The 71,889-nt window shown below is 47.9% G+C and overlaps 1 protein-coding gene across 3 annotated transcripts; it reads right to left on the reverse strand.

Moving 5' to 3' along the window:
- Positions 1 to 14,372: 14,372 nt before the first annotated feature.
- Positions 14,373 to 52,968, reverse strand: SMOX (spermine oxidase). Of its 3 annotated transcripts, none has more exons than XM_063101758.1 (8): positions 52,834 to 52,968; positions 27,301 to 27,534; positions 23,435 to 23,658; positions 18,970 to 19,143; positions 18,060 to 18,819; positions 17,249 to 17,409; positions 15,282 to 15,371; positions 14,373 to 14,838 (listed from the first exon to the last, which is right to left on the reverse strand). In XM_063101758.1, exons 2-8 carry the CDS (start codon positions 27,506 to 27,508, stop codon positions 14,701 to 14,703), a joined length of 1,755 nt encoding a protein of 584 aa, XP_062957828.1. In that variant the 5' UTR covers positions 27,509 to 27,534; positions 52,834 to 52,968; the 3' UTR covers positions 14,373 to 14,700. The 3 variants fall into 3 exon arrangements, with proteins under 3 accessions (XP_062957828.1, XP_062957819.1, XP_062957837.1); XM_063101749.1 differs by having other exon boundaries at positions 23,435 to 23,661; XM_063101767.1 differs by lacking the exon at positions 15,282 to 15,371 and having other exon boundaries at positions 23,435 to 23,661.
- Between the last annotated feature and the right edge of the window lie 18,921 nt (positions 52,969 to 71,889).

The following is a 71,889-nucleotide window of genomic DNA, read 5'->3' on the forward strand; positions in this document are numbered from 1 at the left end:
TTGGGGGAGCTTCCATGCCCTCTCTGGGCACGCCAACCTCCCATCACCTCCACATGTTCAACAACCAGGAAGCTCATCAGATCTCGTTGTTTCAGAATTTTTAGAGCTTAATCTCTAGCCACCCACATTCCCTGGAGTTTGGTGGGTGGGGCCGAAAGTTTCAATGTTGTCATCCTCTAATCATTTGGTCTTTCTGGGGACTGGCCCCATCCTAAAGCTATTTAGGGGGTCCCACCCTAAGTCACCGCATTAGCATAAATTCAAGTGTGATCAAAAGGGGCTCATTATGAATAACAAAAGACACTATCACTCAGGAAATTCTGAGGGTTTTAGGAGCTCTGTGACAAGAATTGGGGACAAAGACCAAATACATATTTCATATTACACCACACAACCTAAGAAGACATAACAACTAAATGTAAGGTGGAATTCTTGAACAGAAAAAAAGACATCAGGAAAAACTAAGGAAATCTGAGTAAGTGATGGACCTTAATTAATAATAGTGCATCAATATTGGATCATTAGTTGTAACAAACATACCATACATTCGCAAGATGTTAATAACAGGAAATATTAGTAGAAGGGGAGACACTGTACAATCTGCTCACTTTTTCTGTAAGTCTGAAACTGTTCTAAAAAATAAAATATACTAATAAAAAAACTGATAAAACTGAAAGAAGAAATAAACACAATTATAGTTGGAGACTTCAACACTATTCTCTCATCAATTGATAAAACTAGACAGGAAATCAGCAAGGATATAGAAATTCAACATCATTAACCATTAACATCTATGAAACACTCCATCCAACAATATCAGAATACACCTTTTTTTCAAGCACCATTGATCATATACTAAAATCATATACCATATCCTGGGCTATAAAACAAACCTGAACAAATTTAAAAGAACTGAAATCATATAGAGTGTGTTCCCCAACCAAAGTGGAATCAACATAGGAATCAATAACAGAAGAATAATAGGAAAATCTTGGAAAGTAAAATCCTGGAAACTAAAAAACACATTTCTAAATAATTCATGGGTCACAGAAAAGTTGCAAGGGAAATCAAAAAATACATTGAACTGAGTGAAAATAAAAATATGACACAGCAAAATTTGTGGGACACACAGTAAGCAGTGCTGAGAGGAAATTTTATGGCACTAAATTCTTACATTAGAAAAGTGGAAATGTCTCAAATCAATAATTTGACCCCTATGAAACTAGAAAAAAAGAAGAGGAAATTAAGCTCAAATCAAGCAGAAGGCAGGAAATACTAAAGATAAGAGTAGAAGTCAATGACACAGAAAACAATAGGAAAAAAATCAGTGAAACAAAAAGCTGGTTTCTTTGGAAAAAAAAGTGATGAACCTCTAGCAAGGTGAACCAAAAAGAAAATCAATAAAAGTGATAAACCTCTAACAAGGTGAACCAAAAGGAAAGAAAGAAAGAGAAAGCACTAATTACTAATATCAGGGATGAAATGGGACATCATTACAGATCTTGCAGACATCAAAACTTATGGTAAGAAGTCAAGGCCATGACTACAGAAAAATGTATTGCTTTAAATGCATATGTTAGGCAAATGCTGGCAAGGATGCCAAGAAAGGGGAACACTCCTACACTGTTGGTGGGACTGTAAATTTGTGCAGTCATTATGGAAAACAGTATGGAGGCTCCTCAAACAACTACAGATAGAACTGCCATACAATCTAGCAATCCCACTGCTGGGTATATATCCAAAGGAATGGAAATCATCATGTCTAAGAAATACCTGCACTCCCGTGTTTATCACAGCTCTATTCACAATAGCCAAGAGTTAATCAACCTAAATGTCCATCAATGGATGACTGGAATAAGGAAAATGTGGTATATTTACACAATGGAATACTACTCTGCCATAAAAAAGAATGAAATTCTGCCATTCACAGCAACATGGATGAACTTAGAGAAAATTATGTTAAGTGAAATAAGCCAGGCACAGAAAGAGAAAAATACCACATGTCCTCACTCATAAGTGAGAAAATAAACAATAAAAAAAAGGAAAGATACAACAATCACAATAATTCATTGAACTTTCAAAAGGTGAGAACAGAACTGAGGCCACCAGAGGTGGGAAAGGGGAAAGGGGTTAGTGAGAAATTGGTAATGTGCCACAAAAATGATTAGTGTGTAATGTTGAATATACTAATTATCCTGATTTGAGCATCACATGTTGCACACAGGTATTGATATTCAATGCTGTACCCCACAGATATGTACAATCAATTATGTTTTAATTTTTAAAACGTGAAAAAAAATCACATGTTAGAAAGGAAAAAAAGCCAAAATCAGTAAGCTAAGCATTCACCTCAAAAAGAAAAAGAACAGAAAATTAAGCCTAAAGAAAGTAGAATAAAAGAAAATAAGAACAATAGTTAATAAAATTGAAAATCCACTTACAAAAGAGAGCATCACAAAGCCAAAAGTTGCTTCCTTTAAAATGATACAAAATTATTTTCTTCTGAGCTTGAACAAGAAAAAAAGAGAGAAAGCATCAATGGTTAACATCGGGATTAAAAAGATGGAAATCACTATAATCTGTGGATATAAAAAGATAATAAAAGGATAGTATAAAATTTAAGCCAATAAATTTGAAAACCTAGTGAAATAAACAAATTTTCTTAATAACACAACTTACAAAATGTCTTCCAAAAAAAGAAATATAAAGAATCCTACAATGAAGAAATAAATTAAATCTGCAATTTAAAACTTTCCAAAATTAAATGGCTTCACCTGTTAATGCAACCAAACAGTTAAGGATGCAGTAACACCAATCTTCTAGTCTTCCAAAGACTAGAAAAAGAGGGAACACTTCCAAATCCATTTCATGAGGCCAGAAAACCCTTGATTCTAAAACCAGACAAGGACCTTACAAGAAAGGTTGGGCAACAACTAGAGGTCTCCTGCCCTGCTGGAGGGTCTGTCCGTTGGTACAACCACTTTGGAAAACTGGTTTGCATTATCACCTAAAGTTGAAGTGACTTTATGAGCCATCAGTTCTACTTCCAAGCACATACCAGTCAAAATGTGTTCACACATGCACTATGTAACGAGCTTGCTCATAGTGATATTTATTCATAATAGCCACAAACCGGATGTCCATTTAAAAAACAAAATTGTATTATGTATAAGAATGCATGAACTACATCCACATAACAACATGGATGAATTTCATGAACATAAGGCTTAAAAGAAGCCAAACCCAAAAGAATACTTTCTGTAGTTCCAATTATGGAAAATTCGAGACAGGCAAACAAATAAAAAATGATAATGTTAGAAATCAAGTCTTCTGAGGCAGAGAGACAAGCCTGTGTTTGGGAAGTTCACGAAAGGGGCTTTGGTAGTGCTGGCAGTGTTTTATTTCTTAGCCTGGCTGTTGTTACAAAACTGTTCACTCTGATCGTTCATTCACTAAACATTAATATTTCAAGTAATTCTCTATGTGAAGCAGGCTCACTGTGTACTTGTTACCAACTTGTGTGAGTCCGGTGAGGCAAAACACCCACATACACAGCATGTTGCACAAAGCGGATTTATCGCTTACAGATAGGCACCAAAGGACAACAGATGCCTAGGATTCACTGCAACTTGGTACCTCAAGGCTCAGGAAAGTTGCCAGGGGCAGATGGAGTCTCAACTACACATGTCCCACTTGCAGCACCACTGAGTGACCCCAGAAACAGCCCACTCTGGGTTTTATACCCCAGGGTAATATGAATCGCTGCACTAAAGCACTGAAGGACATTTTGTTTCGGTGGAGGGGGGACTGGAACAGAGTCCAGGCTGTCCCAGTCAGTCCCTCCTTATCCCAGGATGTTGCACTGCCAGCACATTCCATGGTAATTCTTGAGAACTACAAGCGAGAAAGCAGGGAGAACTGGGTCAGTCCAAGGCCACCTGGAGAACTGTCCTGGACTCCCAGTGCTACACGTCAATATAAAAAGTTGAGGTTAAAAAGGAAGGAGGATTGTTAGAGACCAAAAGAGACTTAAAAGACATAGCAACGGTTTCTAATCAAATCTTTCTTTGATGATTCAGAAAGCAATCTCCATGCCTCACAGGCACTGCTGTGCTTTTTTATTAAATTGTGCTGTGAAAATTTGATGGCAGAGAATTTGTTGTAATATAATAACTGTCCAAGGACATAAAATGGCAAATTTAAGGAAATAGAAATTGTGACAAATTATTCAAAAAGTTACTCCTGGAATATGGCGTAACCTGTGAAATGGATTCATCTGGGTAAGTTCACTGTCCTGGAACCCCTTGAATGAAGGGAGGCTGGGTACACCTGACTAAGAACCTTTCTGTGACCCCACAAGCTCTGTTCTGTAAACATCCTCCTTCCACAGAAGTACCGTGTGATTGTTCACTACAAAAAAAAAAGAAAAACTTCCAGAAACAAAAAATTCTGGTCAGAGTAGGGGCTATGCAGGTAGAAAGTTAATGGAGCTTTGTCCCAAGTCTGTCTTGCGGTAACCTAAGAAGTCGGGACCCATCCAGGGTTAGTTCCTCAATTCCTGCATGAACAGCTAGAGAGATGTCCTTGGCAATTGATTGTCTTAGTCTGTTTTCTGTTGCTATTATAGAATACCACAGACTGGGTAATTTATAAAGAAATGTATTTCTTACAGTTCTGGAGGCTGGAAAGTTCAAGATTGAGGGGCCAGCATCTGGTAAGGCTTTCTTGCCACATTATAACATGGCAGTTTAGGTCTCTCTTCCTCTTCTTATAAAACCACCAGTCCATCAACAAAGTCCCCACCCTGATAACCTTATCTAATCCTAATTACCCCCCAAAGCCCCAACTCCAAATACCATCAACATATGAATTTGGAGATTAAGTTTCCAACACATAAAATTGGGGGAGGCACATTCAAAGCATAGCAGCAATGGTCTAGTTCACCAGCTTGGCTCCCTGACTTGTGGAGTAAAAGCCATTATGGTAGCAAAAGCCACAAGGAAGCCCCTAATGGAATTTGAGGCCGGGGCAGCTGCCAACACTGAAGAACACAGGGGTGAAGCTGATTTAAAGAGAGGCTGGGGGGGGGCCCTGGGTGTTCATGGCTTTTAAAGCTCCCCAGGTGATTCTGATGTGCAGCCAAGGGTGGGAAACATAACTATAAAGTAAGCCTGGTTTTAAATCTCCCCCAGATGATCCTAATGCCAGGATGAGGAACCCGTGGTACAGACAGCACATCTCTGACTTTACTGTGCAATCAAGTCACCTGGAGCCCTTGTTGACAAATGCGCATTCTGGTTTGGCAGGTCCGGGGATGGGGCTTGGAATTCTGAATCTCTGGCAAGCTCCCCCCAAGGTGAGGCCAATGATGCTGATCCATTGAACACAATGTGAAGAGCAAGGCTCTAGACACACAAAAGAAGCAGAAGGCCATCCCAGCCCTCCCACAGTCACAAGGCTGTTGGGAAGACCTAATACCTGCCTGCAAGATAACTTAAAGATGGGCAAACTCTCCCCGGAAGGAGAGAGCCAGGAGCTCTACTGAGTAAATGACAGTGAGTGACGCCTGCTGTCTGAAAAGCATCCTCATCAGTGAGGTGGTTAGTCCAGACTGACCCAAATGTGCACATAAATGACCAGATTCTGATTCTGGTCGGAGGAGAGGTCTGAGATTCTGCATTTCCAGTAAATTCTGGGAATATGCTGAGGCTGCTGGTCTGGGGACCACTCTTGGAATAGCAAGGGTGTGGGCAATAAGCAAAGCTGTTTCACTGGGATTTCATATGGCATGATACAAATAATCCTGCACAAAATGGAAATGAAAAGGAGGAGGAGACAGAGAGAAGAAAACAGTGTTCACTGCACAAAGGAAACAGAGGTAGTGATTCCGGTCCCATCACCATTGACTCACCCCCCTGGCCAGGGCAGACAATGGCTGGACTGTCGAGGACCACAGTAGAGGGTAAAAAGTCAACTTAACCTGATGGGAATGGACAGGGCCTGGCAGCCACCCTTGGAAGGTCCCAGGGCCTCTTCTCACTGAACTTAGTAACTGGGGCCTAGTGCTGGCTGCCCTGGTATGTGTGATATCCCCAGGCACCCTCCAAGGATGCTTTGGTAGAAATGAGGGCTGGGGGGGTCTCCTGGACATTTGCTGTTGTGAGATTAACTAGAAAGAGGCTCAACTAATTTTCTCAGGGAGAGGAGAACAAAGATGAATAACAAAGAGTGTCAATACCTCTGGTGGGAAATCAGGGAGAAATACTACACTTCCCTCCCCTGTGGACTGTGGGAGCGTAAAGCCATTACACCTTGAACTTGTAAAGCTAAACGTACTCATCATACTCCCCCATCAGTTCTTTTCCTAGGAACATACCCAGTTGAAATGCATATATATATATATTTACCAGAAAATAGATACTAGAATATTCATAGCCACACTGTTTTTAATAGCCAAAAACTTGAAACAACCGCACTGTCCATCACTGGGAAAATGGATATGTAAATCGTGGCTTATCACACAATGGAAAACACCCAGCAGTGAGAGTGAAGACATGCTTGCTACACAAAACATGGATGAATCTCACAGACATGATTACAAGCTAAAGAAACCACATAGAACAGGGTATGTTTTCATGAAGTACAAAAACAGGCACAAACTAAACTAAGGTGTTAGAAGCCAAATAGTGATAACCCATGGTGGGGGAGTGACTGGAAGGGGCACAAGGGCATTCTGTTTCTTGATCTGGGTGCTAGTTACATGGGTAGTGTCAAAATTCATAAAGCCATACATTCATGATCCATGTATTACTGTATACAATTAGACTTCTAACAAATGTTTATTATTTTTTTAGAAATGGGACTTTATTTTGTCCCCAGGAGGAAGTCAGATTTGATGTGACACAGTAGATATATTTACACCTAAGACTTATTCCTCACATCCACATTACTTACCTCCACACATATAATTATTACATATACAGACTGTAAGTCCAGCTTCACTTGAGGAGCAAAATAAGGTCACGTTTCTTATCTGTTTATTTATTTAGCGAACTTATTTCTTGAAGCATAATTAAACTTTCTTATCACAGAGCCTGGCATACAAAAGGAAAGCATTAAACAACTGATGGATGAATAAAAGAATGAATGAATGAATGAACAAATGAACAAAAGAAAATACAAGGATACTTCAAAAAGTCCGTGAAAAACTTGAATTAAAAGAGATAATATGAATCCTTCTATGAACTTTTTGAAGACCCCTCGTATCTCATCTTAGAGTCCAACGAGGCCTCTTTTTAGTGTTAAAAATGAAAAAAAAAAAAGGGCCGAACCTGTGGCGCACTCAGGAGAGTGTGGCGCTGGGAGCGCTGGACGCTCCCACCGTCAGTTCAGATCCTATATAGGAATGGCCAGTGCACTCACTGGCTGAGTGCTGGTCACGAAAAAGACAAAAAAAAAAAAAAAAAGAATGAAAAAAATCAATGATACTGTATAATAATCTATAATACTATCTTATTCGTTTATTCAACATTAATTAAAGGCACTTGTGATTTAACGTTGTTTGCTTGTCTGTCATTTGTTTGAATTTAGAAACGCTCAGAGAATCTAGGACACAGATGCTCTGGGTGCAGCAAGAGGGCTGTGTTCCCACATGGCCAGCAGATGGCACCAGAGGATGTGGTTCAGCCCATGAGGCTGCCCTTGCTTCCAGAGCTCCTGGAGGCCCGGGCTACTTCCCCCACCTCTCCCAGCCATAGTGAGAAGGGGAGCCAGCCTGGCCCTTCCTGGGTCTCCCTCTACACTGCTATGGTGAAGAGAGTGAGGTTACAAAGAGACCAAGTGTAGAAAATGCTATTGTGAAGCTTGGCTGTGAAGGAGAGCAGAGGAAGGTGGTAGCCACAGGAAGGTGGATGATGGCAAAGACATGAGCATATGGAAATGTGGAAGGGAAAGAGTGGAAGAGACAAGGCAAGGTCCCTGTGTTTGGGGCATGGGATGCACAGGTGAAGGATCACCCTAGGAGAGGCAAGAGCCTCACCTCCCATTGTGTTAGGAGGAAGGTCCCAAAGGAGGGGGACGAAACCTGAGCTTGTTGATTAGATGAAGAAGTTGCCTCCAGGTGGCTTCTAGTTTGTCTGTGAAGCAGGAGACCATGTTGCCTGTTGACAGTGGGGGTGGGGTGTCCAGATTGGCACCATGTATCTTGGCTTCTTCATTCTCTTGTTCATTCATTCTGCAAATATTGATAACCTATCATTATTCCAGGCATTATCTGGGAGACACTGGACATGCAGCAGTGAACACGGAACGTACATTCTAGTGGTATGTGGGAAACAGACAAATATACAAACACCAAAGAAACATCAGGGAAAGAGAAGGACTACGAAGAAACAGGCAGGGCGAGGGAGCAGAGTACAGGAGGCTGTGAAAACAGGGTGCTCAGGGAGGTCTTCCTGGAGAAGTGACATCTGAGTAGAGATCTGAAAGCAGCAAGTGAAAGAGCCTTGCAAATGTCTGGGGGGAAGCATTCTAGACAAAGAGGACAGCCAGGGCCCAGGGAAGGGGAGAGGGGCAGGAGGTGGTAGCTGGGGGACAGATCACACAGGGCGTTGGACATCACCTTTGATGCTTAATGTAATTGTTGTCATTGGAAACCAGGGTGGCAGCATGGCTGGATTCGTATTTTGAAAGGCTCACCTGGCTGCCGTGCAGAGAACAGGCTAAAAGGGGCAGTGTGGAAGAGACACCACTTCGAGGCTGTTGCAGCCTCCAGGGCAGAGATGGGAGGAGCGGTGGGGGAGGTGCAAGGTGACCATGTTCAGGAAGTGTTCTGTAGGCAGAGCCACAAGATCTGCTGATGGAAAATCTGATGATCAGATGTGGAGTATGAAAGAAAAAGAGGAGTCAATGATGACTCAGGTGTTTGCCCTGAGCCAAAGAGTGGTATGACTTATACCACTTATATTCAAATAGAGAAGGCTAGGGGTAGATTAGATTTGGGAAAGAGAAGATCAAGAGTTCTGCTCTGGACATGTTAAGTCCATGGAAAGATCCTGTAGGCAGTGTTATGTTGTTTGCTTTGCTTTATTTTGGCTGGCAGGTGGTGGCTCTGTGTTTTTCTCCAGAAGTACCTGTTGGTGACCCACACATAGCTGTGGGTTGATCTATAATTGAGATTATGTTGACTGGCTTTAACAGAACAGGGAGAAAGAGAGTTGAGGGTATTAGAAAGAGACCAACTGAAATGATAGACCAAATGTAAAATCCCATTCCTGGAATCAATTGTAATTAGTCAGGACTGATCACAAGTGAATGAAATCTCACCCAAACTGATTCAGGCAAAAGAAGGGGAACCAATGGCTCGTGGAGCTGGTAAGGACACTGAAGTAGCTCACAAATGAAAACAGTCATAAGACTCAGGTGGCCACATGGCCTTGAACTGGAGATGAATAGATGACTGTGTAACTGTCACAAAGAAAGTGACAGATCTAAGAAAAACAGGAGTGGTGGGGTCTGCGGTGACATAAAGAGGAAATATCCAATTCCATAGATTGAAATTGCTGAGTTTGCAGTAATAAACACAGTTCAAAAACACTGATTTGCAAAAATAAAATGTCTGACACTTTGCATTCGCTGATAGAAATCCACGTTTTGAACACTCCTGCAAAATCCATGTTAAACAACCCCTGCTAAAATCATGGGAAGTGAGACGGCTTTTGCATCCATTAACCTCCAGTTAAATCAGATGAGACAGGGCTGTGACCAACACCTTCCTTTCTTATATTAAATGCATAACATGAGGTTAGATCTCCTGGATGCCAGGAGATCTTAGTAGGGCAACAACTTTTCCAGCATGTTGATAGTTTGGCTGCCCTACACAAATCAGAAGCAGCCTCAACAGCCCAGCCACTCATTATAAGAAAACATAGCCTCCTGTAATTCTGCCATTACGTTTAGCAGATCGTTAGATAGGCAATTCTCAAGAACTGAGCCAGCAGCTTACCTCACTCTGGACCTTGGGGTTATCCTTGAGCTCATCCCAACAGGCCCAAGAAAATGCAGTGTGACTTGAACCAGAGGCGCTTCCCTCCTACACTTGTTTGTGGGAGAGGCAGACACCCCAGGCAGCTCCCATGACGTAGGTGATAAAATACTGCTCACCTGTCACAAAGCAGCAAAGGCAGACAGAGACAGTGCCTGCCAAGTACCCCAGGCGCTTTGAGGGAACATTTCTGAGGCTTCCACAGAGCCACAACTGAAAACATTCACAATGGACTTCCAGATGCCCACAGCACAAGAAACCATGCAACCAATTCTACATAGAATCCAGTGCAGGAAAGAACTTACCTGTCCAGGCAAACTTCTACCAGGCTATGGGAATTGCCATGGCTGCTGCCCAAGTATGCCACATTTGCCACCCCTGATAGAGCTTTTTGGGTTTCAGTCAATGCCAAGTCTGCTTCAGAAACTCAATCACAGCATGGAACTCCTCCCTGGTACATCTAGTCTCTCCTCGTTTCTGAATGGCTCTTGCACTTCCTAGTTCTTCTGCCTTGAATCTGTTTTTCAGAGCTGTAAATCATATACACTCCCCACATTATGCAATTTATTTGATGTGGAAGCAGCACAAAGGAGGGCTGGCTGCTTTGGCAGTCTCCTCAGGGCCACCTTCCCCACCTGTCCCCACTTGTGTGTCCCAAGGCTCCCCCTTGAGCTTCCTCCCAGGGCTGTCCCTTACTATGAGATCACATCCTATCTGAGCTACATGGCCTTGCACAGCCTCATACAAGTCCTAGGAACCTCAATTTCCCTCATGTGGCTGCAGATGCAGATGCAGGCAATAGGGTGTGGCAAACAGTGACAAAATCAGTCCTTATCACCCAGCAACTGGTGGGGCATAAGGAGGTCCCTCCTCCCTTTATCTGCTCTCAAGATAACTCATCTCTGCTGCAAGAAGGAAATTAGCTACAACACAGCCATGCTTTGGGACAGCAGCGCCAGGGAGGGTGTCCTCAGACACTTTGTAAACTTTAAATTGTTATACATACAGAAAAGTCCATAAATCTTCACAATATAACAATGCATTTTTACCACTGTATATAACCCGTGCAACTACTACCCAGAACAGTAATATGGAACATTTCTGTAACCCCAGAAAGTTCCCCCATACCCCCTCCCAGTCACTACCCCCACCCTCTCATCTCTAACACCATAGATTAGTTTTGTGGTTCTTGAACTTCATATAAAAGAAAGCAAACAGTATATAGCCTTGTGTCTGGCTTCTTTCACTCCACAATGTTTCTGAGATTAACCCATGCTGTTGCAAACGCCCATTCATTTCTCTCTATTGCTGTGTAGCATTCTACTGCAAGAATGCACTGCAATTTATTCATTCTTCCATTGACGGACATCTGGGCTGTTCCTAGTTTTTTGCTATTAACAACCATGTTGTTATCATGGGGTGGAAAAGGTGCAATCCCCATCATAAGGATCGCAGCTGACGTGCCTATAACAAAAGACAGGTTAACAAGAGAAAAGCATAACACATTTATTTAATCAAAGTTTTACATGACACAGGAGCCTTCAGAAATGAAGACCAAAAGACCCAAGGGAAAACTGTCCATTTTTATACTCATATTCTATAAAGAATGAACAGGAATGCAGAAACCTGATTGAACAAAAAGGGATAATCTAACCCTAATAGACTAAGTGGGCAAACCAGCAAGGCCTGTCTGTTCAGATTCTTCTTGGCCTCTTTGTGCAGCCTCCCTTCCCCCTGGGTATAGGACAGAACCTCTCTGGAACGAAGGCCTTAAGTCCTACTATCAGGCAAGATAGGTCAAAGAATTTCTCTTTGTTTTGTATTGTGGTTTTTTGGGGGGCTTTTGGTGGCTGGCTGGTCTGGGGATCCGAACCCTTGTCTTTAGTGTTATAACACCGCACTCTAACCAACTGAGCTAACCAGCCAGCCCTCAAAGAATTTCTTCATGGCCAGCTCCAAGACAGAAAGGCAGTGGAAGGTTAGAGTAATGTTTCTAGGTTTTATGGCTGGCACCGGGGAAGAAGAATACTAGCTTCTATGGCCTGCCTTGGGGGAGGATGGGGTGCAGGAAAAAGAAGGGCAGGAGGTCAGAAAGAGAATTTGCTTCTTAGGCCCTTTCAATGTTCTTCATTCCAAAGTACTCGGCAGGCTAAAGTGCTGTGTTTTGGGGTATCGTTTTCTAAACCCCAACACTATGAATGTTTTGGGACACAGCTTTGAGGGACAACTGCGCTCATTCCTCTTGGGTGTGTACCCAGGAGTCAAAATGCTGGCAGGCACATAGCTTAACAGCCAAAATAGAATCTGCCACACAGTCTCCCAGTGTGGCTGCACCCATGTCCACTCTCCACCAATGGCCTCTACTCAATCGTGCCATGGAATGAGCCTGCACTGCAGAACCAGACAGACCTCAGAGGTCAAGTCTCAGAATCACCACCTACCTGAGTGACCTTGGGCAGCTTTCTTGTCTGAGGTTTCATTTTCCCACAGGGATAAATCGCCCTCCCTAGCCGGAGTTGGCACCATGTCAAATCAAGACATTGTGTGCCCAGCGTGTGCCATTGACATCCCGCCCAGCAGGCAATCAGCACTAAGTGAATAGGCCCTCCCTCCCTCTTACCCACACCCGAAGCTCCCAACATGCAGTCACCAAATAAACATTCCCAGCCCTTTTACCTCCATGGAGTCCTTTGGAACTCCTACACCTGAACCCTGAGAACCTGTGTATTACTTTTGTCTCCCACTTCTCTGACAGGGCTGCTTTTGTCCATCCCACTGTAGTTGGCAGGGAAATCCAGGAACTGGGGAGGGACAGAGGTGGACCAGTGCCTCCCAACATGCAGGTGATAGAAGGCGGCTTCCTGTCAAGTAACTCTAGGTCAAGGAGGAGATAGACACGTTTTGACCAAAGTAAAGTCCAAATGTACATTATTTAAGTACTGTTATGGGAAGATGTCCAAGAAATATTGTTAACTAAAACAAGCAAAATGTAGGAAAACAATAAATACTTCAGCACTTTTGTATAAAAAGGAGGGAGAATGGTATATCTTTATACTGACATATCTAGGAATAGATACACATGGGGCTGTGGGAGGGGATGTTTCAATGTATCCTTACATAGCTTTTGGACTTGAACCACATGGACAGATCCCCTATTCAAAAATGTTTTAATATATATACAGCACTTATAATTTTTAAAGGTATGCCAGCAGATGGATATAAATCCCTGCCATAAACTCCATGAAGATTTCTGGTGGAGCAACCCTAGCAAAGCAAGATGCCCGTTAGGTACATGCATGGACGTGAGTGTGTGTGCATGGCGGTGTGTGTACAGGCGTGTCTGTGTGTTGGACATCCCCATCATAACTTGGGGAGAGAATGTAGAGTCTATCAAGGGCAGGCCCTAAGTGTCTGAGCAGAGGATCCAGCCTAAGCTCACATGGAGTTAGACCGGAGGGGCCCGGCCAGCTTTTCACAACTCCTCCCTACCACTCCACCCCCTCAACTCTATAGAATGCAAATTCTATCACTAGAAACCCGGAGTAAGAAAATGACTAAATGTTCTTTAAGGTTCTGCACTAGTGTGTGTAGGTGTGGTTGTGTGTATGTGTAGGCATGTGCATGTGCAGCGTACAGGGGAGTGTACACATGCATATAAGTATGTGTGTAGATGCAGAAGTGCATGTGTGTGCATATGTTTGCATGTGGGTAAGTGGGTATATGTGTATATGTATATGTGGGTGACTGTATATAAGGGAGTGCGTGTATTTTCACTCAGAAAAAAAAAGTCTACCCCCCAATAAGTGGCAAGCCTTGGAACATAGTGGGTGGGCAACATTTAGGATATCCCCCCTGCCAAAAAAAATGGGCAGACTATCTTCCTTCCCAGAGGTTCAAAAGCAGCCACCCCAAGAGCCAGATCCACAGCCCCATTGCCAGGTGACACTGATCAATAATGAACACATCTGAGCTTGGCACAGAGCCATAACTGGTGTCCCCTCCCATGAAACTCACCTTCACTCCATGTAGCTTGTCATCCATTCAAGCTCTGAGAAGTCCAGCAAAGGCCAGTAGCAGACCCAGGCCAGTCCTGAAGGAGCAGGGGCCAGGCAGTGAGAGGCCCTTATTCCCAAGAGGCCTCGCTGGCCGGCAGGAAGGTAAACACCACAAACAGACTGGGGTGAGTGGGTACCCCTTCCAGTAAAGGCAGGCACTTTCCCTTCTGGGGGCAGAGCCAGACCATGGCTCCCCTCACCATCCCCTCACTCAAAGGGAGTGTGATCAATACACACACACACACAGAGGCTGAGGAGCAAAGGAAGGGTGGCCTCTTTTATTATTCCAAAATGCAAAGTATTGAAGGCACTTACAATAACTAGATGGGAGAGAAGGGGAGGCACGGGAGGCCAGTGGGAGGCCAGCGGTTGGGCACAGAGGTAAATCGGCAGTGGGCCCCACCCTGGTCACCACCCAGCTTGGGGAAAAGGAAAAGCTACAGGACTGGGTCTGGAGCCCATCAGGGTGTCTAGCTCTACCAAAGGTATAAATCTATTCTACAGAGGAGTAGGAAGTTAGGAGCACGCAGCAGCAAGGGGCAGGGGCCGGCAGTCACGAGTTAGTGGTTCTTCAAGGAACACGCTCAGCAATGAGGATGGCCCTCAGGTCCCCTGCTGGAAGAGGTCTCGGTACATCTCGATGAGACGGGCAGCCTCACGCTGGCCAGAGAGCAGAGCACCATGGGTGGTGGAGTAGTACTTGCGGTGGGTGGCCTCACCTGAGAACAGCACCTGCATGGGCTGGGTGGGGGGAAAGGTAGGTGGGGGTGGAGGGACAGCAGGAGCCACCAAGAGGCTTCCCATCCCTCCTCACCACCCATCCATACTACAAATCAGAGAAGATCAAGATGCAGGTATTGCTCCTTCCACAGGATGAGGAGCTGCCCTTCCCACCTGGCCACCTTCCCTTCTGCTTCCCCAAATGCCCAGGCCTCAGATCTTTCTGTCCTGAGGCTGTTAGGAGTCCAGGCTCTGCAGTCTCAAAGGCTCCTTGTGCCTCTTACCAGTGAACTCAGGGCAAGCGGTTTAACCTTCCTAAGCCTTGATTTTCTCATCTGCCAAACAGGTTTATACCACCTGCTTCTGAAGGTGGTCATCAGGATTAAGTGAAATCATGTACCTAAAGCACTCAGAACGTGGAAGAATGTAAGCACTCAATAAAGTTAGGTGGTAATTTAACAAACCTTTATGGAGCCCCTATTAGAGTCCAGGGACTGTTCTGGGCACTTGGAAGATAAAAGGTGACCGGGCTGCTGCTTTGTGGAGCTTCCATGCTGGTGGGGAAGCCAGACACGAAACCCAATTACTAAACAGCGTCATACGTGACGTGATGGGTGTTTGGGCGAGGCGCTGAAAGCCCAGAGAAGAGGCTTGCTGTCGGGGGGATCCCACAAAGCTTCCCAGAGGACAGGACCTTTGGACTGGCTCTTGGAAGATGCTGGGCGAATAAACAGGCAAAGGACATTTCAGACAGAGGGAAAAGTAGGGGCAAAAATGCACTGAGGCAGCCTTATTTGGGAAACCATGAGAACTGTAGTACAGCCAGGGCTCAACCTTGAGAAAGCAGGCCATCCAGGTGAGGTCCAGGCAAAGTACAAGTTCTTGCATCGCAAGCTTGCACTTGGACTTTATCCCAGTGCGTCTCAAGCTGAATGTGCAAAGCCACCAGTGTGGATCCTGATAGACTGTGGTTTTTAATTCAGCAGTCTGAGGTGGGCTGAGAGTCTGCAGTTCTAACAAGCTCCCAGGTGAGGCAGTTGCCGGTCCACAGACCACCCACTCTGAGTAGTCAGGCTGTAACCCACCAAGGAGCCACTGAGGCTGTTAAACTGGAAGGGGGGTGTATACTGTGGCAGAGCACAAGCTGCCTACTCCCACCTCCACCCATTCTCCTCTTCTCATTAACAAAGCCCTGATTTTTAACTGGGTCCATTAACATCTAAAATAAAATGTGGCCCAGCCTCTCCAGCAGCTAGGTATGGTCATGTGACTAAGTTCTGGCCAATGAGCTTCAAGTATACTGTTGCTTAGAAACATCAGACTCAGTTCCAAGGGTTCACCTCCTCTGCCCATCTGCCTTTTCTCCTCCTTCCAGCCTAAGATGCACATGTGAGAGTTGGAACCTCTGCAGCCCTCTTGGACCACAAGTTGGCCTTAAAGATGGGAGCCACATGCTAATGACATAGGGTCCTGACACCTGCCTCCAGATTTCCTTTTATGTGATAGAGGTAAGCTCCTGTCTTTTTAAGCCATCTTTATTTTTGTTTTCTTTGCTTTTTTTTACATGCACTAGTCCTAACTGATGCAGGTGACAAGAGAAGGTCTGCTTTTGAGGAAGATGGATATGGCAGCACTAAGGGCCTTTCTGAGAACCTCTTTTTCTTTTACCAGCCCTTTTCTTTCTCCCCCTGAGCACAGGCAGGCAGGCACAGTGCACAGTGGTTGACTGAAATCTCCTTTGCCAGTTATACCAAAGAATTGTTTTAAATATAATTCTATTGGGGTTTTAACATTTATTGTACGTGTACACCTGGTGGGAGAAACTCAAAATCCACTTTCATAGGAGCGAAAATATGTATTTCTCTCAGATTTACTATTTTTTTTTAGTGTACAGCTGACATAATTTTGGGAAGAGGCAGTATTCTCAATTTAATTTCCTAAAAATATTAGGACAAAATTTCCATTGAATCAATGCTATCCGATAGAACATTCTATGATGCTGGAAATGATCTGTAGCTACACAATCTAATATGGTAGCCACTGGCCATAGGTGGCTATTGAACTTGAAATGTGACTAGTACAACCAGGGAACTAAACTTTTAATTTATTAACTTAAATTTTAATTAATTAAATAAATTTACATTAAATGTGGCTAATGCCATATTGGCCAGCAGACCACAGAACGGCACAGTTTTCACAACCTCAAGAAAGCATTTAAAGTTTTGATTTGACTCCATTTTTTCTTCCAGATGTTAAGTGCACGTTTTCTTCTTCTTTTCTCTTTCATTACAGGAGCTATCCGTCCCTGCTTCACCTTAGCACCCTGTAGTGAACACTATCCTAACCCTCCTCACCCTCCCTGGACCAGACGCACATACAGAATACCCACGCCCCATGCGCCTCCTCGCCCTGCACCCTCCACGCTCCTCACCGCTGTCTTGGAGCTCTCCGTGTATGGCAGGGGCTTGGCCAGCTTCTCCACATCTGCCCCGCTCGAGCCCACCTGCGTGTACGAATAAGAGCCTCGGAAGTAGGGGTTGCTGCCCCAGGCTGAGCGCAGGATTCGCCGGGGTTTTGGAATGTTGGGGTTCCCTGTTGGGAAGTCAAAGAGCCAAGGGGAGGGAGGATGAGAAACAGCTGCACACAGAAGACATATCTGAATGGCCAGCTCCCACCCCACCTCGGGGCTCAGGAAGACAGGCTGCCGGGGGTGGGCATGGAGGATGGAGGGGGAGGGACGGAGGCTGGGGCTCCAGCTGTGTACTTCCTTGACACCATCTGTGACTCCTAGCAAAACACCCCATCTTTTGTGGCCTTAGTTTCCCTATTTTAAAAAACACTGAAGATAATCATGTTTTCCCTTCTAATGGCAGGCGTTCTTGTGAGGCCCTCCTGGGACAGTGGGTGAAAATGTTCAATTACAAGAATCAGAGAGCAAAACACAAATCCAACTCCTAGCAAGACAGTACGAGTAGGAAATGGGCAGTTGGCGGTGATGTCTGAGTTTTTTACCATCAGCCCTTAGAAAGAGAGAAGAAACATAGCACCCATCGTTTTCAGTGCTTCAAGCTCCAAACTGGGAGTAATTCAGGAGCCCGAGGCTGAGCGTGGCACCCTGCTGTAGCTCTCGCAGTGGGCACAGCCACCTCCGTTTCACAGTCTTGGAGGGGACAGCTGCCACGGGTCTAGCAGAGGATGGCGGGTGAGGAAGAGGCCGGGTGGGCGCGGGCGGTGGGGCGCACCTGTGAACAGGCGCAGCATCTCCGTGCAGATCTCCGCTACCGCCTCATCGTCACACTTCTCCATGACAAGGGCCTCCTCCCCGCAGATCCAGCCGCTCAGCACATGGCCATAGCGCTCCGGCGGGTACAGGACATCGAAGCCACAGATCTTGCGGTACCAGAGCTCGGGCGGGTAGGTGAGGGTGCGGCTCTCCGCCTCGTCCTCCCACACAAACTGTAGGCTATTGCACTCGGGGCCCCAGAAGGGTTCCTCAAATTCAAGAAAGATCTTGTCGGTGGTGCTGATGCCCAGGCGGTGGATGGCAGCCACCTTCTCTGTGGGCAGGCCTGGCCGGAAGAAGCTGGCGTACTGCCTCTTGAGCACACCCAGCGACACGGTCACAATCACGTGGTCCGCTGGGATCACCTCACAGTCCTCACACTCCACCACCACTGGCCACTGCTGGTCCTCATCCCACCTGTCCCCCTGCAGCTCCTCACCACCCTGGCCACCCTCCCCAGTGTCATGATTATGGTCACCCTCACCCCGGGGCTCAATCTCAGGGCCCCGAGGGCGGGCTGAGGCCTGGTCCCAGTGAATGCAACGGACAGGCTTCCCCAGCTGGATAACGTGAGCAGGGATGCCCTCGGCCAGCAGCTCCACGACCCGCATAAAGCCTGAGGGGATGATGTGGTGGGCGCCGGGGATCTCGGTCCACTCCCCAAAGGCGCTCAGGGACACCTCGTCCATGCTGTGTGAGCTGCTCTCACAGCTCTCCACCTGTGGGAAGACCCAAAGAGAAGCCGGGTGATCAGCAGAGCTGGGCAGAAGTGGGAGCCAGCCCTCCCAGCAGCACAGCCCTCCCAGGACCCAGACTGCCCCAGAACCAGTCTTGCTCACTCTGGCACCTGGACTCCACAGCAAAGATACCTTTAGGTACTGCTGGATCATGGCAAGCTTCAGGCGCTTAGTGGCCTCCAGGTCATCGGGGTCATCCCTGATGCGGTTGCGCACCTCGTCCCGGGTGAACACCCCCACGCTGTTCTGACTCTCAGCATTGACTGGTTTACCATTCCGGAAGAACTCCTGGGTCAAGTTATAGACCTGCCAGAGAGATCCCAGGAGGCTGAGAACACACTCCCTCACTGCACCTCCATCTCAAATAGAAGGACCCCAACTCAAAAGTACAGGCTCCCCAGTATCCCCAAAATGTGCCAAGCCCCTGGCTGCTCTCCCCTGGGGAATCAGTATTGTGCTTAATGATGCACTGAAACTGCACCCACAGAACCAAAGCTCAGAGATGGCAAGCTGCCTTGGACAGCCACCTCCTCACCTGTAGGCCCGTGAGGGATGGGGGCAGAACCAACAGAAACATTTGGTGCCTGGACAGTCTGTGGGAAAGAAACCACTCCTTCACGGGCTCTGCACAGGTCTACGTGGACTCTCCCCTGCACTGGAGAACAAGAACCCGTTGCACAAGCCCTTTCCCTGCCAGCCCTGGCAGAGTGTGTCTGCTCTGCTGTCTCCCAACAGGGCAGCCTGGAGCTGTCCCTGGCCAGTGTTTTGGGGGAGATACAGCAGAAGGGCTCTGAAATTTGATCTCTCAGAGACACCTCCCTGGTCCTGTTCTGCTCCATACAAAACACCCTGTTTTCTGGAAGATGGGCTGTGGAAGAGAGGGAGGAACACAGAAGGAATGATCTCGAGGAGACCCTAGTGTGCCAAGGAATGGAAACACAATCATGGGCATATTTCAGCAAGAACTCCAATCCACACCTCATGGACAGATAAAGATGATCGGTCCCTTGCAACAAGGTCCTAATGCCTCCCCTGCCTGCCATATCTGACCCCCAAACAGGGGCAGATATCTGAAGAAAGTAAGCCAGTCTTGGGGTATGCCTGGGATCCCCACAGGCCAGGTCTGAACCCCAGCATTCACTCAAAAACATTTACCGCGGTAATTGGCCACAATAATCAACCACATTTTATATTGACAAAATAATATCTGGAAGGAAAAAAAAAAGAAGTGGGAAAGGGGGAGGAGGAAGGTATTAGGGAGAAATTAGTTAATGGACACAAAGAATGATTATGTTTTATAAAGATGAATATGCTAATTACCCAGATTTGATCATCACATATTATATACAAGTATTGGTAGTCAACTCTGTACCCCACAAATATGTATAATCAATTATGTTTCAATAAAAATAAAATAAAATAAAATAAAAAACAGATGGACTTTGGACTTCCCAGCCTCAGAAACTGTAAGCAATAAATTTCATTTTCTTATAAAAAAAAAAAAAAAAAAAAATTTACTGCGCTCAGTGCTAGACACAGGTTGTAATGGCAGGCAAGAAAGACACGGGCCCCAGCCCCTGCCGCACTCAAGTTGGGAAGACAGTCCATAACTGGGCTGTTTCTACACATTTCTACATGATGTGCTGGGATAGGAAAGTGCTCAGGGGGTTTTGAGATCAACCCAACAACTCTGGACCATCAGGAGACATCCAGGTTGGCAGTGGGAGAGAAGAAAAGTGTTTAAGGTGGAGGGAGCAGCATACTCAAAGATGAAAAAGAGACGGAGATGCATTTGGGAAACATACTGTGGGTCAGCCTTGCTGGAGGGGATAGCAAGGAAAGAGAAAGTTGCAAGAGATCACTCTGGAAAGGCAGGCAGGGGCCAGGGCATAAAAGGCTAAGAGTCATGTTAAGTAAGGACTCTGGACTTAATGCAAGATGCTGGCATCAGTGAGGGGCTGTGACCAGGATGGAAGCATGACCACAGCCCCCTGCTGTCACCCCCAGGACATGGACGAACAGAGGCTCCCTGGCCGGACCTCTGTGGCTGGTGCTGATGAATGCTGTATTACCCTTCCGACAGTGAGTTTGCACTTGGTCACATTCCTAGGCATGATGTCTGCCCTGCACCCCAGCCCTAGGCTAGGCCCTGGAGCCACAGGAGGAAGGAGGGTGGAAAAGCCCATTATGTCCACCCTCCCACGCCCCATGAGAGAAACATGAATTAAACATATCTCTGAAGTATAAATTATATAGAAAAAAAATGAGTTAAATTGTTTTGTTTTTCCTCTATAGTCACAAGATGCTGGGTGTTTAGCCTTAAATGGAGCCCTCAGCAAATTCCTCACCCAGGACCACTGCCAAGGAGTCAGGCTTTCAACCCACCTCCTCCTCCCTGGGCTTTTTCCTTGGGTGATAAGCAACATAGTAGCCAGTCCTTAGCTAGTGTTGACTAGAGGCCAAAATGCCCAGCTGAGGAGCAACAAATTCAGTCCATCTATATGATTCTTTGTGTCAACCACCAACTAGAACAGGCTTAACTGAACATGGGTCTGTCATATGCGTAGTTTCCTCTCTTGGGTTAACTGACACCTTGCCGATATGACCCAAGGAAAATGGGACGGGTCTGTGAGAGCTAGCAATACTCATTCCAATTCTCATTAAGCACTTTTCATCAGGATCTCATTTAATCCTCATGATACTATGAAGTAGGTACAACTGTGTCTATTTTACAGATGAGGAAAGTAAGGCTCAGAGAAGCTCAATAACTTGCCCAAGATTACACAGCTAATGAATGGTAGAATGGGTATTCCAATCAAAGTAGTCTTACTCTAGAGACAAGCTCTATATGATACTACTACACAAACTCACTTAGTTGTTAATAAATATAACACATTCAAATGAGTGATTCTTCAAAGCCATCCTTTGGGGGCTGTATATTTTCAGGCAGGGCTTCACATGCTTAGAACACACCTCTTTGGGTGGCCTCCAGCATTGGTTAAGGGCCACACAAGGAAATCTTGACCTCATGGTTACACCTTCTGATCCAAAGCATCACTATCTAGACTGATAACCCACCTTATCCACCCTGTTTTTTATGGCTCACACTCTTGGCTTTCAAAAATCAAACTGAGCAGCAGAAGTTGATGATCTACTTTGAAGGACATTTAAAAGAACAAGCCATAGGCCCTGAAGTTCATTCTCAAGAGGCATCCATGCTTGAAGCACTTGCAACAGCCTGGGAATCAGGGTGTGACTGATTCCCAGTAGATCAGGAAGGTCTACTTCAAAGAATATTAGTTCTTATCTGATCATTAGCAATCCAGTCTCTTTGCAGGTGAATGAGAACACACAATACTACAGGACTGAACACAATGTGCCGTGTTGGTGTGTACGTACAAGACACTGAGTGTACCTGTCCTCCACAGAACAGAGACCACCCCCCAGAGCAAGGGTTATTTCTCTTGTCCAATGCCCAAGAGATTAATGCACAATAGGTGCTTGCTGGTCAATTTGCTGGCCAAGAGTGAAGGGTCCTTAAACTAAAGTGACAATCTATTAGAAGACACAGCCTGCACAATACCTGCTTGTTCAGTGCAGTTCACAGAAACATTGAAAGATACTAAATTAAAAAAAAAAATTTTAAAACCTGAATAAACGAGGAGGATATGTGTCATTGCCACTTCTAACACCGCACTGAGATACTAACCAGTGCAATAAGGCAAGAAAAAGAAATAGTCTAAGACTGTGCTATCCAAACAGTAGCCACTAGTCACCTGTAGCAATTCAAATTAAATATTTAGTTCCTCAGTTTCACTAGCTGTATTTGAAGTGCTTGAGAGCCACAAGTGGCTAGTGACTAGCACACTGGATAGTACAGGTCTAAAGCATCTCCATCATTGCAGAAAGTTCCATTAGATGATGCTGGTCTAAGGATTAGGAAGGAAAATGTCAAAATTCTTATTTTTGGTGTAGGATTATATACATAAAATTCCAAAATATCATTGAAGTATAAGCTAATAAATTAACATAATAGATATATTGTTAGAATGAAAATAATAATTCAGCAAGGTAGCTAAAATTAATATACAAAAATCAGTTATACAAGTATTTCTATATACCAGGAACAATTAGAAAATAAAGGTTTTTTAAAATTACCAGTCATAAGGCCGAGCCCGTGGCGCACTCGGTAGAGTGCTGCGCTGGCAGCGCGGCGACGCTCCCGCCGCGGGTTCGGATCCTATATAGCACTGACCGGTGCACTCACTGGCTGAGTGCTGGTCACGAAAAAACGGCAAAAAAAAAAAAAAAAAAAAAATTACCAGTCATAAAAGTATCCAAAACAACAACAGCAATAACAATCACCACCAGCCAAGTACCTGGTAATAAATCTAACAAAAGATGTTAGGCCTTTTGGAGAAATAATCTCTTGTCCAGTACTTCTGCATTCATCATCTTCATTTTATCCTCACATTGCCCTGTTTTTCAAGATATAAGGCCCAGAGAGTATGCAAAAACAACCCAGATGAAGAAGACTCCAGCAGGTCTCCCAACTCCCCCCACACCCCCACACCCAGCTGCCCTGCTCACACCTCACCTCGTTGTATAAATCGCTGAATTCCTCAACCACGTCCTTGGGGATCCTCTGGCCACGGTTGGTAAGGTAGCAGGCCACGCCATTCTTGGAATAGAGGCTAATGCGGCCCACACTGCGCTCCCCATCAGTTGTCTCTTCCAGGAGGCCATTGGCTTCTGCTAGATGATAGATGGGGTTCCCCTGGGAGCCATGGATCCAGGTGGCTCCCAGCTCAAAGGTGGCGTCTCCTGATGGTGACAACAACAGGCCCTTAGAGAGGCAGGGGACTTCTTCAGAGTGGGCCAGAACAGTGTTTCCCCTCCTTCCTCCAAAAAGATCCTTCCACCCCCTACAACAGGGAAGGAAGGGAATTAGAGTCTCCCTCTAACCCTTCTAACAAACCAAAGTCTTCAGTGAAAGTTCCTAGTGAAAACCACTTTCTAGCCGAGATAACTACCACACAAATGACTCTATGATTTGCCCCCAAGTCAGCTCACTGGTCCAGTTGGAAGGCTCTTCTTTTCCAGTCCCTCATTCTTCTAGGATAACAATGGATCCCAAACCCCCTCTTCCTCATCGGTGCTTCCCCACTAGGGAGAAATACTGTGGGCATCTGAGGGTACAACAGTTCCCGTGAAACACCAAGGTCCCCATCTGGCCTTGTTCCAATCCCTCAATAGCCCCAGTGGCCTGAGAGTCTAAGCCCCTCACCCAGACAGAAAATGGCCCCCTCCCAAGTGAGTCTAGGGCAGGAGAGAGGGTAAACATTCCAGCTGGAAAGATTCCTCCTCAAGGCCATCTAAAACAGACTTCCAGGGGAAATAAAGCTCATTCCTCGGATGAGCCTGGGAATTGGTTCTACTAACCCAATCCCAGACAAGGTACCAGAACTCTGAGGCAAGTCACCTCTATGCCTGGGCCTCAGTTTCCTCTTCTGATGCTGCAGGGACTGTGACACATTCATCTCCTTCCCTGCCTAGCTCCTAGGGAAGTTGAAACAATGAAAGAAGAACAGATAGGAACACTGTTTGGAGTTTTATTTTGTTTTTACAGGACTGATTCAAGATATACGTGTGCCAAATTGTTTGCCAAGATGGTCACAATAATTCCTCCTATCCTTGTACACACGCCCCTTTGCAATGGGACTTTGCCATTCTTCCAATCGAGAGGTGGAGTCTCTTTCCCTATCCCTTGAATCTGGACTAGACTTGTGACATGATGAAAGTGATGTTTGTGGCTTCAGAGCTAGGCCTCAAAGGGCCTCATGGCTTCCACTCCCACCCCCTTAGAACATAACAACCATGGAAAGAAACCCAGGCTTATCCTGCTGGAAACACATGGCCCAGCCAGAGGCCTGTGCCAAGCACGAGACACATGGGTATAAGGCCATCTTAGACAAAGCAGCCCAGTCAAGCCGCCAGATGGCTGCAGTCACATAGGGGAGTCCAGGCGAGGCCAGCAAAAGAACCACCTGAGTCCTGCTCAAATTTCTAATACCAGAATTTGTGCAAATAAAATGGTGTTGTTTTAAGCCATTACATTTTGAGGCAGTTTGTTATGCAGCCATGGCTATCTGATACACTATCATGAATAGTGATATTACCCCTCACCCCAGAAACTGGGCGTTCCTCTTTTTCATGACTTCCCTTCCCTGGGGTTGCTTCTAATTAAACTGACAGTTACTAAAAATAGCCCTATATTCAACTATGTGCCAAAAACACAGAAAAAACACAAACAACTTCATGCCTTAGCCGGCAATAAAGAATTTCCTAGTGTCTCTGGAAGAAGTGATGGGACTGTATAGGCCCCTTTGTCCAGGAAAAGTGGGCAGACTGGAGGGCACCAAAAGCTGAAAACCAAGTGCTCTGCCTCCAGTAGGTTCCCGGTGGGCATTGAGGGCATTTAATTACTAATCTTCCATTACAGCCTCAGGCTTGGGGCTCCCCAAAGTGTCTTGCCTGCTTTGAGCTTCCAACACAAGAAGAAAGGGACCAGTACTCTGGGGAGGGACACGAACACTTCCCAGGGCCCAGCAGGAAGCTCCAAGTCACACAGCCACTAGGCAGCCCTGACATGGCACACCTTTCCTGCCCCCAGATACTCAGCAAAAGCAGGAACAAAGTGAACAGTTCAAGATCAAGAGCAAGGTCAGTGCCCCACATCTATCCCCAGGACCTGCAAGGATGTAGGGGCCCAAAGCAGACCCCCTCTGAGGATGTGACCTGCCCTCTCCCATGTGACCCTCCAACTCTGTCATCCTTGCCGCATCCCTGCATCCAAAGGGCACCAGGCACCATCTTCACGCCTACCCCACAGTGTCCTTGACCCCTGCTCTCACACTGACAAGTTCACAGCTACCATTTCACAATGTGGCAGGTCCAGCTGCAGCCAGGCTTGCAGCCCTGTTTGTCTGCACACACTACACATTTGCCCTGACATGCCCACCCCTCTCCTGGCAGGGCGCTGTCTCCGTCTTCCTCACATACATCATTCCACATGCATTACCCCCTCCTTCTTATCACTACCTATCCAACTCCCACCATCATCTCAGTCCACCCGAGCTCCTGCCTCCAAGGAAGCTTTCCCAATCATCAATAGATTGATCAATCATGCACCATCTCAGCCTCCTGCAGCCCCATCTCTCCCACCTCACTGCTTTATACCATGCTATCCCTGCATGGCATGGCTCAGCCATCAGCTACCACTGACACTGGGCCATGTTTTCCCATCTTCTGTTTCTATATCAGACCCTGAATGTCTCATCAAGACTGCAGGATCATAAAAGGAGCCGCCCCTTCCCTAAAGCTCCCAGCCAGCCAATCAGGTGCTCAGCAGAGAGTCGTAGGGCTTCCTCACTGGTTGTCCCCAGGTCTATGGGTTCTTTGGATGGCACTTCACTCCTCACTGCCAGCAGACACTCTTGAGTGTGCCAGGAGAAGGGCAGCACAACTTCACACATGCCTTCCAGGCACTGCTCTAGGGGAAGACTCTTAGTGTGACCAATGTTGCTGCAAGAAGAGAGAAGGTCACTGTGTGTCCTCAGCCTCTACTAGTTTAACCCTGACCATCTATTTCTCTGAGCAAGTGGGCACACAGTCTCTGCTTGGCCTTGCTGCCTACTGTCAGAATAGACACAGACACAAAAGCCTCTAGAGGGTCAATGTAGCCCACACACTCCAGGCCACCATGTGTGGTCTCACTGGGTCACTTTCATGGTCCCTTCCTACTCAACCCCTCATTGGTCAGAGCCCCCGTTGGCTGGAAAGCTCTGACCTCCAGCTGCATTTCGGGCAATTTCCCCACTCTCTAGGACCCCTGGCAAAGATCTTCCCACTCCTGGGGCAAGTCTCTTAATTGGCTGCTTTCTCCAGGGTCCTCATTAGTCTACAATCTGGACAGATCCTTTTCCTAGACAATCCCAAGACCCACACATCACCCATAAAAAGGCCCAAAACCCCCTTCCAGCTCTGCTAACCTGAGCTCCTATTGCCCTAGGGCTAGCTCTCACTGTGATACACTAATTCATACTCAAAAATTGATGACTAATAGTGACTTGCAGAATTCCCATTCTTGTGAAATAGAAACTCTCCCATCGAGTGACTAGAGAGATTAGTTTTGAGTGTCCCTTCCCTCCTAAACACTGTTAACCCTAAGTCATGCACCAAGTAAGTGTTCTCCAACAATGGGAGTCAAAGCCCCACCATGCCCACCTCAGAGGGCTGTTGCTAGGAGCAAAGGAAACTTCTGGAAAACACCCACACAGGATACATGATGGAAAATTTATACCAGGGAAGGAGCTAAAAGAATAAGATTTCAGGCAGGGCTGGGGGCTAGGGGACAAAATGTGACCTTGGGAAGTGGCGAGGCTGGACTGGCGCGGCGCTTACCGAGTTTCACACTCTGCACACGGCCTCCAATGCGGCTGGAAGCCTCAAGCACAGTGACATCCGTGAAGCCCTGCTCCAGAAGCGCTTTGGCCGCAGCCAGGCCAGCCAAGCCGGCACCGATCACCACCACACGAGGCTGTCCCCTTCTCCGCAGGCCACGACTGAGAGGGTCATCCGCACTGTCGCCACTGGATTCACAACTTTGCATACCGTCCGTGCTCGCCTGCTAGGAACCTGTGGGGGAGAGGGTGTCACAGCTCGCCTGCTCTGGCTTCACTCCCCTCAGCCCCAAGGGACAATCACAGGCTCCATCACATTCTGCTCTCAAGGGGGGGTCTTGAGTCCTCCCCCTCCGTCCCTGAGGACCTGGACGAGAGCCAACTCCAAAGGATACAGGGAGGGAAGGAGGAAGAGACAAGAGAAGGTGGGAGGATGGCAAGGAAAGAGGGAAGAAGAAATGGAGGGATGCATTTTGGACCCCCACCAGCAGGCAGGAGAACTGGGAGCCCATTCTAAGCCCCTGAAATCTATCAATCCCACCCCCAAACCTATTAGGCACTGCCTCTTCCCTGACCACAGGTCCTAAATCAGAGACAAGAGCAGATGACTGAGAAGGCCAAAGTCAGGAGGGAATGATGCTGGTGCTGCTGATCCTGGACCAGCTTGGTCCAGCATGGCTGCTGTGGTCCAGCTCATGCTAACCCCAGGATGCTCAAACAGACCCTAGGATACTAGCACAGACCCCAGGATGCCCACACCAACCCCAGAATACTCACACAGACCTCAGGATACTTGCACACACAACACTGGACCCTCTGCTCTCCCTCTCTCGCCTGGCTCTTCCCTGGCACTCTCCCTCTCTCTTGCCCCTTCTTTTCGCTGATTTTCTGTTGGTCTTTCACAGCCTCAATGAGGTGGCAATTTGGTGGGCAGGATATAGTCCCGCCCTCCCCCCAGAAAGTGCCACGAGGCCAGTATCCAACAAGCCTCTGCTATTCCGGGTAGGCTGTTTTCCCCAGCCACCCAGCCCCTCAGTCACCGCAAAGCAGCAAGGAGCCCAGGAAACGGTGGACCATGAGGACCCGTGGCACCAGAGGCCAGACATCAAATTGACAGTTACACTAAGCCAGCTTGCTCAGAGACGCCAGCCTAGGGGAGCTGATGGCCAGGAGGCCAAGGGGGTCCTTGAATCTGGCCCCAGGGATATGAGGAGCTGCCCTTCTCTTCCCAGAATAACCAGGGGGGGTTGGAGGTGCCTGGGGGGGAGGCATGGGGGGCCATTCAGCTCTGATCCTGTCCCTGTCCCTTCCTTGATCCAAATAACTTAGATTCCAATTGCATTTGCTGAGGTTTCAGTGGCAGATGTTTCAGAATCTAATAGTATCTAAAATCTACCAGGCGAGCAAATGTGGGTAAAGGGTGGCTACTGGGCAACAGACAAGGACAATATAAAAAACTGTCACCCATACATAGTGAAGCTGCAATCCCACTCCTAATAATACACCCAGGAGAAAGGGCATATTCCACCAAATGGACGTGTTAAAGAATGTTCATGGCAGTTTTATTCATAACAACCAAAAAAACAGAAATAACCCAAAGGTCCACCAACAGGAGAATAGATAAATACAGAGTACTTCAAAAAGTTTGTGGAAAAATAGAATTAAAAGATAATACGAATCTTTCCACGAACTTTTTGAAGTACCTCTGTATGCAGCATATTCACAAAATGGAATATTCTTCAGTAATAAACAGAACTGAACTACCGATACTCTCAACAGCAGAGATGTAATTCAAAGACATTATTACATTGAGCAGAAGAAGGCAGAGACAAGAGGGCACATATTGTATGACTGCATTTACATATTGTATGACTGTATTTACATATTGCATGACTGCATTTACATACTGTATGACTGCATTTCATCAAGTTCAGGAAGAGGTAAAGCAGATCTGGGAAGACAGAGGTCAGAAGAGAGGTTATGAGGGAGGGGGGATGACTGAAAAGGGTCAGGAGGGAGGTTTCTGCAGTGGACAGAATATACATATTGATCTGAGTGGCGGTTACCCAATGTACATGTAAAGATTCATTGAGTTGCACGTTTAAGATTCGTGCAATCCACAGTATGTATGTATGTATACCTCAATAGCAAGACAGTATTCCTGCTTTCCAATCAATCAATCAAAGGCTGCCACATTGACTTCCTTCTCCACACATCTCAAAGTTCTGACCACTGAGTTCCCATCTCACTTGGAACCAGTCCTCTAACATCACTTCATCATAGGTTTTACAAAGGAGGCTCTTTCGAAATATGCTCAGCCTGAGAAGCTGCTCCTCACGCCTGTCCCCACCCGTTCCACCTGCCCAGGCGAAGCCTCGACCTGGACCGGAATGCCTCCCCACCCCCACCAGCCCCTGACAGGCCTTCGAATCCCCTGAGACCAAGGCTAGCTCCAGGCAGAACCAGTTCCCTAAAGGGCCGGAAGGTGGCGCCCGAGGTCCGGAGCCCCTCGCGGGCAGAGTCTCCCGTTGAACAGGCAGGGCTCTCCGCCCCCTTCCAAGAGAGCCTGTGTCCCCGTTTTCCCAGGGGATGAGGCCATGCTGCGGGGTGGAAGGGGGCTTGGGTCTTCCCCTCCCCCACACTCGCTTCCCCCTACAAATACTAGCTCTTGCCTCCTTCCCGGGAGGAGGGAGGTCAGGGCTGGCTCCAGTCCTTCCCTCCTCTGGCCCCTCCCTCTCTCAGGTTCTCCTTCCTGTGGACTAAATTTAGAGGTGAGGATGTGGCCGCCTGCACGGGTGGGCGGGGAGGAAGGGTCAGGATGATGCCTCCGGATGTCTGCCAGCCGAGCTCGGGACGCTGCGTCAGGTTTGTAAACACGCAGCGCGCTCCAGAGGGCCCGCGCCAGCTGCAATGACGCCACCACTGCCCGGCACCCCGCGACCCACGTGGCGCCGCTGCCTGCCCGGCTTCTAGCCCCAGCTCCCAGCTCCCGGACTGGGGGTCCCCGGCTGGCGCCCCTGCCCCGGCCATCCCCCAAACAACTTTTATACAATAAAGGGGCTACAGTGGTTCTCAAACCTTACTGGTGGAACCCATTCTTGAAAAACTGCTATGGGGCCAGGGTGAAAATGGGATTAAAATGGAGGTGCTGTGCATCACAGAACCTCCCAGACTCCCTAGGGCACCACCTCTGAAAACCAGGGGACTGGATAAGCTCCTGCCTTGGGAAACCTGAAGAGGGAAGGAATGCCTGTGCCGAAGGGCCTTCCTGACTTCCTAGCTTCCCTTGCCTGGCTGGGCCAGCTTGTCCTCGCTACCCTGTTGGGACAGTCAAATAAGTCCCTGTGTGGATGTCACAAGACTGTCAGCATTTTCAAGGGCCTCATGCATGAAAATACTTTTTCAAGTTCTATAGCTACATTGTGAGCAGACTGTCCTTGGAACGGAGTTCTGGAATGGACTGTAGGACGTGTGGGCAAGCACTCTACCTTTAAGATGAATACAGAAAGAACCCTGAGCTTCCAACACCAGCTCTCAGAGAACTTGAACTTTAACAGACATCACACATGGGAAGCCAGGTGGAGGTGACGCAGGTAAGCAGGGGTCACGTGGGTCCCTCGCACCCCTGACAGCTAACCCAGTCCTGTCCCTACACAGGCCTTGTCCCAGATGAGCCCCATCAACACTTGGTGCCCCCAAGAAGCCAGAGGAGCCATCCACATAGCCCAGAGGGCAAAGAGATGAGTCTTCCCCATGGCCCCCATAACAGCCCCTGGAGCCAACACACCCTGGGGTCCAAATGAAAGGGACAGAGAAGACATATCCAGAAACACCTGCTATGTGCTAAATGCTCAACTGGTTTTCTGTTGGTTGTGTCATCTCTTCCTTTCCCTTTTGTTTTTGTTTTTCTTTTTCTTTTTTTAATTTATGAAAAACTGCCTTATTGGGGAAGAAGAATCACTTAGTGATCTTCAGTGCCTGCCTGTCCTTCTCTCGCCTTCAGGAAAGAAGTAAAGAAATACATCTGCTCCTTGGTCTGTATGCACAGGAGAAACAGAACACCGTGTACTTTTCAAGCAGATAAAGGAGAGAAGAAAAAGTGCTGGCTCAGCCAGGCAGGGAAGAGGAGGAGGAGGCAGGGGAGGAGGGCAGTGCAGGGCCACAGACACTTGCTCCTGCTTCCATGGCAAAATGGGGGCGGGAGCCTGGGGCCTCTTGCCCAGCTCCTGTGCCAGGGCCCACGAGTCACAGTCCTATGTCCCCAAGCAGGCCACGCCTGGGAGCTGCAAGAAATCAGGCCATCCTGGGCATGAGTGCCCCTCCCCCTTCAACATGCCCCACTGCCTCCCCCTCTGCCCAGGGCCAATGCCACCCTGACTGAACCTGCCCAAGAAGCCTAACTGAAAGAGAAAGGCAGCAGGCAGAGGAGAGACAAAAAGAGGGAAGAAAAACCCTGTCTTATGACAGGGTCACCAAAGATGGATGGCTGACTCGGAGGCCGGGTGACCAGAGTGGGCACTAGTAGCCAAGCTTTGTGTTGACTGCCATTCCTCACCACCCCTCCCCTCAACAGTTTCGTTTTGTCACCCTCAGAAATTTGCCCTCCAACAAGTGCCTCCTCATGGTCAGATACTTGAGACATGTTTTAGCCCTGGTCCCCAATATCTGACCTTGCTGAGTCCCTCCTGGAAATGCCCAGAACTAACCTGGGGGCACTGCACATCTTGTGCTTAGACCATTGGGTTAAAACCACTGGAGCACTGAGCAGTCCCAAGGCTCAATGCTGGAGGCATCGTTGGTAGAAGACCCTCCTTATCTATCAGGTCAAGCCATGTCAGCTGCACTGCCCGAATCACTGTCACCTCTACCCACAACTTCCCCAGGAGCCCTCCAGCCTCCTCTGTCTGACTCTCACCTGTGCCTGGTCTCAATCCCAAGCCCCACCCTCTCAAAGACAAGTGTGGCCAGGCTTCCCACTGATCAGGGAATAAAATCAGCAATCATTGAGCACCTACTCTGTACCAGGCATGGGGAAGGCCTCAGCATGTCAACCCTTACACTCTGGACCCAGCTGACCTTTCTGGTTTTGGTTCTCACTCACAACATCACCCCCAACAAACACACAGACCCCCAACTGCACCGAAGTCTTGGGCCTCCCCAGCCCAGCCTGCCTAAAGGCCTGTAGGGGACACCCTCCCTCATACATCAGAGATGTATGGGTTCTCTTAACATATGCATGCCCTTGTGCAGGGAGCTGTGGTTGCCCAGCTGTGTGACTGCATGGCTGTGTTGCTTGAACCACCAGCAACGCCTGTTCCACTACTATTTCCTGAAGCAATGGTCACCCTTGAAATGTGAGTCCCTCGCACTGGTTCTGCACTGCAGCCATCTCCCAGTCTGCCCCCAAAGCGTGGGCATCTGATCGCAGGAAATCCTGGTGCCTGTTATCTCAGGAATGAAGTTGTAGCCCCACAGTCACTGAGCAGGGCCAGGTCACAGGCCAGATCAGTGAGCCGCTCCCCAGGCTGAGCCTGGCCAAGCCCTGTGAGCGAACCACAGGAGGGTCAATAGCCCAGCTGGGTGTGTGGCACCCCTTCCTCCTCAACACTCGAGTCCCCGTAGCCTCACCCAATAATCAGCAGATCACTTCCATTCCCAATAGTAGCTACTGCAACAAAAATGACAGCACAAGGGGCCAGCCTCTCCCAAGAGACAAAGACATACCTCCCAAGAGACAAAAAAAGTCTACCCATCTCTGGCCCCTCTGCCCACTGCCCTGTCCTTTTCTCAGGGTCACCCAGGATGAATGACTAACCCATTTCCCAAAGAAGAAGAGTAAGGCCTGGAGACAGTGAGCTTACTGGCTCACTTCACACCCCCTCCCCTTTGGGGTCCAGGACTCCAGCATCTGAAGCCCCCACACTGGGCCCACTCTTCCAACCTGCAGTGCTCTCCCTCCTTCAAGTCCCATTTGCTCATGTAAGACCTGTCCAGGGCTCTGGGTGCCTTCGGCAGCAGGACATTATGGAGAAAGGTCTGGCCCCTCATGGACAGGTCTTTGAGGCCTTGTTTACTCTAAATTTTTAAAACTGCAATTCTCAAAATTTAACAGCCCTAGAATGACATTTTATTACCACTGAGGAAAGACCTAAAACCTTGGTTTTATACTGCCACCTACTGATGGGACAATAGTTGGAACCTATTAAATTGTTAATTTGGGGAAGAGGGTCTTCTGTTCTTTCTCCTACAGGCCCACTTTGGATACCAGCGAAGGCCATTGCCCCTATCATGTGGCACCATGTGAAAATAAATCCAATTCCAGAACTCCAGAATCACATAACTATAAATTCCAAAGGTAACATGCCTGTTCATAATATACGGGCTTTTCCTTTTTATTCAGCCTTCTGTAAGTAATTATATTTATTGGACCCATGTTTTGAGTCCTCTATTTTTGAACTGCTTTCTTGGGGTGATTCAGAGCCTCCTCTTTCATCTAATGATATTGCTTACAGTATCAATTGCAGAATCAATTGTAGTACTAATTTTACTGCTAACAACTTTTGCATTTCTTTTCAACCACAATGGTATATAAATCATATTTTTATAGCTTTTAATCGTATTATAGCTGTGAAACATCAAATATTTATTCAAACTGCAGGAGTTGGTGGAAATTCTAAATGGAGAAACAATCATCCTAAACCCAATATTCCTGTTTGTTCTCACTCCTGGATTGCTATTGGAAACAGTCTGGACCTTAATTGGGTCTCTTGCCATTTAAATAATTTTACAGAAAATAAATTATGTTGGATAGCTAATGTTACTATTGACTAATTATGATCCATATGTATTTGTCATCTCCTCTACACTTTAATATCGCTAATCTTAATATTTCTCATGTGTTAATACTAAAAGAGAGAGCGGAAGCTTGGTTACCTGTTAACCTCACACAACAATGGATGGGGAATTCTGCCCTGGAGCAAGTCACCTCTGCTCTAGAGAGTGCACCCGAAGAGATTCTTGGACATTCTTATGGCCTCTACAGCTACAACTGCTACAGCACTGACTGTTCTGATTCTATCCAAACAGCACAAAGAATGGCTCTTTTCGAAATATGACCTCTTAGCTTCTATCTCAAACTAAATTTCAATTCCTCCAGGCCTGGAAGGATGTACGAAGACTATTACATGGAGCTTTGCATTCTGATTTACACGGAGATATTCCAAACTTAATAATTAAACTTCAACAACAAATGACACAGCTTCAAAAAGAAGCTCAAAAGATTACTATTAATCATTTAAATGATTTGGCCCATTGGCTTAATCCTACCCATTGGTTTTCCAGTTTAAACATAAGAATTTGGATTATTGTTGGAATTAGTGTCTTGTGTATCTTGTGTTTTCTTATAGTGATTAAACTATTATGTTCCATGTTCCAACGGACTTGTCAAGATGAAGTAATGCTGACTCTTCTTCATTAGAACATCCTTGCTTCCATCACTGGCTCCAACTGTTTGATCTCTTCTGATTTTTTTAAATAATTAAATGGGGAGAAATGTAGAGGGTTAGAAATCTTGATTCTCATTTGATTTTAGAATAGGGTTTTTAGGTAAATACATGTATAGGGCAAAAGTTCTTGGTTTAGGAGACGATGGTCTACAGATAGCGTGGGAACAGCCCATCTAATCAACTCTAATCACTGCTTAGGTATGGGATTGTACACTTTAATGATTTTAGAGCTAACAGATGGTTGTCATACCAAACCTGTTAAGAGATTTTAAGAATTGCTGAAGGGAAAGATGTGAAAAAATGTTTGCTAGGGGCAAGCTGTCTGTTGGTGGAAACTTTAGAGATAATTATATTTAGATTTATATCACTTAAGGAGAGGTTATATTTTAGATAATGATCACAGTTTGACCAACTTAGCTTTTCACAAATTGTACTTTGGAATGTCATGTTGTTAATTTGACTGATGTTACTAGTTTCCATTGTTAAGCTATACTTAGCCATAGACAACTTTTGTCACACTGCCTATGTCTATGTGTCCTTTTGTAATGATTGAATCAACTGATATTTCTTGTGAAACACTCTTGTCTTTACAATAAAAAACAGAAACTAACTTTGAATCAGGGCTGTCCCCAGTTTCTCCTTCTAACAGAGGAGTTACTGAGGTGCGGTCCCTTCAGGCTTCTCATTGCTTTCATGCTGCTTTCAGTAATCCTTTTTTCATCTTCACTACACAGTGAGAAGTGTAATGGGACAGCTCACCTGCACTCTCCCCAACCAACCTTGGGGACTTTCAGCCTCTTCACCCAGGGATACTTACTGTTGGTGCCTGAGGGCAGCAGCCCCACCTCAGTTTCCCTAGAGGAACCCTCCCCCTCTCTCCCTCAGGCTTCTAACAGGAGGGGAAGGGCTAAAGAGAGGCAGCCCTGGTCCAGGGGAACATCTTTGGACTGCTTGGCAGGTCTGGGGAAGGATTTGGATTCTCAAGGCCCCCCAGACAATGCAATTATTCTTCAAAAGTAAAAAACGTCCAGAAATCCCAGACCAGCTGCTTTGCAAGGCAGCACAGACAAAGGGGCTCTGTGTCTGCCAACGAGACTCCTCCCACCCCTCAACCCCAGGGAGGGGCTGGGCCCTGACTTCCCCAGCCAGACCCTCCCCAGCCTCCTCACCCAGACCAGCGAGGAAGTAAAAGAGGCAGGATTGCTAAGCCAGGCCAGGCCAGCCAAGGAGGGGAGCAAAAGGGTATAAGCATGGGGAACAGAGCAGGGGCAGCCTGAGAGCCCAGGAGACAATAGGAGAGGGAAGAGAACATTGGCCTGGGAGCATGGCGGCCTGGGTTCAGGCCCCAGCTCAGTCTCTCCCTTGCCAGGTGACCGTAGACCACTGTCTTCCATTCTCCAGGCCCCATATGGCCAACACTTCTGAACTCACCCTAAGGACACCGCATCTGTCCCCTGCTTCTTAGGCACACTTGTCTAAGTCCCACCTGATGCTTAAGGGCCTCCTTTAGTCCTCATCTGTAGAATGGGAATAGGTGGGACCCGGTAGGAGTGCTGGGAGGATTGAATGAGATAGCACAGGTAAAAGGTGTGGCTATCTGCAAGGGACACATCAGAGAATAATAGAGAGGTCGGAGTCACCTCTCCTACAGCCCAGAGCTCTGTTTTGCTTGTAGAAGAACCCCAATCCTGATCTGAGCTCGGAACCCAGCCTCTGCCCCAACCCTAATATCAGACTGGACCTTGACCCTGACATTAGCCAAACACCCTATAACCTGTGTCTGATGGACCCACAACCCAATTCTGTCTCAGCCTGACCATCCTACCCAGTGTTGATGGGGAGGAGACATCAGAGATGGTGGCCATTAGCCAATTCCAAGCTCATGAAAGGGAAAAGGCATAGCAGTTGCCTCATTCCGCAGCGTCACCCCACCCCCCACCCCCCAGCTAGGTTCTCTGGCCCTCATTGGCTGACAATAGGGAAGGGCTCCATCTTCCTGCCTGGCACCCAGACTTCTCTCCAAGCACAATGTCTTTGTTACCCACATCTCTTCCCTAAAAGTGTAAAGTCCCTAAAAGCACGGCTTTAAAAGGCTTTGTAAGCCTATTTCAGAAGAGGGGAGCCAGGGGCCCTTGGCAAGCCTGTGCTGCCTAAAGAGAGGCAGCCCTTGACTCAAGGAGTTGGGGAACAAGGCCAAAGACCCCACTCCCACAGGCACTGGTGGGCAGGAGGGGGAGGCATGGGGAGAGAGGTCCCTATTTCCCTTGAGGCTCTGCAAGGCAGGATAGACCTGCAGACAGCCCAGTATAACTGTTCCAGGACCCTTATGCCTGGGAGGCATAGTTCCCTGCAGGGACAAGCCCAGGTGACTACCCAACTAGGAGCCTAGTTGGGAGTGGAAGAGGGAGAGAAAGCCTAGAAAGGCCAGAAGAAGGTAGGGTAGGGTCTTTCTAGTGGGCATAAAGCTCAGCTGGGGGCCTTGATGACTATGTCAGCCAGAACCGAGCCTGAGACTGTAATTCCTCCCCTGAGACCCAGACCCCACAGGTCTACCCCAAACCCCACCCTGTAGACCCCACCTTTGGCACAAATTAGCGAGTGGCTCACACTCTGACAATACGTCCAATCAGATGCTATTCACAATCGCTCTGAACATGTCCTATGAGATTTTCAAGCTCTGGGCAGCCCTCCAGCCCAGCCTCCTTCTCCAGCCCCAGGCCCCTCACACCCCATGCCCTGGTTTCCCATCTTTGCGTGTGTCTGCGTGCAAATGTCCCAGCTGCCCAGGTAGGTAGTCGCCTCTCTACAAGCAGGATCCACATCCTTCCCCTCAGATCCCAGATCTTCCAGAGGCAGGCAAGCCCCATGCCCTTCAGCAGTCAGGGGTCTAATGGGATGACTATGCCACTCCTGGATGCTCCTGAGAAGAGAAATCACCGAGACAGCAGCCTCTGCCACTAACCAGTGTGGCCTTGGGAGAGTCTATGAGCACTTGAGCCTCCCCATCTGTAAAATGGGGACAATCACCCCCACACTGAGTGAGGACAGCCCTGACCCGAGGCTCTATTTGCCAGCCTCCTGTGTCCCTAGCTAAGTCTACTGCAGATCCCTTTAGCAGTTCTCAGGATGAGACTCCATGGCCTGGATTCCCTCCCTCTGAGCAGGACCTGACACCCCAACTCTGAATCACCCTTTGGGAAGTCATGATCACAAAGGCATAAGAGAGACGACACAGCTAGGTGGTCACTGCCCTGGTGACTACACTGGTGCAAGACTGTTCTTGGTGACAGCAGGTCAGGCCACAGGCAGTGGAGGGCCAACAGGAGATGATGCTCACGTGATGCTCACAACTGCTCACTCACCTGAAAAGGAGGTCTCCTGATAGGACTGAAACCCAGACCGTGGAAACCGGCCTCAAGGTACTGGCCCTGTTCTGAGGCACCCAAGTCACCGTGGCCCTCAAGGAACCCCACGAAGACACATCTCTCTCTCCCTCTCTCTCTCTCTCAATCTCTTCTCCCCTCCCCCTCCCACACACCAATCACAAAAGCACACTTCCTTATGGTTTACCTGATGACCCAACTTAATAAGTAGTCAAATCCTCTGCAGATACCTTATAGAACCATGGTTTTCACACTGGTCCTGGGGCCTGATCATTGGTTTTAAATACCGGTGGTTTGACTCTCCACCGCTTATTAGATGAGTGACCTAGGCCTCAGTTTCCTCATCAGTAAAATAGGGATAAAGAGTACCTGCCTCACAGGGTTCAGTGTGATAATGCCATGCAGAGTGCTTAGCCCAGAGCTAGGCATATAGCAGCAATGGTTCTCATATTTTGCCACAGGCCCAGTCTGCACACTAGTGGGAATCACCACAGGGAAGATTGGGCCAGGTGACCAGACGTGGGTAAGGACAGGGGAAGTCCAGCCAGTAGAGATGTCACAGACCCTCCTGCATGATGACTCCAGAGCAGGACTGCCGGGCCTCAGAGACAGTAACCCTGCCCCACATAGATACTACTGAGGTCTGATGATAGGGGAGGAACAAGGGAGTAGGAGAGAAGGGGCATCCTACTGTCTCACTCACTGGGGGCACTTGGACCTTCCACGCAAGGATTGTGAGGCTGCAGGTGCAATGACAGGACAACCTGTGTGGTCAGCCTCCAAGATAACCCTCAATGATCTTTGCCTCCTAGTACTCATACCCTAGTGTAGTCCCCTCCCAAGCTGACCTTTGCAGCTATTAGGATATTGTAGAAATGATGGCATGTGACTTCCGAGACTAGATTATAAAAGACATCGTGGCTTCTACCTTGCTCCCTTGGACCACTGACTCTGGGAGAAGCCAGTCACCGTGTCGTGGGGACATTGAAGCAACCCTATGGAGAAGCCCACAAGGCAAGGCACTGAACCCTCCTACCAAGAGCTAGAGGATCTTGCCAAACACGTGAGTGAGCCACCCTGGTAGTAAATCCTCCGGCCCCAGCCCAGCCTTCAGGTGAGTGCAGCCCAGCTGAAATCATGACTGCAATCTCAGAAAGACCCTGAGCCAGAACCACCCAGCTGAACTGCTCTCAAATTACTGACCCACAAAAACTGAGGTTGATAAATGTTTACTGCTGCTTTAAGCTACTTAATTTTGGGGTAACTTGTCAACTGGCAATAGATAACTAAGAGTCAGCAACTCTGTCTCCTAAGAGACCCCCAAAGTGGAGGTCCCCAGGTAACACCCCCCCCCCCAATCTCCGTCAGGCCTCAGTTCCCTCTTTTCTGAAATGCAGGGCTCCGGTAGAGTGGACAAGGGGCTTGGCCCATGCCTACAGCTTACAAGGCCCAGGAGACAGGAACTGCTTCCCAACCAGTGCATTAGACACACATGGAGATTTTTTTTTTAATGACCTATACCCATACCAGGTCACTTAAATCAGACCTTTTGTGATGGGACCCATGCATGAATAATTTTTTAGGGCCCCACATGATGCTAATATATAGCCAAGGCTGAGACCCACTGCTCTAGAGCAGGCTCCAAGTGCAGGCTCCAGGCCAGGCCAGAGGCACTCAGGGTGTGCCAGTGCAGAAGAGGAGGAGGCAGACAGCGCAGCAAGGCCAGGCAGTGCCCAAGGTCCCCCAGTCTGGGCTTAGGCTGGGAGTCTCCCTCCATGTTACTGCTACCTGGCTCCCTAAGCCCTCTGCACTCCATGCCTATAATGTACCTGAGCCAAACAGGTGTCCTCACCTACCCCAGTCACAATGCCACACACATCCACGTCCTCCTCCCCTTTCTCTCTGCATCTCCAAGGCCCTCTCCATCCAACCTCTGCATGGGGACTGCTCCCTTAGAGGAGAGGACCCAGGGGCAGGGAAGAGTGACCTTGAAAGACTGTTTCCTCTAGCTCTGAGTGACCTTGGAAAGACTGTTTCCTCATCTGTAAAATGGGGATTACCATCACACCTGCACTGCTCTCTCCCGGGCCCCCAGCTGCCCAACTCCCTCAGAGAGACTGTATTTGTATGTTTTGTCTCCCCCAAGCTGCAGCCCTGCCTGGCACCACATTAGCCCCTAGGGAGGACACAGCAGTGGATTAAAGACACAGGGCCCTGCCCTGCGGATCTCAGCCAGTTAACTCAAAGGTGCACCAGCAGAGATAAGGGCTGTGATGGTGAATTCGGGAGAGGATGGGAAGAGGCACCTAATGGGGGCTGGGAGAGGAGTCAAAGATGATTTCCAGGAGAGAGAAGTGAGCTCCAGGCAGGAGGAATCGCCCAGGCAAAGGCTCAGAGGCGCGGCGTACAAGATCAACTCTCAACACGTGAAAGCGACGCTGTCCCTTTTCCCTCCTCACCTGGCTAGGCCCGGAAGCCCCAGCCCCCAGCCGCCGCACTCACCTGACCTTGCTCGGTAGCCGCAGCCCCGCCCCAGGAGGCGGGAGGCCGCGTCCCAGCGCCAGGTGGGGAGGACGCATCCCCAGCCCCACCCGAGCGCCCGGCGGGCGTGGAGGGCGCGCCCGGAGCTTCCCCGCGCGTCACCCACACAGGTGGGACCCCGCCCGCAAGGGGCACGCTGGCGGCGTCCCGAGAAAAAGGCAGGGGGCGGGCAGGTGGGCCTCACAGTCACCCAACAGACGGCACAGGCGCTGCGGGCCATGGTGGGTGCAGAGTCTGGGTGGGCACGTGGGGGGAGGCGATGTGTGAGCTGCATCTGTGGTGTTGCTAGGGCTGAGGAGACAAGATCAGCACAGACAGGGTTCGAGAGAAAATGAAGCCTAACCAGGGGGAAAGGTAGCAAGGAGAGATTTTTCATTCATTCGAAAAGGTTTAGTGAGTGCTACTCTGTGCCAGACACTGTCCCAGGCACTGAGGAGACAACAATGGCCAGAAGCTTCCCCCTCAAGGCTCTGACAGGTCCAGGTGACAAGCACCACAAAGAAAAGCCAAGTGGGGTGGGAAGTAGGGAGTTGCTCTATGTAGGGAGGTCAGGTGAGGCCACTGCTGAGGTGACACTGGAGCAGAGGAAGTGACAGTGCTGTGTCAACCTCCTGGGGACCTGCTGAATGGCAGGATGTGGGGGTGAGGGCAAGGGCGGGTCCAGAATGACTTGGGTGACAAGTCATGACACCACTGGGACGAACCCAGACTACTGTCCACTGGTCATCGCTTTTGCCCTTCACAAACAAGCCTGTGGCATCAGAAAGATGAAAAATTGAGGCCAAAAACAAGAGTACTTCAAAAAGTTCACGAAAAATTTCATATTATCTTTCAATTCTATTTTTCCACGAACTTTTTGAAGTACCTTGTCCCTTGGTGCAGGACCTGCAGGTGGGAGGTGGGCCCAGATGGCCTGATGCCTGAGCCCAGTTCTCTCCTCAGAGCTATCTGGAGTTGGGAAAGTTTCTCCAGGCCACCTCCTATCGCAGGCCGAGCACAACCACAAACACAGCCCCACTTCCTCAGGCATCACCTGCAGGCACGGCCCTGACATGTGTCACTGTCCCAGCGCCACCTCGCACGAGATCCACCCATTCTGCCACTTGCTGCCTGGGAGGTATGAGCTGGCAGACGAGGGGGTGGCTTCCCGGTGGGGCTCCCCTCTCCCTGCCAGGAGCCGCAGCCTCACAGTTCTGGGGTGAAGGAGGACAGCCCAGTCAGCACTTTCCACGGACTCTTTCAAAACCACTTACAAGAACTGAGGCTTGTGAGAGCAGCTCGGCCGGGCACAGTTCTCCCTCGGAGGCCCCTCGTGACTCTGCACAAAGCCTGACTGTACTTCAGCTCCAGCCCCGGGGGAGGGGGGTCGGGGGGGTCGCCTGAAAGCTCAACCTCTGTCTCTAGCCATGGGGTCCCCACTCCACCAGCCTAGGACTTGTACTGACTGCCCATAAAGAGATACCACAGCCCCAATGGCAGGGCAGTCTGAGGTTGGCTGGGTTCAGGTAGCATTTGTTGGGGCGGGGGGGTCCTCCTCCACTGTAAACCCTTTTTGGGCAAAACTACCTCTCCCATCGTCCCCACACAACACAGCTCATCACAGAGTGAATGTGCCATGCGTGATCACAATATGAAAAAAGTAAAACGCCCCCCAAAAACCCAGCCACCAAACAAACCCCATAACAAACCTCTATTTTGCCCTTCCTGTGCCAGGCCCTGCACTGGGCACCTTCCATTCATTGTATCATTCACGGCTCACAAACACATCCTGCTGCCCATTGTACAGATGAGGAAAGAGGCTCAGAGGAGAGTGCAGACGTGATGGAGGCCACCCAGACTGAGCAGCGGGGACAGAGCAGGGCTTGGCAACTCTGAGCAGTCAGCTCTTCCCGAGCACTGCCCTCAGCCTGGCACTCCTCCTGTCTCCCATCTCCCACACACTGATGCACACGCTGTGCCATGCTCTCAGGGCTGGCAGTAGTCATCTCAAGGCTCACCCCAGCTGCACTGCCAAAACCTGGGGCTGCCACCAGGAAGCCACCTGCCTCCTAGCCTGGGTACTTAGCGGGGTGGGCTTCAGGCCACCTGAGTCTCCCTGCCCCATGGGACTGGCTTAGGCTTGCCAGGAACTACACTAGCCAGGCCACAGTCCTTTGCCCTCGGTTTCCTCCTCCATAAATAGGGCCAGGGACATGGTCTAATTGCTTTTGCCAGCACAGAAGGAAATTCAAAGAACAACTAACTCGCAATTCTCTTTAGACAGTCACCTCTTCCTTCACTGGCCTGAAATTTTCCCCTCCTGGTGACTTCAGGGTGTTTTTACTGTGCTCTCCTAACAGTGCACAGGACCAACCAATAAAGGGCTCTGCATAAAGTTCAACCCTGATGCACAACCCCCCACCCAAGCAAGAGCTGAAACCAGGTCTGAAAAGCCAATGGTGTCCATTTCAATATGCACATGTGGGCCCTGGGCCCATGATTTGATCCATAAAACACCTACAGTTAAGACACTGAGTTTGGACAATACACATATTCTTCAAGCCCTTTTGTTGAGTTCAAAGAGAGACTTAATAACTCATGAGCTTTTAAAATCAAGAAAGGTCTGTTCTTAGAATTCTATCATTGTTATCACTATTTTTCACTGAACAGGGCTGAGGTACAGAATACAGTGCTAGGCACTTCACATGGAATATTTCAATTAATCCTCACGTCAATACTCCCATGCCCAGAGGAGGAAGCTGAGGTTCAGAGAGGTTCCACAACCTGCCATCTGACATAATGCAGTCTAAAACTTATTAAGACACTAAGCCTCAGGCCTTGACTCTTTTAAATCCAACAAAGGAGTCAAGTTCATTGTCTTTCTGTGAATTACTTTTTAAACTCTAAAACTTTTCAGATTAACTCACAAAGATTTGCATTGTGTTTGATTTTTAAATTAATTTTCCAAAATTAAAAAAAGGAGGGCCCTGTGTTTTTAACATTTAATGGCTTCATTTCAAAATCTTTCCTAAGAATGCTTGCCCATTGGTGGTCCTGGGTATCTCCTGCTTGAGTCATCCTAAAATTTAGCTGATGCAGGGTCTAGTTTTTTGCCAAGAGTACCGCCCCTGTCCCCAGAACTAGGAGTATGGGCAGCTGAGCTGGGTTGGCTCAGGGAGTCTTGTTATAGGTGGGGAGACACAGATGAAGGTTTCAGGCCAGACTGAGGGGTCCATGGGGTGAGGAGAGGGAATCAGACCAGATATCCCAGAACTTGGGTTTGAGATCCATCATGCCATTGGTTGGCACTGTCAGTGTCTCCATCTGTGAAATGGGGCCATAGCTCAGGCCTCATGGAGCTGTCGGGGGGGGAGATAGGAACTATATGCCTCTCAGGGCCTGCCACAGAGTTGGCAGGGGGTGGCTAGGTTCTTTGTTCTGTTTTCTAATAAATTACAACTCATTTCCAAGTGCTTTTTCCCCTGGTCTTAAATCCCACCTTCCTTAATACCCTCCCCCAGGCAGCAAGTAGGGAATCTGAACTGGGGGTGAGGGAAGGGGGTGGGCAGGGGTGTTGCACCTGCTCTGCCTGAACCCAAATCCTTCCCTTCATCCTCTATCTTCCCAGCCCCAGTTTAGAGAGAGCCTGGGCTCCTGCATGTTTGAGGAAGAGAGAAAAAAGGGGCAAAGGAAGACAAGGAATAAAGCCAGGGCTGGATAAGAAAACCCACTGAGCACCCTCTACCAGCGGCTGCCCTGAGGGCCATGTCACCCCCATCAGCCTGTGGGCACCTGACGCTGCACCATTACAGCTCCTCCTCTGGACTGCTGTTTGAAAGGCCACACCCCATCTCCCCCACCTGAGCTGCTGAACAAAGAATCCTCAGACCACAGGCAGAGGAAATGACGTGTGGCAGGGGCAAGGCAGGGCAGCCTCACTGACTGTCCCACCAGCCACAGGGAAGGGGGAAGAAGAAGGTGCACCCTGGAACTCCTCCTTCCCCTACCTCCAGCACTTGTGCCACCCCTTCCAGGAAGGCGACAAGGTGAGATTTCTAATGTTGTGGGGAAATGACTCAGAACTCTAAGAATCTGAGGATAGGGTCATTAAGCAACTTGACCCCTCCCCATGCTTTGAGCTGGGCACACAACCCCAACCCATCATCACTGCATACCCTGCCACATTTCTCACTAAAGCACAGATCTCATCACATCACTGCCCTGCTCAAAAACCCTCAATGGCTCCCCATGGTGAAATGAGTGAAGGCAGAGGTCCCTGACCTCAGTCCACCTGCCTCCTTCTAGCACCCACCAGGATCCTGTGACTCCCAGACCCAAGCTCTCATTCTGCCCAGAGATCAAAACCCCGCCCTGTTAACCTCTGAGATGAAAGGCTGGGGGAGAACTTGCAGTGCAAGGAGATGGCAGGGAGGTGTAGGGCAGGAGGCCCTCCTAGGACCTGGAAGACCTGTGCCCAGCTGCTGTTGGGTCCTGGGCATCAGACAGGTCCTTCCAGGTCCTTTCATCTCTCATTAAGCGAAGCAGAGCTGTTGCCACAGGAACCCAGGGCTGGCTCTGGGCCCAGGTGCCATCCAGGCCGTCCCTCCCTCTGCAGTGCCTTTTTCTTCCACTCACTGTCCAAATGTACCCATCCCAACAATCCCACTTCTCCCAGGAAGCTGTCCCGCCAACTTCCTTTCCGCCCTGACCTTCCTGGACCCACTATTCCTGACCGCATGATGAAAGAGCATCCTTCCACAGCAGCTCTGCCAAATGGGTATTTTCCTGATGAGTGTGATATTGTTAGGAAGTCTTCAAAAAAAGATTTCCACAGTCAAATCAGTTTGGGAAACACTAAATGGTTTCTTTTTTACAGAACTTATCAGAGCCTTTAATTCTCTTAAATGCATTGGGAATCTCCCAAAAGGTGATGGGGTGAATTTATCAGTTTCTATCCTTGTTTGTCCCCTGAACACTGAGGGTTACACAAAACAGTCTTTGAGAAATGCTGTCCCCTCCCACCCTCTCAGGACAGCCTGGTATAGGGGCAGGGAGGGGTGTGATTGGCTTGGGCTTGCCTTTCTTTGAAGAGATGTGTGGGCTGTCTGGGGAGCCCAGCCTGAGAGCAAGTCAACCCCTGCCCTGCCAGCCCCTCTCACACTGACCAGGCAGCAGACCCCTTGCCCTCAGGGTCTGCCCTGCCCACCCTCCTTTGGGTGAGGTGACTGCTGCCCCCCACCACCACCAGCATCTGAGGTGACCTCAACTGACCAGTGCCCTCAGATACCACCCCAGCCCTTGCACAGCCTGGAGAGCAAGTGGCCTTGGGAGACCCCCCCAAAGCAAGCTGGACAGTTTTTCCATGCAAATTGCTCATTCTACTTCATCATTAGTATGCAAGTTTTAGCATTAAACCACAACTAAAATGTGTTAAGCTGCCAACCTAGGAAGCGCCCCACCCAACAAACCCTGTGATGCCCTCCCCTACCCCCCAGGAGAGGACTGAACCCCTCAGTTTACAGACGAGGAAACTGAGGCCTCAAAGGGGAACAGACACTTGCCTGTAGTGGCCCAACCAGGGGCAGAGCAGAAAGATACATCCAGGCCCCCCCAACTTCCAGGTATACCAGGGAGGTGACCAGAGTGGGATAAGACCCCGACAGCAGCTCACGCAACCATCCACGGCAGCAACAAGGACTCACACAGGCCAGGGTGAAAGACACTGCACACACTGGGGTGATAGCCCCACAGTTGGGGAGACTGAGGGCATTTAAGAGAAGATGTCACAGCTGGAGCTAGAGGGCTGGAGTCAGCTGTTTCCCCAATCTTTGACCCCACCCTGGCTGGAGGAAGGGTGCTCACCCCAGATTGGCTACCCGCAGCACTGAGCTCAGCTGTGGGTAGAGATAAGGCATTCTGCATGACATCTGCATGTCACTGAGCTTCTCACAGTCAGGGGCCCTGGGAGTCAGGCCTGTGTTCCCAGCCTGAGACCCAAGGCCCCAGAGGCCCTTCACCCAGGCCCACCTCCCAGCAGAGTGGCCTGCTACATCCCACATCCTCTACACACTCCTCTCTGCCCTGCCCCAGCCTCACCTGAACACCCCCCACCCCCACACAGGCAGGCAGCTCCCTACACCTCCCCTAACACAGTCCACAGGAGCTGAGATGGTTCCCCTTACCTGTTCCAGGTCCCACCTGAACTGCACCCATCCCTCGAGACCTTGATCTAAATCCTTGCTATACAGAGCATGGACCATGGACCAGTAACAAGCGCTGCTCAGGAGCTTATTAGAAATGCAGAGTCTCAGGCCTCCTCACCCCACATCTGCTGAATCAAACAAGCTGCCCAGGTGATCTGGGTGTGTTAGAGTTTGAGAAGCACTTTTATATAGACCACTGCTCTAACCAAGTCATTGCACATGGCCTATAACCTTCAATAGCTCCCCAGGGCCTAGTGAATCAAGTCCAGACTCAGCAGCTTGGCAGTCAAGACCCTTCCCAACCAGGCTTCAACCTACTTCTCCAGGCCTGGGTTCCCCCTCCACCTTGGGAATGCCATCCCCTTCTTTGTCAGCCAAAGCTGCCCAGGACTTCAGGACCCTCTCAAAGCACCACTTCCTCCAAGAAGTTGGTCCAAACTGTTTCTCATTATATGACACCTGACAGGCTTCAACTCACTGTCATTTCCTGGAGAGTGGGGACCGTGTCCTGTGTTCCCAACAGCTCTGAGCACCAGGCTGGAGCAAAGGAGACGCCAGGTGCCAACCACAGCTAACAAGGCCCAGCATCTACTTATCGGGAAGTCCACTTTCCACTCTAACCTGCCCCTTCAGGCTCTGCCACAGCCTTCACTTCAATTCAGCAGACAAGGAGTCGGGCACTGTGGACAGGCCTTCTCCATGTTTCCCCGCCAGAGAAGGGAGCGCCTCCTGACAACCACAGAGCCTGGTGGGCTTCCAACAGCAATGTGCTTTCTCAGTGCCTCAGTTTCCCCAAATGCAGAAGAGAATGCCCATTGACCCTGCCTCCCTCTCTTCCTTGGGGGGTACTATAGGTCAAATGTGTGCCCCAAAAGTTCATATGTGGGAAACTTGATCCCCGTTGTAAAAGTGTTAAGAGGGTGGGAAATCTGATTACGATATTTGAAAGGTAGGGCCTTTGAGAAGTGATTGAATTGTGAGGACTGTGCCCTCATGAATGGACTGATCTATTCATGGAGTAATGAATTATCATGGGCATAGACTGGTTGCTTTATAATGGGCACACAAGAGAGCTCTTGCTCAGGCCGTTCTCGCCATGTGATATCCTGGTCGTCAAAGAACTCTGCAGAGAGTTCCCACCCAGAAGAAGGCCCTCACCAAATACACTCCCTGGACTGTGGACTTCCCAGCCTCCAAAACTGTAAGGAATAAATTTCCTTTTCTTATAAATACCCAGTTTCAGGTATTCTGTGATAAACAACAGAAATGAACTAATACAGGGGTGCTAGCAGGATCTGCCGAGATAAATGGGCAGATCCCCTAAACTCTGGGGTTCAGAATTTGGAACCAACAGAGCTCATCCCTGTGTGGCCAGCAAACCCTTCCTTGGCCAGCCAGCCAGGTCCCTGGGAGGCCAGATCACCTGCCCACAGGCAGCCTCATGTCCAAACAGGAAATCCTCACAGGGCAGAGCTGCCACACCCTCCTCCCTGCTCCATCCTCTCTGGCCCAGTTCCTGGGGACTGGCATCCATGGGAAGTCCTTACTGCTTTACACTGGGTCTGCTAACAGGAGACACTCAAGCATGTAACCTCACGGAGTTCCCCTGGCTTCCACAATCTCTGGGGAGCAAAGAAAAAGTCCAATCCCGTTTTACAGACAGACGAAAAGAGGTCAGGACAGAGCCAACAGTGAAGTAGGTTAAGCCGATTCCAGTTTCCATTTCTCTGTTCCCCCAGCTCCGCTCCCACATTAGACCCAGCCCAACTCAGACCCCCATCCAGGTTTCCCAAGGCCAAGCCTGAAACCCTACCTCACAACATTCTAGATGGAATCCAAAACAGGCCAGCTTATCTGCAGAGCCCCTACCTGACCTCCCTGTCCTCTCACAGGAAGGCTGGGATTTTAAGAGGCAAATAATGAGGGTAATACTAAGCCAAGATGGGTGACATTCTAACAGTGGCATCTCAAGCAGGGAGCTGTTTTTGTACAAGAATCAACAGACCTCCACAGCACCCTGAAATCACAGTGTGCACGATGCCCAACTACTTGGCCTGGGTCCAGAGCCCCTCCTGGAGGAAAAAGTGGGGCATAAAGCGAAAAACTCGGCCACCCACTCTGAGCAGGGACCCCTTCTACCCTAGAGGATGTGACTTCTTTCCTCCCTCCCCAGCCCCCAAGGCCAGGCATCTCTGGGAGGCAGGAAAAACCACTTGCTTGTTAAGAAGCCCTCAGCAGGCACGTATCTAAGGGGCATGAAGAAGTAGCAGAATGGACTGGTTTAGAGCATGGATTATGGAGCCAAGTTGCTTGACTTCAATCCTCACAGGCCTTTCCTAGGCATGCCAGCCCGACCCCAGAGCCAGACCACCAGCCCCTAGTTCTGGGGCTCACCTCATGGTGTTACCTCAGTCCATTCTGGTCCCCCTGTCCAGGGCCCAGTGCCCCTCCCTCCCAGATCTGAGGTCCCCTGGCTCTTGGCCCTCCATTGTGAGTACCAACCACACGATTCAACACTCAACTGGCTCCTCTGTGCAAACAGGAGAGCTGTGGGTAGAAAGACAAGGGTTTATAAGGAGACCCCAGCCCCAGCTGCTTTTTCCTCCCCAGTTCCCTCCCGCCAGGGCTGGGCACCCAGCAGTTACCCAAGAGTGGGGGCAAATAAATCCCTGGCTGCCCAGGCTTCCCCTATCTCCTGATTTAGAGAATCCCCCCACGTGCAACACACACACACCCTCTGCTGACCCAGCCTGGATTTCCATGAAAGGAAGCAAGTAAAGTAAATCACTTGTCCCCAACCCAAAGTGACCCACACAAGTCCACATACCCTGGGCTGCCCAGCGCTTGGGGTACAGGCCTGCCCTCCAGCCACTCATACCTTCTCTACTTCCCTTTTTCACATCCCACTGGTTCCCTCAGATTCTTGCAGCAGTTTGCACAATTGCTTTTGTGGAATGAAAATAATAATACTCAGGGTGACTTGAGGTTTAAAGGAGGCTCCTGTGCTGACTGCAATACCCCCCTCTTTCTGCCCAGCCCCACCCCAATCTTCCCCTGCCTAAAGATTTCCTAAGCATCAGCTATGTGCCAGGCACCGTGCTAGATGCTCCAGACACAGCAATGGGCATTTGGTCAAGGTTCCAGCCCCTGAGAACCTAGACAAAGTCAAGTCAACAGACAACTGTAACAAACGGTTATGGACTGTGACAAATATAATAAAGAAAGTAAGCTAGGTGCTATGATGAATTATGGGGAGGAGAGGCCTCTACCAAGACTGGGAATGCATTTGAGGAAGGTATATTTGAGACCTAAAAAATAAGAAGGAGCAGAGCCAGCCCAGGAAAGAGCACTGGATAAACATTCCACACACAGAAGATAGCACAAGCAAAGGCACTGGGGCAGAGAAAAAAGGTTAGCATGCTCAAGGGGCACGAGTGATTAAGGCACATCTAATAGGAAGAATGCAAAGAGGACAGTGGTCAAGACTAGGCTAGGGCAGTCAGCAGTAGCCAGATCATGGAGGGTCTGGTAGGCCAGGGAAAGCGTTGAGATTTTATTCAAGTGCAATAGGGAGCTATCAAGGGTTTTAGAGGAATGAGATGATCTAATCAAAATTTTCTAGATTGTTCTTGCTGCTCTGTTAAAATGGATGAGAGGAGGGCAAGTGCAGACATGGGGAGAGAGGTAGCCACTACTACTGCATTCAGACAAGACCTACAAGGTGGCTTGGCATCAAACAAGTAGCCTGGGCAATAGCCCGGGGCAGTAACAGTGGAGTCAAAGCTTGAAGAACAGGCCTGAGATAGAGTTTGTAGAAAGAACCAAAGGGACTTGCTCTTGGACTGGTTGTGGGGAGGAAGGGAGAGGGGGGAGTTGATACCACCTGGTTTCCTGTCTTAAAGGGTGAGTGGATTATAGGCCCTTTACTGAGATGGGAAGGCCTGGGGAGTGCAGTCAGGGTTCTGTTTAATACACGTTAAATTTTTCATCAGCCAGGACATCAGATTGGTGGTTGGACAGAGGCTGGGGCTGGAGAAAAAGTCAGCTCTTTAAAATCATGAGAATGAACCGTCGGACTGAAGGAGGACCCAAGAAAAGTATGAGCTAGAGACACTGTGGACCTACCCTCATCTTCCACGGTGGTGCCCAAGCTCCATGTCAATAAAGAACAGCAAAATCAAAATAAATAAATAAACAGAATCGTGAGAATGAAAATGATGTACGTTTAAGACGTGCGTGTTTACAAATTAATGCTTGGTTTTTAAAATCATAAGAAAATGAAGGGGGGAAGGAGGGAATGTATTTAGAGGGGAAAGAAAAGAAGGGGAGAGGAAGGAGCAGAGGACAGAGTGCTGGGGACCTCCAACACTTAGAACTGAGTGAAGGAATTGTCCAAAAAGCAGACTAAGGAAGGGGCAGCCAGGAAGGGAAGAAGAAAGCCAGGGGAAGCCAAGGGAGGACGTGGGTTCTAGGATAGAGGGCTCAAGAAGACCAAAAGAGCTGGAAGAAGACCTTCTTGTGGGGACGTGGAAATCACCGAACACCTCGACTGGGGCAATTTCAATGCAGGGGTGGGACCCGAGCCAGGTCCAGTGGGCTGAAGGACTGAAGGGATGTGCCCTAAAGGAGCGGTATAGAGAGCTCTCCGGAGAAGTTTTGCTGTGAAAAGAAGTGGGTCTGTAGCTGGAGGGGAATGAGGAATCAAGGCAAAAAAGGGTCTATAAAATGGGCTGCGGAGGGCATATTCTTCCACTGTCATGAACGATCCAGGAGGAAAGAAGCCGTTCCTAACACTGCAGAGAAGGGAGGTAACTGAAGAATGGGGGACACAGAGCGGACTTTGGAGCCCAAGTGGAGGCAGGGACCTGTGGCAGGAATCGGGATGCTTCTTGCCCCCTAACAAGAGGAGAGGGGGCAGAGGCGGCAGAATACACATGCGGGGGCCTTCACCGCACACACTTTCAGATGCATGCCTGCCCGTCCCTCCATTCATGCCCACTCTCGGTGACCCCCGGGCACCTGCTGCTTGCTCCAGGCACAGCCAACTTGCCCCCACGGACTGGTACGTGTTGTGCCACCGCCAGCAGGTTCTGCAAACAACCTGTGGGCACATCTCACCATACGTGCCGGACACCGCGCTGATCTCATCGGGCCGTTCCCCCTCAGGGTGCAAACTCCGAGCAGGTCCGCGGGCCCCCCCACCTGCTCTACAGGAGCCCCCGCCCCCACCCCACCCCCCCAGAGCAGTAGCTTCCCTCAGCCCCTCCCCCAAAGTGAGCATTCCAGCACCCCTACCCCTTCCCGAGCCTGGCTCCCGCCAAGCCAAGCCCAGGACAGCCCGTGAGCCTCTAGTTGGCCCTGCGCAGAGAGCGGCTCCCCACCCTGCCCGGGGCCTCCATGGAGACCACCCGGACGCTCGGAGCCCAGAGCGAGGATGGCCCAGCCTCTCCCCGTGTCCCGACCGTCGCCCGGAGCCTTCTCTTCTTTCCCCAGCGCCCACCCTCCGGGACGCCCGAGTCTCCGTTGGGCGTCCGCCCCCGGCTTTGTCTGCGCCCACGAAGCGCGCCTGCCGGGCGCCCCGGGCGCTCCCCTCCCGCACGCAGCCCGCAGGGTCCCGCCTGCCCTCCACCCCCGGCGCCTGGCCCCTACCCACGCCGCCCCCGCCCCGAGACCGCCGCCACCCCGGGCCACACCACCGCTTCCCCCCACGGGAACCAGGGGGCGCGGCGCCCACCGCTCCCCGCGAACCTCCCGGAACGCCGCGCACCCCAGCCCTGCCGCGCTGGCCGCCGGAGCCCCGGGCCAGCCGAGCCCTCGGGGGCCGCTCCGGGCCCCTCACCCTCCCGCGCTGGCCGCAGCCCCTGCATCCGCCCGGACGAGGGCTGGGGACCGGGGCCGGGGCCGGAGAGCGGGCGCGCGGTACCTTTCCCTGCTGAGCCGGGGAAGTGAGTCTTCGGCGAGCGGCGCTCCGGCCTCGGCCTGCTCCGCCTCCCCTCCTCCGCCAGCCGCCTGGCTTCCTCCTCCAGCCGCCGCCGGGACCGTAGGGGCCCGAGCCAGCCGCCGCGGCCTGTGTGGGGCCCCGCTCCGCCTCGCGTCCCCGGCCCACCCCGCCCGGTCCGCTCCGGCCCGGCCCCCCGCTCCGCCTCCGGGCGGGGACGCGCCGAGCTCCGCCCCGGGCCCGCCCCGCCCCGCCCCGGCCGGGAAGCTAGAGGCGGCTGAAGCCGAGGACTGCGTTGTCCCTGCCTCGGAACCCGGGGATCCGCGCTGCCACCTGGGCCCACCCCTCCTCCCTCAAGCTGGGTGCCAACTTATCCGCCCATCCCCAAAAGAAAAGGAGCCAGGCCAGCGCTGCCCGCCCAGGGCTGGGCATAAAGCAGAGCCGAGGCTGCCTTCCAGGAGACGATCAGAATCAGGACGCCGTCCTCAGTTTACCCAGGGAGTTTGGAACTGTCCTTTGGAAAGGAAGAGTCGGCCCCTCTCTCCTCCCCGAACTGCCCTCGCTCCCGCAAGCCCTCCGCCGGTTCTCAATTGGGGGTCAGAGGGCTAGTCCCCAGGGGTCACCTCCAATCTCATTTTCTCCCCTACACCGCTGCTGCACCCGCCTCCACCCCCTCACTGCCCCGCGCCCCACCGCCTCGGAGACCTCCGAGTGTAAATCTCGAACCCTGAACAGCCGGGGAGGGGACGGGCACTCTAATCGCCCCAGCCTGTCTCTTCATGGCCCAGGGCTGTGAGCAGAAGTGGCCTCTTTAAGAAAATATCTTTCACTGGTACCCGAATGCCACAACCTCAATTTAGTAAAAACTGAACCAAATGCTAAGTGTGAGGGTCACTTTTCCTTTTTCTTAAAAAAAATCAAAATTATTTGGAAATTCTTTATTCGTTTTCTATTTGCGATTCTGCAAGCACTGCTCCCCCGTGCAGCTTTTCATTGGCTCTAGTTTAATTGGGGGGAGGAGGAGGGACATGTGGTTCTATTTTATCCTACCTAACCTTGTGGGAGGCCTCCTGGGGCTGATAGGGACCCAATCCAAGGGGTGCAACCCCTGGGTGGAAGCAGAGCCCCTGCCCTGAACTGCCTCTCAGGCTGGGGATGGTGTCCCCACCTAACCCAGACCTCACAGGGGACCCACCGCGGGCCAGGATCCAGTGCAGAGCATAGGTCAATGGAGGTTTAGAAGCCAGGCCGGTAGAGACGGCCCTGCATAAATCGGTTTTGATGCTCCCCTGCAGGAGAGAATTGCTTGGACACAGACTTCAGGGCAGGGGCAAGTGAATTTCAAGTGAGGTTTCTTTTCAGCAGAAAAGGCCTGTCACTGGCCAAGCTGTTCCTTCCACACAAATGCCTCTTCTCCCCACCCTCTCCACAAATTCTAGTGCCCCCTTGGGATTAAATGTCAGGTTAAATGTCACACCATCGTCTGTGAATCTTTCTCTGTCACCAAGAAAAGCAAAGTAAGTTTATGAGGGGGCTTTCGGGGTTAGATTTCCTGGGTTTGAATTCTGCCTCCATGTAGCATTAGAGAAGTTACTTAATCTCTCTTTTCTGTAGTTTATTCATCTGTAAAATGGGGTTAATTAATAGTACCTACTTCAAAGAGTTATGTTAAAATATTAATATGGGGCCGGCCCCGTGTCTCACTTGGGAGAGTGTGGCGCTGGTAGCGCCAAGGCCGCGGGTTCGGATCCTGTATAGGGATGGCTGGTGCGCTCACTGGCTGAGCATGGTGCTGACAACGCCATGCCAAGGGTTGCAATCCCCTTACCGGTCAAAAAAATAAAATAAAATATTAATATGGACTTGGTGGGTTACAAATGATGGAAAACTACTCAAATTGGCTTGGTGTAAGCAAACAGGAAATTTACACGCTCACGCATAAATTTCCAACTCCGATGGTATGACTGATTCAGGTACCGAGAGACTCAAAAAATATCATCATGACTTGGTCTTCCTCTCCCCATCTCCCATCTCTATTCCTTGCAGCGGCAAGTTGGCTGCCAGCAGCTCTAGGCTCCATCATCACAGCCCAAGTCCTCATTTCTTTCAGCAAAAAGCCAAGATTAAATCTAGTTGGCTCTGACTGGTTCGCACATCATCCTAAAACCAATCACTGAGGTTACAATGTTCAGACTGGTTGGGCCTGAATGGCATGCGCATCCCTGGAGTCAATCCCATCTAAACCCTGAAGTCACCCTCCCATAGAGACTGAGGAAGGTGTCTTCAGGGCTTACCATTAGAAGGTGAATGGACCCAGAGCTGTGTGCCAAGCACACAATAAGTTCCCCCAAAATACTGGCTATTGTTGAAGATCTTCATTGTGTTTCAGAGATACCGATACCTTTTGAACATCCTTCTATGTTTGGGAAACTGTCCATGTCATAAATCCTCCCCACCCCCAACTCCAAAGCCAGAAACACTCTTTTCTAGTCTCCTTTGCAACCAAGATGCTGGCATCATCCAGGCCTTGACAGCAAGATGCACCACTGAAAATTTGTGGTAGAAGTGAGCAATCTGAGGAGGCAGGCATCACCCAGAATCCATTCAGGACAAGGGTAGCAAGGATGGCATTGGAGGCATGTGGCTTTAGGGGCAACAGCGGCAGAGTACTTGCCAAAAAACAAAAAATGAAGGTGCACATTTCAGTTATCCATTGCTGCATAACAAACCACCCCCAACACTTAATGGCTTAAAACAACAATGGTTTCTTTTTCTCACAATTCTTTTTTTTTTTTTTTTAAAAAGATGACTGGTAAGGGGATCTCAACCCTTGGCTTGGTGTTGTCAGCACCACGCTCAGCCAGTGAGCAAACCGGCCATCCCTATATAGGATCTGAACCCGTGGCCTTGGTGTTATCAGCACCGCACTCTACCGAGTGAGCCACGGGCCGGCCCTTCTCACAATTCTTTGGGCTAACTGGGCTCAGCTGGACAGTTCTTCTGTTGTATGTGATGTTGACTAGGGACATCAGCTGGAAGCTTTGGGCTGGAACAATCAAAATGGCTTCCTCTCCATGGGACCTCTCCAGCAGGATAGCCTAGGCTTCCTTACAACGTAGCAACTTGGCTTCCCAGAAATTGAAAATGGAAGCTTCCAAGCATCCTAAGACTTAGAATTACCACATCATGATTTCTACCACAGTCTATGGTGAAAGAAAGGCCAGCCCAGATTCAAGGGGAGGGTAAATCAATTCCACGTCTTGATGGGAAGAGTGGAATTTTGTATTCATTTGCTAGGGGCTGCTGTTACAAAATACGGCACACAGAAGGTGGCTTAAGCAACAGAAATTTATTGTCTTACAGTTCTGGAGGGTAGAAGTGTAAGATCAAGGTGTCAGCAGGGTCAGTTCCTTCTAGGAGGGAGAAAAAACACAAGCTTCGAAGAAATTCAGGGTTTGCTGCCAATGGCCTCAGGCTTGGGGTATGGCCTGCCCTTCTGAAGGGTTTGGAAGGATTGCCAGATTTAGTAAATACAAATTCAGGACAGCCATTTAAGTCGGAATTTCAGACAAATAATGATTCATTTTTTAGTAAAAATATGGGCCCTGGTCCCACAGCAGTGAGTGGCAGAGCTAAGCCCCCCAAGCCCAGGGCTATCTGGCTTTTCACCTTCATACCAGGCAAGGATGGGAGGCAAGATTCCTGGAGAACTCCAGGTAACCTTAGGAACGCCACAAACTTCTTCAGAGCATCAAAGGCCACACACCTAGATTCTCAGGTTATGTGTGTTTAGGTTCGCTCCTTGGTTTTTATGTTCAACAATCGTTGTCTATTTGGTCCCTTATGCTCAGAATTTGGAAGGTATTAAGGATTGAATTATGTCCCCCAAAAAGTTTAATGTGCTGGAGGCTTGGTCCCCACTGTGACAGTGTTAATAGATGTGACAGATGTAAATGAGAATGGACTTATTGGAAACTGGGGTAAAGATCACCCTTGCTATGAACTGGCAAGGAACTTGGCTGCATTCTGTTCACGCTCAAAAGTTTTAGAGAATGTGGAACTTCAAGGTGCTTACCCAGGATATTTGGTGGAAGAAATTTCTAAGCAGCAAAGCATTAAGGAAGCTATATGGCTGCTTGTAACAGCTTACACTGTGTTATGGCGGCAAAGGCACAACATAAAGCCAGAATTTAAAAAGGAAGCAGAGAGTAAAGATTTGGAAAATTTGCAGCATGGCCATGTGGTAGAGAAGCAAAGAGCATTTTCAAGAGAAAAATACAATGGTGCTAAGAAGATTAGTACAAAGGAAAGGGATTATGAAGAGAAAGGGAAAAGGGCCCTGAAGGCATTGCAGAAGCCTCTGGAGCCAACTTTTCCATTACAGGCCCAGAGGCCCAGGGAGACAGAATGTGTCAGGGAATAGGCCTGAGGCGCTCTCCATGGGCTCACTGCTGGAAAACACAAGCCGGAAGCCTTGGCAGTGTGCACGTGGTGTTAGATCTGCAGGCTCGCAGAATGCCAGACCTCTGGAGACTTGGAAGCCTCCACCTCAATTCCAAAGGATGTACGGAAAAGCCTGGGGACCCAGGAAGAGATCTGTGGCAGGGGCAGAGTCACCGCAGACAACCTTCACTAGAGCAATGCCTAGGGGAAACGTGGGGTCAGAGATGCAGCAGAGAAACCCCATCTGTGCCACGCCTAGTAGAACCAGTGAGAGTGGGACCGCCTTGGAGACCCCAGACCTGTGGAGCTACCAGTGTGCAACACCAGCCTGGGAGAGCTGAAGTGTGGCCCAATACCAAGAAAGCCATAGGAAAGCTCGAGGACTTGGGGGCCCAACCCTCACACCAGCATGCAGACGATGTGGAACATGAAGTCAAAGTACAGGATTCACCAGCTTTGAGATTTAATGCCTGCCCTGCTGGGTTTTGGATTTGTTAGGGACGTGTTACACCTTTCTTTTTGCCTATTTCTCCCTTTTGAAATGGAAATAGGTATCCTATGTTTGTCTCACCATTGTATTTTGGAAGTACATAACTTGTTTTGAATTCACAGATGGGACTTTGAACTTTGGACTTTTGAGTTGAAACAAATTAAGACTTTAGGGATGAGATGAATGTATTTGCATGTGAAAAGGACATGAGTTTTAGGGGCCCAGGGATGGAATATTATGGATTGAATCGTGTCTTTCCAAAAGTTTAATGTGTTGGAGGCTTGGTCCCTACTGTGACAGTGTTAAGAGGGTAGGAAGTCCTATTATGGTAATTGAAAGGTGGGGCCTTGAAAAGGTGATTAGATTATAGGACCATGCCTAGTGAATGGATTAATAATGGTGGTCAGGGGCGTGGTTTGAAGGGCTTTAAAAGGAGAGAGCATGAAGATTCTCTGTTCTGCCATTTTCTGCCATGTGAGACCCCTGAGTCACTGTCACCACCACCAAGGCCTTCACCAAATGTTTTCCCTGTACTTTGGATTTTCCAGCCTCTGAAACTGTAAGCAACAAACTTGCAAATTACCCAGTTTGAAATATTGTTGTTATGAGCAACAGAAATGAACTAATACAGGAGGAGTCAGGTCACAGGAAAGCACCTTGGAAACAGAGCACCATCTTCTTTGCCTTGTCTCTCCTTCTCCATGCTTCTATTTAATGCCCATCACCACCACCACCTGTCCCCCACCCATGCCACCAACCCCTGGAAATCTTCATCAATCTCCAACCCAACCCTGACCAGTAGCCACTGCACAGGATTCATGTGGTTGAGTGTGTCTTCAGTCACATGAATTAAGGAGGGACCCAATTGGGGAGATAGGGTGAGAGGGGATGTGGCCGTGGGCACCCATTCCACAAGCCCCTGCCCTGTCTGGACGTAACTCCCTCATGCAAAATAGGAGCACTGGATAAGGCACCTTCCAACGTCACCCCCTCCGGGCACTGTCCTGCTCGCTTCTGATAACTCTCCCACCCTCGAGCAGCCATGTGCTGTACACTCACTTTCAGTCAGGACATCTTTTCCAAGCCCTGAGCCATGCCAGGCATGCTGGGCCATTGACATCAGCAGCACAGGAGGTGACCTCGGCCCAGCTGGCTGTCCCACTGCATCTCAGACGTTGCACAGGGAACACCCAGGAGATTCTCAGCTCTGGTGGGGCAGACTGACCTGGTCATGGGTGTGTGTGTCAGAGGCCTGGTCCCCACCCCACCCTGGGGGGCCTTGGTGGGCAGCCTCACTGGCCACCACCCACTGTGTCAGGGACAAGTAAACAGGATGGGTTGATTGCTGCCTCCATAAGCAAATGCCAGTCACCACCTAAACAGGAAAGAAACACTCAGCCCGTGGGGAGGGCTGCTCCACTGCTCTCTGTGATGTAGGAGAGCGGGCAGGAGGGAAGAAAAGACACAGGGGAGGGCCGGCCCGTGGCTCACTCGGTAGAGTGCGGTGCTGATAACACCAAGGCCACGGGTTCGGATCCTATATAGGGATGGCCGGTTTGCTCACTGGCTGAGCGTGGTGCTGACAACACCAAGCCAAGGGTTGAGATCCCCTTACCGGTCATCTTTTAAAAAAAAAAAAAAAAAAAAAAAAAAGACACAGGGGAGGAGATGAATAGAGAACAGGGCTGGCCGGTTAGCTCAGTTGGTTAGAGCATGGTGTTATAACACCAAGGTCAAGGGTTCAGATCCTGTATTGGCCAGCTGCCAAAAAAAGAATAGAGAGGAACAAAGACAGAGACAGTGAGAAAAAAAAGCCACAGCCAACAACTCAGGGTGTACCGAAACCAAGGTCTTGGGCTGCTGTTTCCACCAGGCTCTCTGGGCCCCCAAAGGTGACCCTCCCCGCCAAGCTCCCTTGCCTCCCACTCGTCACTCCAGCCCCTCCCAGCGGCCAGTCCTCCCCACATCTGAATTCACCCTGCCCCTCATCCCACAGATCTCCCACCCTACTTCGCCCTCCTGCCAGGCCCTGCTCCTGCCACAGCTTGTCCTAGAAATCCTCAAGGATGAAACACCCCCAGGGCTCCCTTTATTTTGCACAGAAAAGTTCCAAAGTGTGTGTCTATCACTTATTCCCAGAGGGCTGGGCTCATCTTCTCTCCTTTTGGGCTGCTACTGAGTCCACTAACAGTGTAGGATACATAATCTCTCCATTTTCAAACAAGACACTGAGCCCTTTGTTGGTCCACCCAAGGCCACCAGCAAATGAGGAACAAATTTAGCTTCCTGAATCTCAGCCTTTCAACTCTCATCCTCTTTCCTGGTCCAATTATCTCTGACTTTTCTTGGTTTGCCTCCCAAGGTAGTTGCGCCTTGACAGGAGCACCTCAGGGCCGGTGACTCACATAGGGGGAGGCTGGGGCCACCAACTTCCTGGGAGGAGCATTTCCCCATTAAACAGACCATCCTCTGAGTCACTTGGAGGACTGGGGGATCCTGGAGGTTGGGAGAGTCTGACTCATCCGCACCTTTATTTCAACTGAGAAGGGAAAGCATGGCCAGTTCATCGCTGTTTCCCAACAGAATTCAAAACTGGAATTGAGTCATGTGGAAACTGGAATTGAGCCATGTGGACCAGGCCTCAGCAAGGTCCTTGTGACAACCCTGGAAGAGGTAACCTGGGGAGAGAAAGAAGAGTCCAGGGTCCTTGCAAAGCACTGTGGGCAGGAGCTAAAATCAAGACACACAAAACCCAATATTCAAATACAGACCCAGAAAAAAAAAATAGATACATTGAAAAAATAATGTTTGCCTTGTAAAATAATCTTTCATTAGAAAACTTTAGAGTTCCTCTAAATCGCATTCTGTTCTTGGCAATTTCCAGGGTTTGCTTTTAGATCTGTCTCTAGATAAGATGTGGGTTCATAGCACTGGGAACCCCTGCCTTGGAGAATGGCAGACATTCTCACCCAGACATGCAGATCATCCGCATGCCCTTGGCTCCTTCGCCCTAGTTCTGTGTTTCTCAAGCTTTCAGAATCGCCTGGGGAGCATGTGAAAAGCTCAGATGGCTGGGCCCCACCCCCAGAGTTCCAGATCTAGTAGGCCTGGGGAGGTGCCCCATAGTTTGCCCAATAATTTTAAGCTCCTGGTGATGCTGATGCTGCTGGTGCATGAAGCTCACTTTGCAAATCACTGATGGAGTTAGACCCACCTACCTCCCCGCTCTGCACACACTCCTTTTATATTCAGGCCTCATTGCTGCCCAGGGCACCTCCCACACCTCCCATGGGATTGTCTTTCTCATTCTCTGCTGTGACTCATTTACACCTTCTCCTGTGTTCTCAAGCTGCTTACACCCCCTTGTGGGCCCAGCCCAGCTCTTGACCTTGCTTCCCACCTCATCCAGGAAACAGAAGCCACCATCTTCCCACCATCTGATCTTCAAGCCCACCACTTCGGGCCCACGCTGTCTGCTGTCCCTCCTTGTCCCTCCTAAGAGATGGAGGAGATGTCCTGCTCCCATAAACACATTCACACCACTTATGTCCCCCCTCCTTCAGTTCTTCCTTCTCTCCTATTTCTTCCACCATTTCCTCTGTAATGGACCATTCCCGTAAGCGCACAAACATTTTCCAGTCTCTCATCTAAGAAAAGCAAAGCCACCCCAGACCTCCTTATCTGCCTCCAGCTGCTGCACCACTCCCCAGCTAACATTCACGACAAACCACTTCTTCAAAGTGTTGTGAATAGTTCCCACTTCCAGTTCCTAGCCTCCCAACCACTTCAATCTTGCTCTCTTTCTTAGCACTCCAACAACTCCCATGCTGCCAAATCCAATGGCCTTCACCTCACTCAGTCTCTCAGGAACATTCAGTAAATACCCTGACCACTGCCACCTTCTGAAGGCTTCTGTTCTGGGCTTCTTTGAGCCTACATCCTCCTGGTTTTCCACCTGGCTCACTGGACACTCCTCTGAATGTGGGAAGGCCCAGCTTGGTCCTGCCCTTCCCTATGCTCTCGCTAGCCCCAAGGCCTAAACATGGTGTCTGCTAAATCTGCATCTACTGCCTTCATCTCTCTCCTGGGCTTGGATTTTTCTCCAGCTACCTCCTGAGCACCTCGGACTTAACATGCCCAAAACAGAACTCTTGATTTCCCCTGCCCAACTTTTCTGTGTGTATGTATGTGCGTGTGATAAAATACACATAACATAAAATCTACCATTTTCACCATTTTTAAGTGTACAATTCGGTGGCATTAAGTATGTTCACAATTTCTTCAGCCATGACTACTATCCATTTCCAGAACTTTTTCATCATCCCAAACTAAAACTCTGTACCCGCTACCCCGAAACCTCAGCCCCTGGTTACCATTACTCTGCTTTCTGTCTCTATGAATCTAACTATTATAGGTACCTCACATAAGTGGAATCACACGATATTTGTCCTTTTGTGTCTGCCTGCCTGGATTTTTTTCCCTCAAGTTCACCATCCCCCAATTGCCTGAGAATACTCCCCAGCAAATAAAATTAGTGGTTGGCAGGCCTGCTCTGAGAAGGTTTCCGAGCCATTGCTCTTCAATTTTATTTGTTCAGGCATTTCTGTTTTGCTGTTTAAAATTTAGACAGACACTAGTAAGTGTTGATGAGAATGTGGAAAAATTGAAACCCTATATTTTGCTGATTGGAATGTAAAAATAGTGCAGCCACTATGGAAAATAGTTTTGCCCTGTCTCAAAAAGTTAAACATAAAGTTACCATATGACCCAGCAATTTTTCTTTTTTTTTTTTTGACTGATAAGGGGATCACAATTCTTGGTACAGTGTCGTCCACACCACGCTCAGCCAGTGAGCACACCGGCCATCCCAATATAGGATCAGAACCTGCGGCCTCGGCGCTGCGAGCACCGCACTCTCCCAAGTGAGCCACGGGGCCGACCCTGACCCAGCAATTCTATTCTAGGTATATACCCAAGAGAAATAAAAACATATGTTCACACACACACACACACACACACACACACACACACACACACACACACACACAAATTTTTTTTAAAGACAGAAAATAAAACAAAATAACCAAGAAAGACATAACACCATCTTCCTGCTTCTCAGATTTGATCATAGTTAACATCTTACATCATTTGCTTTGTCATGTTTAAATACAAGAAATAAATATTATAAGTCAAATTGTAATCCCCTTTGGATCCTTACTGCCAGAGGCAAAAATAGATAAATATGCATCCATTTGACCAATTTTTGTAGTTTTAACTTATACCATATTTCATTGAATCTGATGAATTTCATTAATTGTAAGATAAGCTACTATTTTAAGCCCCAATTAAAAAGAAAAATATTGCCAATTAAACTATGACATGATACTTCCTAATCTTAGATTTTTATTTTATACTTATTCAAATAACTCTTTTAGACTTATTTAGACATATATATTTTATCATATCATATTTCATTAATCTCAAATGCCATCCATCCTAAGATGCAAACTGATTTCAGAGATTTTAAAAAGTGTGTGTCTTAGGATCAATGAATAATGGCTTATCGTTCTTGTGCATACATAAAAAGAAAATTTAAAGCAAAATAAAATTGATTAAATATTCCTAAAATTTCAAATCTGAAGTTGAACTCTTCTGTATCACTTTTTTTAAATTAGCACAAGTTTTTTTTGTTAAATCAATTTTAGGTTTAAAGAAAAAATTGATTGAAAAGTACAGAGAGTTTTCTTATGCCCCCCTTCTCCTGTCCAACCTACTCTATTTTTAACATTTTGCATTAGTGTGATACATTTGTTACAATTGATGGGCCCATACTGATGCATTATTACTAACTAAAGTTCATAGTTTACACAAGGGTTCACTCTTAGTGTTGTAGATTTTATGGGTTTTGACAAATGTGTAATTACATGTATCCAAAATTATAGTGTCAAACAGAATAACTGTTTTCACTGTCCTAAAAGTCCCCTATGCTCTACCTATTCACCCCTTCCTCCTCCTGAGCCCTTGGCAACAACTGATCTTTCTACCGTTTTCATGGTTTTGCCTTTTCCAGAATGTCACATAGTTAAAATCACACAGCATGTAGCCTTTCCAGTTTGGCTTCTTCCACTTAGCTTTAGATGGTTAAATAGTTCTCAAACAGTCCTGAAACATCAAGGGCTGCCAGTGTCTGGTCATACTACCAAGTCACTTTACTTTTTGGTAAGCTTATTCAATTATTTAATAACTTTTAAAATTATTTTCCATACTAAAGTGAAAACATCCTGAGGTGTTTAGAGGTCATCTTGTGTCCTCAATCTAATAAGGAGAGGAAATTTGAGCTGGAGGAAAGGTCGGATGTGTTCATCTGATCCAGTTCTTGGTAAAGTAGGTGGAAAAATCATCTGTTAAAAAGACAGAGAGGGCTGGAGGAAACGTTCTGGAAATTTGACTCAACAACCACCAATGTTTTTGGTGTGGGGAGGGGACATGGGTGTGTGTGTAGGAGTGTGCGTGTAATGAATAGCATTCACTTCCGTGTCAAAGAGAGTGAGACTGTAAAATACACTGAGCTGAGGATGCCTGCATTTTCTTCTTTTTATTAAAGGTATAAATTACATATGGTAATGCTCACCGTTTTTAGTGTATAGCTCTTCAAGTTTTGACACACTCATACAGTTATGTTATCACCACAATCAATATATACAACAGTTGTATCACCCCAAAATATTCTCCCATGTCTCTTTGTAATCAACCCTTCTCCCTCCCCCAGCCTCTGGAAACCACTGATACATTTTCCATCCCTATAGTTTTGCCTCTTCCAGAATAAATGGCACCAAATAGTATGTAGCCTTTTGAGTCTGGCTTCTTTCACATAGCGTAGTGCATTTGAGATTTATTCATGTTGATGCATGTATTAGTTCTTTTTTTTTTTTTTTACTGCTGAGAAGTATTCCATTTACACATGAGTGAAAAAATAAACTCATATTCTTCCACTGTACTCTCACAACACACTTTTGACACCAGATATGTGAGGATTTCTCCCTACCAGCAAGTGAGCAAGCAATTCTGCAGGGGACACCAGCTGGGTGTCCTTCAATTCAGCTTCAACACTATCCACCTGGAGATAATGTCAGATCCCACAGGTTGAGGGCTCAGTCCCCATGACTGCTCCTCATCACTTCAGATGCCAGTTGCAAGCCCCAAGTTATTTTACCTGTGCTTCTGATGGACCGGCTATAAGTCAGTGTTCCCGTGACCCCCCTCTTTGAAATTTATTGGTTTGCTAGAGCAGCTCACAGAGCTTAGAGAAACACTTTCTCTCTTTGGTTTCCATCATATATTTCAAAATAAAGGTAGTCATAGTCTTTCTAATGACAACAAATGTTCTGGCCTTGAGCTTACATTTTTCTCAACTCCCTAAAGCATGTGGTAGCAACAGTTTTATTTTTCACTTCAGAAATTCCTGAAAGTTGGGCAAGTGACAGAGCCATAAAAAGGGGGCATGTCTGTTGCCAGGAGGTAATGTAATGGAAAAACATGTTTGCCTAATTTTTTGCTTCTTGCTTTTTATCTCTTCTTTGCATCCCAGTCATTTCATCTGAGTTCATTTTCTTTCTATCTAAAGTACTTACAATCTTTAGTAAAGTTCTGCTGGGGATAAACTCATATGTTAGATGTTCTGTTTTATGAAAACTCCTTTATTTCACCTCTTTCCTCAAAGATGTTTTAGCTGGGTATAGAGACTCTATGGATTTTTTTTCCCCAAACACATTGAAAATACCATTCCCACTTTCTTCTTGCCTCTACTGCCATCTGTCTACAATCTTTTTCCCCCTCTGGCTGCTCTTCAGGATAGAAAAATTATAATAAAACAAAATTTGATAACATTATAAAAAGAGATCGACAAATCCATGATCTTAATGTAAATTTTTAATACACTTCTTTCAGTAATTGAGAAATAAAGTGGGTTAAACATTTTTAAGGAATATAGGTGATTTGAACAATTGTGTTAATAAGCTTGATCTAAAAGACATATATAGAACCTTGCACCTGACAAAAGAAAAAAATCATTCTTCTCAAGCACATACATAATATTTATTTTTAAGTGACCACATAACAGACCATAGAGCGATCTGCAACCAATAAAAAAGAATGAGCATCACAAATGTTCTCTTCATATAAAGCAATTGATCTCTAAATTTAACAAAAAGAGAACTAAAAAACTCACATTTATAAATTATTTTAAAACACATTTATAAGTTAGTTATAGGTAAAAGAATAAAGCTATATACAATCACAAACTACTGAAAATATGAAATTATAAAAATACTGTATCTTACTGGAAGCAGTAGCTACTGTTGGTGCCCCAACCATATCCCCTAGCTGCTAGGAGTGTTGCCTGCTGGCAGCTCATGGCTGCCCCTTCTCCAGAATATTGCCCTCAGTTGAAGCGAGCCACCTCATCCAGAAGATGAGTCACCTGCCCACTACTCCCACAGCAGTTTTTAGCCAGTCATCGACTCAAATAGGGATACAAAAGTCCAGCCCACCTGCCAAGTGGGACCAATTCTGTATCTGTTCATGCTCCAGAGCACCCCATGGGATCCAGCCAGGGCTAGACTCCAGCTGAACACACATTCTTGCTTGGCTCCTTCCTCTGCCTCATCCAGCTTCCTTTATTCTGAGTGCCCTCCCTTCATAAATCACACACACACACACACACACACACACACACATCCCCATTGTAGGCTTTACTTCTAGAAAACGGGACATAAGCTGAATGTACAACCATAAACAGTAGTATCAGAAGAGAAGAAAGACTGAAAATTATTGAGCCACGCAGCCAACATTAGACACGAGGGAACAAATAATAGAATAAATCCAAAGAAAGCAGAATGGATGAAATAATAAGGTTTAGGATTACATACATATAAAATATATAAGAAAGAAAGCACAACTTAATAATTTTGAAATGAAAAAGATGCATAATGGTAGGGGGAAAAAGCCAGAAATTTAAACTATTAGAGACTATAAACTATGAATAACTTTTTACCAGTAAACTTAAAGACTTTGATGAAATGGGCAACATCCTGGAAAATATATCTATTCAAAACTGACTGAAGAAGAAACAGAAAAGCTAAATGATTCTATAACCATTTGAGTGATTTAATTAAGAGTTTAAAAAAATGTACCCATTAAAGAATATGCTCTGATGGTTTTATAGGTAGTTTCTTCAAAGCATTCAAGGAACAGATTTATTCCAATCTCCTACAAAGTGCTCCAGGAAATAAGAAAAGAATGCACCCCAATTCATTTTATGAGGTTAGAAAAACTTTGACAACCAAACCAAACAAGAACAAAATAAGAAAGAAAAATCACAGACCAAAATAACTTATAAAAATAAATAAACATTCAAAACAAAATTCTACACACAATATCCAGCAAAGTATGCAAAGCAGTAACATATAATGCCCTAGTTAGATTTACCTCCAGAATTCAGAAATGGCTCAACATTAAAATGTATTAATTATTTACCACATTATTAAAATTTGAAAATACCCAAGATTATCTCTAATGAAGAAAAATCACTTCTAAAAACTCACTTCCATTAAGGATAAAAATTCCTAGGTACCTAGAAACAGAATGGAACCTCCTAAACCTGGTGAAAGACATTCACCAAAATCCTTTTTTAAAAACCCTTACTTAATGGAGAAACATTAAATTTTTACCCTTCAAATTCTGGAATAAGTCAGGGATCCCACTGTCACTGCCTCTGTTCACCTTGTATTGAAGTCCTGGCCAGCCTCCTTCTAAAAGTTCAGGAAAACTAACTTCACATAGAACCAGCGATGGAAAATTATGAAGGTCAAAACCCATACGATGTTGTTATAAGAAAAAAGAGAATAAGGAGCAAAATAACCTCACTACAAGCAATGAACACAGCTAGAAAGACATGCCCACAAAACAGATTTGAAAATAATGATAAATGCATAAGGTGATTGATACATGAACCACCCTGACCCAATTATTACACAATATACATGTGTTACTGTGGGTTGATGTCCCTCAAAAACTTAGTCCCCACGGTGATAGTATAAAGAGGGTGGGAAACCTATTGTGGTAGTTGAAAGGTGGGGCCTTGAAGAAGTGATTGGACTGATTAGAAATTTCTTCCACCAATACCTTGGGTCAGCACCTTGAAGTTCCACACTCCATAAAACTTTTGGGCATGAGCAGAATGCAGCCAAGTTCCTTGCAGGTTCATAGCAATGGTGATCTTTACCCCAGTTTCCAGTAAGTCCCTTCTCATTTACATCTGAGATCCTCTCAGAATAGTCTTTACTGTCCATATTTCTATCATTTTCTGCTCACCACCATTTAACCAATCTCTAAGAGGTTCCAGACATTCCCTAGTTTTCTTGCCTTTCTAGCCTGCTCCTTCACATTCTTCCAGCCTCTGCCCATTACCCAGTTCCAAAGCTGCTTTCACACTTTCAAGCATCTGTTAGGACCTTGCCTTAGTGAATGGATTAATAATGGTGGTCAGGGGCATGGTACTGAGGGCCTTAGAAGCAGAGCATGTGAGAGTCTCTCTGTCTCTGCTTCAACCATCTCGTGATGTGATACCCTGTGTTGCTGAAGCCACCACCAAGGAAAGCCTTCACCAGATGTGTTCCTTGGACTTTGGACTTCCCAGCCTCAGAAACTGTAAGCAATAAATTTCATTTCCTTACACATTACTCAGTTCCATGTATTTTGTTATAAACAACAGATACGGACTAATACATATATATATCAAAATATCAGATTTTACCCTGGAAGTATGTACAATTACAATGTGCACGTTAAAATAAAAGAGAAAAAGAAAACAAAATGCAATCTACTATATCAAAATGAGCTAAAAAAAATTGAGACATTATGTAAAATATGAAATAGCCACATAAATCAGAATAGAAAAACTTAGAAACATGGTGTCACCACTCAGGAAAGAATTTGTATTTTTTTCTTTTTTACTCATCGCTATACTGATTAGGATCAAGAAAGAATCTGAAATAAAATTTAAAAATCATTGCAGAAATAACTAAACTAGGATAAATACAAGTAAACTTCCTTTTAAGGGTACAACCAGGGAATTGTACACATCACTTGCAGTCGTGTCCCATTGACCTGAATACGTGGCCACATGTAGCTGCAAGGGAAGCTGGGAAGTGGGCAATCAAGCACCTAGCAGAAACTTCTACTGCAATAGGATAAAAGAGAAATGTAGAAGACGGGGTATGATTTAGTAATCTTTCTAACAGTCCACCATTTTGACTATGCAAACACTTCTGCCCATACATAGAAAATCCCTTGCTCCCTCCCCAAGGGAGATGACCCTAAAGTCCTTTCCAATTAGTGATTTCAACTCAAAGTCCAGGATTTATGGGAGATGTACTGCTCTCTCCATTCAAGGCTGGATAAATTTTTCCCTGTTCAATGGCCTATTTTTTAAAAAAAAGATAAGTTATCCGGTTATGTGAATAGTACTAGAGTGAAAACAAGATAATTGCAACAAAAAGCTGTCATTTGAGAAACGGGAGAATGGGAAAACTGCATAGCAGTCCGTGATCCACAGCTATTGTCACTGGATGGGCGGGAATCATGAAACTCCTTTTGCTGACAGTGGGGCGAGTTCCTCAGCTGTCCCATTTGGTTCTGCTCATTTTCTCTTTGACCTTGGTACTGCCCACTTGGAAATTAATTCTTCTCGATTTAAAGTGGGCTTTGAAGTATGTGCCCTTCCTGGGTTCTGCATAGCTTTCACAGCTGGCTTCCTCCTGAAGCAGGGCTGGGAGATGAGGGGTTGCTCTAAGGTTGCAGACACAGCTTGGAGTTTCTTTAACAATCTAGCCCCTTCAAACCCTTAGAAGCCTTCAGATATACTTGTTCATCCTCAGTTTGTTTAAGCAACCTCACCCAAAGAACATTTTTTTTTTAACATTTGAAACTCTTAACTTTTATTCATTGGCCTCTATACTGTGACATCCTCCTTTACTCAGCTTAATGACAGCTCCCAGAGCATATAAAATAAAAGACCTGGATGTGAAGGCAACAGCTGTATTCTGATCTTTACTGCTGGACAGATGCTGATCAGATGCCCATTGTGTAGCCAAGAACCCTTCCTGTAAGTCTTGAGCAAACCTTGGTGTCTCAGCCTTACCTCTTGCTTAGGACATCTTTTCAAAGCCACATTTTATAGCTGAAAGCACCTCTGAAAACACCACTCATTTGACTCTACATGAGAAGCACCCCTCTATCTCATCCCAAGGGAGATAGACCCATGGCTCAAGTGCCTCTAAAGAGATTCTCTTTAATTTTCATCACCCTCTCTTTGCCTCACAAAGTTCTTTTATGGGCCGGGGTTGTGGGGTCATCTAAGATTCTCAAAGCTGGTTTTCAACACCTCTTTCCACATTCGCCTATAGGTTGTCGAAGAGGACTTCCTCTGAGCACCGAGGCTGAGATGGCACCACCTATTTATTCTCTTAGGTCCTCAGCTGAAATCAAGACACAAAGAGTGATTTTAACATCCTGCTGTGTTAGGGGGTAACAAACAACCCAGCAGACCCTTTAAACCTCAGGGATATTTTTTAACTAGGAACATAAGGCTAAATTAAGCTCTTCCTCTGTGGGAGGTAACGGTTTTTTGTTTTTTGGTGGGTTTTTTTCGGGGGGGGGTGTCACTTAACTCCGATTCTTTTTTCATGAATGAAAAAATAAATAAATAAAAAGCATTCATCAGGAACATCCTCCAAGCTCGGAAATTCCAGTCAACTCAGCTCCCAACTCCATTTCCTGCTGCAGAAGTAAGGTGGATTCCGTTCCAGATATTCTGGGCCCAGCTTTGGCTGGCTTCCCTGGATGGTGTGTTTATTTGGCAGTTGCCACATTCCTCCTCCACCCCTATGTCCCATCATAGCTTTCCTCGTCCCTAGCTGGATGCTAAGGGACAATGGAGAATGGGAGACCCCATTTCAAAGGGTTCTCCCTTCCTCCATCCATCCATCCCCCATTCTCAACTCCTTCCTCTCGCTTATGGAGCAAACCCTTATTGGTATCTCTCTGCTTTGTTCTCTACTTATCACTCAAGCCTCTGGAATCTTGCCTTTGCACTCATCACTCCACTGAAACTTTCTTTGATGATAAAGTCCTCAGTGGACTTTTGCACGTCCTCATCTGGCTCACCCTCTTGGGAACCACTTGCCAAACTAACCATTTCCTTCTTCTTTAGAAGTGCACTCGATTTCTTTGGCACCAGCTCCTGGCTTTCCTTTCACCTCTCTGGACACTCCTTCTCAGTCTCTTTCTTCCAGTTAACTCATAAATATGGTAATTCCTCCAGGTTTAGGGCTCAAACCACTTCTCTCAGCCACATTCTCCTCCTAGGTGTGGCTTCACTTCCCATCCACACATTAAACACCCACAAATCTGTATATTCATTCGAGATGAGCCTTGACCTTTCCTATAAACTCCTGACTTTTAGAAGTCTCCACTTCAATGAACCTCAGGCACTTCAAACAAAATACGTGTGGAAGGAAGCCTATTTCCCCACCCACCCATAAAACTTATTACCTTGCTCACTGAAGGCACCAATATCAATCCAGGTGCTCAGGCCAGAAACTCTATGCTTTATCCAGTTTTGATTTATCTCCTTCCTAATGCTCTTACATCTGATCAATAGCCAAAACAGTAGATCATACCTCCCTAATAACCCTCATACCCATCACCCATCAACCCAAATTTAGGCTCAATTATCTCTTGGATGACTGCAGTAGCTCCTAGATAGTCTCTTGTCTCCCATTCTGCCCTTCTCCAATTCATTCTCCATTCAGTACTTCATTCATCCAAACAATATTTTTGAGCATGTGGGCAGAGAAATTCTTCTAACATGCAATCTAATCCTGAGGCACCTTCCACCAATTCTGATCTGCCCTTGACTCTGCATCCTCTCATGTAGTCTTTAGGTCTCAGCTCAGGCATCATCTGCCTCTCCAAAATATCTTCTGTGACCACCCCCAGCCTCAGGGAGGTTCCCCTTCTCTACCTCCGCCAGCACCAAGTCCTGCTGT

The sequence above is a fragment of the Cynocephalus volans genome, chromosome 1 (genome assembly GCF_027409185.1).
Source record: "Cynocephalus volans isolate mCynVol1 chromosome 1, mCynVol1.pri, whole genome shotgun sequence".
Lineage (NCBI taxonomy): Eukaryota > Metazoa > Chordata > Mammalia > Dermoptera > Cynocephalidae > Cynocephalus > Cynocephalus volans.

Coding starts and splice junctions, on each gene's coding strand:
- SMOX (XM_063101749.1), bottom strand. CDS start 27,508: ATGCAAAGTTGTGAATCCAGTGGCGACAGTGCGGATGACCCTCTCAGT. Junction 17,410..18,059: donor GATGCTGCGCCTGTTCACAG/GTGCGCCCCACC, acceptor ACTTCCCAACAG/GGAACCCCAACATTCCAAAA. Junction 15,372..17,248: donor CGGAGAGCTCCAAGACAGCG/GTGAGGAGCGTG, acceptor CTTCCCCACCAG/CATGGAAGCTCCACAAAGCA.